Source organism: Protomyctophum parallelum, assembly GCF_964188405.1.
Source record: "Protomyctophum parallelum genome assembly, chromosome: 3".
NCBI lineage: Eukaryota > Metazoa > Chordata > Actinopteri > Myctophiformes > Myctophidae > Protomyctophum > Protomyctophum parallelum.
The window spans coordinates 3,811,136-3,883,224 of record NC_139698.1 but is presented as its reverse complement, the minus strand read 5'-3'; the positions used below and the strand labels follow the sequence as shown (position 1 = coordinate 3,883,224).

The following is a 72,089-nucleotide window of genomic DNA, read 5'->3' as shown; positions in this document are numbered from 1 at the left end:
AGAGTTATTATGTGTTTTGATTGATTGATTGATAGTATTTGTTAACAGTTAACTGTGAGTGGACGACACCATAAAGCACTAGACCTGTTTACAAGAGGGTCCACCTTGTTCAATTCATCATAACATTTAGAGACGTACAAATACACATGTCTATATAGCCAAAATAAACAGGAAATCATCATCATCATCATCATCAAGGAGGTGAAAAGGGAAAATAAACCATATACAGTGAGGTGGGGGGCGGGGGGATTCAGATTTTACCGGGAGACAGTTTGGAATTGTAGCCATCCGTATAGGTGCCCTTTGAGATATATATGCATTTTATGTGAATTAATTACTATCCAATGATGTTTTCATCGTTGTTCACTAATAATCATGAAAAAAAAATCTTTCTACTCAGTCTGTGTCTCATAGGAGGGCTGTGGGCAGTTCAGAAACTGTCTTCCAGTGACATCATCAATGGGGAATACAAGCTAATAAAAACTGCAGGCTTTCTAGTCCTGAAAAGTTGCAATGCGAAAATGGAAGTCATCGTTCTCACGATAATAAAAATCTAAACATTTTTGTAAAAGAAAATCTTGTTTAAAAAATAATCTGCCTAATGATGATGTCACTGGAAGACGGTTTCTAAACTGCCCACAGCCCTCCTATGAGACACAGACAGAGTAGAAAGAAATCGTGCCATTTTATCATGATTATTAGTGAGGACCTATTATATGAAGATAGGTTGAAAGGTGGTGAAGTGGCCCTTTAAATATAACAGACAATAAGTCTTTATCTCCGTGCTGTGGTATTCATGTCCATTGTATGTTAAATGTAACAGACATTGTATGTTAAATGTAACAGACAATAAGGTTGTCTTTATCTTCGTGCTGTGGTATTTCTACATGCCCATTGTATGTTAAATGTAACAGACATTGTATGTTAACAGACAATAAGGTTTTCTTTATCTCCGTGCATGCTGTGGTATTTCACATGTCCATTGTATGTTAAATGTAACAGACATAACAGACAATAAGGTTTTCTTTATCTCCGTGCATGTTGTGGTATTTCACATGTCCATTGTATGTTAAATGTAACAGACATAACAGACAATAAGGTTTTCTTTATCTCCGTGCATGCTGTGGTATTTCTAAAATGTCTTTCAACGCGACAACGACGAGGCTGCATTCCTCACATTATTATAACAAACAAACTGACACGGTGCAGCTGCGTGCGTCCATCTAACGATGCCCCCCCCCAGGGTACTTATGTATTAGTATTATTATTATTATTATTATGACGATTACACAAGACAATGAAGGTGCCCCATGTGCATTCCCTATGTGTTATGTAACTATGGTGTGTATACAACACAGACCTGACTGAACCTCTGACACACAGAGAGAGAGAGGAGAGGGGGGCAGGGAGAGGGGGGGAGAGAGGGAGAGAGAGAGGGGGGGTAGAGAGAGAGGAGAGGGAGAGAGAGAGAGAGAGAGAGAGGAGAAGGAGGGAGGGAGGGGGGAGAGAGGGAGAGAGAGAAGGGGGAGAGAGAGGGGGGAGAGAGAGGGAGAGAGAGAGGGGGGGAGAGAGAGGAGAAGGAGGGAGAGAGAGGGAGGGAGGGGGGAGAGAGGGAGAGAGAGAAGGGGGAGAGAGAGGAGGGAGAGAGCTAGATAGATACAGATAAGGAGAGAGAGAGAAGGGGGAGAAGGAGAGACAGAGAGAGATACCGAGAGAAAGCAGGGGGAGAAGGGGAGAGAGAGAGAGAGAGAGAGACAGAGACAGAGACAGAGAGAGATACCGAGAGAAAGCAGGGGGAGAAGGAGAGAGAGAGAGCGACAGAGAGAGAGAGAGAGAGAGAGAGAGAGGAGGGTCAGATTTCCTTCCCAGACACTGTTGGGCACAGAGAGGATAAAAACACGTCTCTCTCACTGAGGTCTAGCCTATAGAAACCTGTGGACTTCAGCTACAGTCAGTCTGTCTGTCTGTCTGTCTGTCTGTCAACTCAACTCTACAGCCCTCCATCCACTCCTCCACTGTCTTCTAATTGAACTTCATATCGAGCCCCTCTCTCTCATCTCTCCAGACTAGGAGACGGACTTCATCCAGACCATGGACTTCATCCTGCCCTCCAGCCTGCCGGCCTGTGGCATCCCCTGGGAGAAGGTCCTGCCGCCTCTCCTGCCGCGGCTCAACGCCGTGTACGGAGCTCAGTGTGGCTGGAACCAGCTGGTGACCCCGCAATCCGCCGAGCCTTGTTCCCTCAGCGCCACGCAGGTAGGCACCGGCTGCCTGGTTTACCTACTATAGCGTGTATATGTGTAACCTATATGTTCACTAAACTATAATTATGTAACCTATGTTCACTAAACTATAATTATGTAACCTATGTTCACTAAACTATAATTATGTAACCTATGTTCACTAAACTATATGTATGTAACCTATGTTCACTAAACTATATGTATGTAACCTATGTTATTGTTCACTAAACTATATGTAACCTATGTTATTGTTCACTAGACTATATGTAACCTATGTTCACTAAACTATATGTAACCTATGTTCACTAAACTATAATTATGTAACCTATGTTCACTAAACTATATTTATGTAACCTATGTTCACTAAACTATATTTATGTAACCTATGTTCACTAAACTATATTTATGTAACCTATGTTCACTAAACTATAATTATGTAACCTATGTTATTGTTCACTAAACTATATGTAACCTATGTTATTGTTCACTAGACTATATGTATGTAACCTATGTTATTGTTCACTAAACTATATGTAACCTATGTTCACTAAACTATAATTATGTAACCTATGTTCACTAAACTATAATTATGTTCACTAAACTATAATTATGTAACCTATGTTCACTAAACTATATGTAACCTATGTTATTGTTCACTAAACTATATGTAACCTATGTTATTGTTCACTAAACTATATGTAACCTATGTTATTGTTCACTAAACTATATGTAACCTATGTTATTGTTCACTAAACTATATGTAACCTATGTTATTGTTCACTAAACTATATGTAACCTATGTTATTGTTCACTAAACTATATGTAACCTATGTTATTGTTCACTAAACTATATGTAACCTATGTTATTGTTCACTAAACTATATGTAACCTATGTTATTGTTCACTAAACTATATGTAACCTATGTTATTGTTCACTAAACTATATGTAACCTATGTTATTGTTCACTAAACTATATGTAACCTATGTTATTGTTCACTAAACTATATGTAACCTATGTTATTGTTCACTAAACTATATGTAACCTATGTTATTGTTCACTAAACTATATGTAACCTATGTTATTGTTCACTAAACTATATGTAACCTATGTTATTGTTCACTAAACTATATGTAACCTATGTTATTGTTCACTAAACTATATGTAACCTATGTTATTGTTCACTAAACTATATGTAACCTATGTTATTGTTCACTAAACTATATGTAACCTATGTTATTGTTCACTAAACTATATGTAACCTATGTTATTGTTCACTAAACTATATGTAACCTATGTTATTGTTCACTAAACTATATGTAAGCTATAAGAATGGGTGAATGAATGAATTATTTTTATTCTTATAGCACCTTTCCAAACATATATAGTTACAAAGTGCTTTACAGACAGGTTATAAAACACTAATCATAAAAAACATAAAAACAACAAAGCATCAAAACATCAGAGACAATAAAACATGAAGAAAATAACAGGCCAATAAAACAATTAAAAACAATATTAGGAAAAACACTTTGCATACAGATGTGTTTTTAAAAGCGTTTTAAAAGAAGGCACTGATTCTGCTAACCTATAAGAGCCAAAGGCAGGGAGTTCCAGAGCCGCAAAGGCCCGGTCACCCCGAGTGACCAGACGCGTTGCAGGAGGAACTAGGAGGGCCCTATCCGCTGACAGCGCACAGGGTTAAAGATCGCCCCCCCGTCCCCTAGCAACATGCATGAAAAGGTGTAGTTCACAACCGCCAAGAATCGACTTATTTTCTATATCCTGGAATTCGTGGAATTTCTCATGTTTCCAGGTGGACTGAGACAGCAGAGGGTTAATAGTAGATCTATATATCATGTTTCCAGGTGGAATGTGACAGCAGAGGGTTAATAGTAGATCTATATATCATGTTTCCAGGTGGACTGAGACAGCAGAGGGTTAATAGTAGATCTATATATCATGTTTCCAGGTGGACTGTGACAGCAGGGAACCCCTTTTGGTGGTTACATACATTATGTTATAATTTAGCTATTGAAAAATAGCAGATCTACAAGTTTGTACAAGTCTTGTACAAGTTTGTACAAGACCTACAAGTTGAACTTGTAGGTCTGCTATTTTTGAAAAATCGTTAAAATGTGCCTAAAGTCTTTCAGAAAATTGTCATGATTAGGAAACTTTTTTTTTATTTCGACGTTCAGGCCTAAATGGGTTAATAGTAAATCTATATATCATGTTTCCAGGTGGACTGTGACAGTGGTTACATACATTATGTTATAATTTAGCTATTGAAAAATAGCAGATCTACAAGTTCATAGCGCGCCACTCGGTGGCGCGCTATGAACTTGTAGATCTGCTATTTTTGAAAAATCGTTAAAATGTGCCTAAAGTCTTTCAGAAAATTGTCATGATTAGGAAACTTTTTTTTTAATTTCGACGTCAGGCCTGAATGGGTTAACAGTAGATCTATATATCATGTTTCCAGGTGGAATGTGACAGCAGCGGGTTTACAGTTCAGGTGGACGTGAGGCTGTTCAGACCAGAGGAGCTGCTGGTCAAAGTGACCGGAGACTTTGTGGAGGTTCAAGGGAAACACCAAGAGACAAAGGTTTGTGTGTGTGTGTGTGTGTGTGTGTGTGTGTGTGTGTGTGTGTGTGTGTGTGTGTGTGTGTGTGTGTGTGTGTGTGTGTGTGTGTGTGTGTGTGTGTGTGTGTGTGTGTGTGTGTGTGTGTGTGTGTGTGTGTGTGTGTGTGTGTGTGTGTGTGCGTGTGTGCGTGCGCCTGCCTTAGAGTATATATGAATAGAGAAGGAACCCAGAGGAAACCCTGAGGCGAAATGGAGGCCGAATTTGGCATTGCAGCCTGGCCCCAAACACATGAACGTGCTGTCCGTTGACTATCATTGTACACGTTCACGACGGACGACGCTCGTGCGCGTTCAACGGCAGCGCGTTCATGTGTTTGGGGCCCAGACACTATTGCAGTATTGCAATCCATCCCAGAATGCACTCTGTTCCTACCCGGAAGGAGGAGTGAAATCGCCTCATGCGTTTTTTGAGCAACTTAATGCAAGTGGATGGGAGGAGAACTCGGGTGTCTTCTCTATTCATATATACTCTAAGGTGTGTGCGTGCACATGTGTGTGTGCCTGAGAATAGAATTATCAATGTCACTTCAGTTTAACCACTTAAAAAAACGTGTTAAATCGTATTATTCTCTCCATAATACTGTATGTTTGGGGTAAAGTAAAGATTTACATACTTTCGTACCGGCGTTGATTATGAATTATGACGTTCATATAAGATAACAATGTAATTCAGGTTACCATGACATAAATATAAGGATCTATAAAGTAGTAGTAATTCAGGAGGACGATAGTTATTGGGAGTGACCTGAGATGACAGTCCAGGCCCATTCTGGACGGGAACCCCTTTTGGTGTTTCAAGCCTATTACGTTATACTTTACGGGGCGGCAGTGGCTCAGGGGTAGAGTGCCTGGATGGTAACCGTAAGGTTGCCAGTTTGAACCCGGGCTCCCCCAGAGTTACTGTCGAAGTGTCCTTGAGCAAGACACTGAACCCCTAATTGCTCCTGATGTGCTAGTTGGTGCCTTGCATGGTTTCCGCTGCCATCGGTGTATGAATGTGTGTGTGAATGGGTGAATGTAGTGAATGGGTGAATGTAATGCACAATCTCTGTAAAGCGCCTTGGATAAAGGCGCTATATAAATGCACCATTTACCATTTACCATTTACTTTAGCTATTGAAAAATAGCAGATCTACGAGCTCTGCTATTTTTTTCGTGAAAATGCGGCACAAATCTTTGAATATATATTTCAACGTTTTTAACTCAAATGTTTTATTCTGGGGGGGGGGGGGGGGGGGGGGGGTCCTGGAACAACATATTTTCAGACGGAGGTCGGTGGCCAATTACATATATCTTTTGGGGCCTATGAAATGAAATATTGAGAACCTCTGATAAAGAAACATATAGTATTTCAGAAAACTGTCAGCATTTAGAAGACATTTCTGTAATTACGACGTCGGGCCTAAATGGGTTGTCTGTCTGTCTGTCTGTCTGTCTGTCTGTCTGTCTGTCTGTCTGTCTGTCTGTCTGTCTGTCTGTCTGTCTGTCTGTCTGTCCGTCCAGAGGGACGGTCCCGGGGTGATCACCAGGCAGTTCAACCGTCGCTATCGCATCCCAGAGGGAGTCGACGCGCTGGCCTTGGAGTCGGCCGTGTCTCCGGAAGGCATCCTGGTCATCTCCGCTCCGCTGCTGCAGCTGCAGGCCTGCAGGGATCCTGCAGCACCTTGTCCCTCCGCTCCTCCGCTGCTGCAGCCGGCCTGCAGCAAGGACCCTGCAGCACCTTGTCCCTCCGCTCCGCTGTTGCTGCAGCCGGCCTGCAGCAAGGACCCTGCAGCACCTTGTCCCTCCGCTCCGCTGCTGCTGCAGCCGGCCTGCAGCAAGGACCCTGCAGCACCTTGTCCCTCCGCTCCGCTGCAGCTGCAGGCCTGCAGCAAGGACCCTGCAGCACCTTGTCCCTCCGCTCCGCTGCAGCTGCAGGCCTGCAGCAAGGACCGCACTGCAGCACCTTGTCCCTCCGCTCCGCTGCAGCTGCAGGCCTGCAGCAAGGACCACACTGCAGCACCTTGTCCGACACCATCACACCCCGGTGCGTCCTCCAACACACCTCCTCCTCCACAGTAAACTAGAATGCTATCTGGCCCTAAACAGAGAATACACCGTGGCAGAATACCTGAGCACCGTGACCGACCCAAAACAAAGACAAATCTTAACCAGGTACAGACTCAGTGAGCACAGTCTCGCGATGGAGAAAGGCCGTCATAGGCAGACCTGTATCCCGAGAGAAGACAGAATACTATGCACCCACTGCACACAGAATGAAGTGGAAACCGAGCTTCACTTCCTAACCATCTGTCCACTGTACCAAGACATCAGAGACACATACTTCCCACAGATTACAACCACACACGGAGATTTTGAAAACATGACCAATGACAAAAAAACTCCCATATCTGCTGGGCGAAGTACAACAATGTGCAAATAACACATGCAGCAAGATTTGTGAGTTGCTGTGATAGGAGAAGGATATCAAATGGAACACAACCACCCTAAAGACTAATCATTGTGTATATTCCTGCTCTATACCTGCATCGAGTGATCTTGGTACATAGAATTTGATCTATTGAAGATTATTTTGTTTTGATTGTTTTGATTGTATTGCTGTATTGTCGTATTGTTCTTTCTGCTTTGGCAATGTAAAGGTATGTTTTCTCATGCCAATAAAGCCCTTTGAATTGAATTGAATTGCCTCGTCCTCCACACCTCCTCCAACGCCACACGCCGATCGTGCCGTCTCGATCCAGACATCTTGATTGTTCTTCTTGCCTTGTTCTGCAGACCAACTGTCCTCTGCAACACAGACAGAACACTAACTAACTAACACAGTGTATTGTGTCTTTGGCAGCGGTGGCCGAACGGTTTGCGGAGCGTGGTCTTGATATCGTGAAGGTCGCTATAGTTCGTATCCCCGGACCGGCACGTTCAAATTACCACCACTGAAGTGCCCTTTGAGCAAGGCATTGAACCTCTACCATGAAATGTTCTATGAGCAGGGCCTGGCTGTAAACAAGTTCTTGAGCTTTAGTCCAGTTACCCTGGGTAAACATGGTACCTTTCCTTTCCTTAGTCCAGTTACCCTGGGTAAACATAGTACCTTTCCGTTCCTTAGTCCAGTTACCCTGGGTAAACATAGTACCTTCCCTTTCCTTAGTCCAGTTACCCTGGGTAAACATAGTACCTTTCCTTTCCTTAGTCCAGTTACCCTGGGTAAACATAGTACCTTTCCTTTCCTTAGTCCAGTTACCCTGGGTAAACATAGTACCTTTCCTTTCCTTAGTCCAGTTACCCTGGGTAAACATAGTACCTTTCCTTTCCTTAGTCCAGTTACCCTGGGTAAACATAGTACCTTTCCTTTCCTTAGTCCAGTTACCCTGGGTAAACATGGTACCTTTCCTTTCCTTAGTCCAGTTACGCTGGGTAAACATAGTACCTTTCCTTTCCTTAGTCCAGTTACCCTGGGTAAACATAGTACCTTTCCTTTCCTTAGTCCAGTTACCCTGGGTAAACATAGTACCTTTCCTTTCCTTAGTCCAGTTACCCTGGGTAAACATAGTACCTTTCCTTTCCTTAGTCCAGTTACCCTGGGTAAACATGCTACCTTTCCTTTCCTTTGCCGGGCAGAAACCTTGTATTTACATATTTCATCTTTTTGTGTTCCTTTTTTTATTTATTTTATTTTGGGTATATGAGAGCATCGTAAAGTAGCGAAAATCTACAAAGCTCAGAGCACATTTTTGAGAAATGTTGAATATTTGAGCCCATGACGAACGGTGTGTGTGCGTGTGTGTGTGTGTGTGTGTGTCACTGTGTGTGTGTGTGTGCGTGTGCGTGTGTGTGTGTCACTGTGTGTGTGTGTGTGTGTGTTATACCTTTTAATCCTTTCAATTTCAAACCGCCGTGTCTCATTAGCCGCTGCTAGCGATATTAGTAGTTTGAATGTTTTCAGAAAGGTAGGTAGGTCATAGGTCATGCTTTTAGAATAGGCCAATGGAAATGAGCTGGTGACTACGGTAACAAGACTACTCGCCCCGTTTCTGTTTTCCTCCCAGAAGTTTCCCCAGTGAGGGGTTGGTGGGAGAGGCTGGACAGCAGACGGCTGGACTTTGAATTTCTCTAACTATAAACTTTCATGACAGCAGACAGACAGCCTAAGTACAAATATAATTTATGAAAAGCTACTACAGTGAAGTCTGTTCACAGAAGTTGTTGTATAGGCTATGTGGGGATTATCTGACGAGGTACCATTTGAGTGTGCAAAACCTTACATATACTAAATAATACTAAATTGTTTATAGGTTCAATATAAGTCAAATAATATAGCCTTTCCACAGGAGTATCTTTTTATATTTTTCCAAAAAGAATACAAACAGCCAATAACATATTACAAAGTTATCCCCCTCACTGGGGAAAATTCCGGGAGGAAAAACGGGCAAGCACCGGGGTGAGTAGTCCAGTATTCGTGACTACAGGGCCAGATTAACACCGCTGAGGGCCCCCCCCCCCTTCACATGTAAATCTGTGTGCACGCGTGTAACATCGAGTGTGCAACATCTTTGCTGTTTTGGGGGCGGTTTTTAAATGCCGTTCTATTGGCTTATTTCCGGTCGCCTATGCTGCTCTGAATCGAAAGAATGACCGGAATGGGAGATCTGAACGGAAGCGAAGACAACGTGACCTGACCGTGTGTTTGAGCCAGAACTCTCATTATAAATAAGCTGCCTGTGAATGTGGACTCGCTGCCAGAGATCACATTAGGAAGAGTTCCCTGGCAGCGTGCTCTAGGACTCCCTGACACGCGTAGACGCCGGCCTGCAGAATGTTCTTGTAAATAGCATGCTCTTGTAGGGACATGGAATCCTGTCGGGGGTCATCCACGTCTCCGTACACGGGCAAGCGTGTCTGTGCGGCAAAGACTTGGGTCTCGTCCTTGGCATTGTTGATTTTGACAGCACATTTTAGTTTTAGTCATATATTATAGGACTGTATTTTGCGTGTCTTAAGTACCAGGTCTTATTCCCTAACTTGAGTAAACCAAAGACCTGGAGGCGTGATCAATGCTCTTTGGCCACTCAGAATAGCCAAATGGCATTGACCACGCCTCCAGGTCTTTAGTTTACTCATGTTAGGGAATAAGACCTGGTACTTAAGACACGCAAAATACAGCCCATATATAGTGTCTTGAATAGTTTTCATTTCGTTTTAAGTCACATTTTAGTCGGCCTGGAATGTTTTAATGTAGACGAAATCTACAGTTGATTTATAGTCGACTGAAATGTATTTTGGCGGGCCTTGATGCTGTCGTAATGGCTGATTTTTTTACACAGCTCACAGGAGCTTTTGAGCTTGTAGATCTGCTGTTTTCATCATGCAACCAATTGTAAAATGACTTCTACTGGATCTCTCGTCCACTATAGAGCACCGAAGTCTGACGTCACTTTCAGTAGAGGGCGTCAGTCCCCAGGTTCATGTATTTTTTTTGTTGCATTGAAATCACCATAGGAGGATTTTTAGATTGCTTCATATAAGAACTGTGTTTGAAAAATGAACATGTCATCCCGGCCGCTTCACTCATATGGATATGAAGAATCAACTGACTGAGAGAAAACGCTAATGTTACTGCTGCTGAATTAGTTAGATTTTCGCTAGAAGCAGACTGTATCATATATGAGTGACTGACTGTTGCAAACGATACAGAGACACCTCCGTGACAATAACGCCGAGACAGCTTGTTTATTTTTGGACCACAACGCTTATAGTAGACGATATTAAGATCACCCCATGTTATTCTCCATAGAGAAATTACTTCCGTGAACCAGGGAAATCGAAGGGATGAGCGAGTTACGTCAGGACTTCGGTGCTCTATAGAACCCTTCCTAACATTTTAGTCTAGTTTATATTTGTTGACGAAAATGTCAGTATATTTAGTCTTAGTTTTAGTCATCGTAGCTTATTTTTTCATTCAGTTTCTATTTAGTTTTCCTCTGTGAAAGAATGCTCAGAGTTACAGACCTGTAAGGGTCCATTTGGTTCCATGTGTTACACTCTCAAAGCTACAGGTCTGTAGCTCTGAGAGTGTAACACATGGAACCAAATGGACCATAGCTGTTATGGTCATTCAGGGGTGGGCAACTGGCGGCCCGGGGGCCACATGCGGCCCCCACCTTCACTTAATGTGGCCCTCAGGTTAATGTCAGAATACTGATATAAATATTGGTCTCAGCTGTTTACAATTCCACAACATGCAAAACATGACCCGCTGTAATTACTTACAGTCTGAATTAGTAGCTCATTGCTTCAACACACGTATAATTAAAGGCATTTGAAATTACATAAAATGTACATTTTCAGCATTTCAATTCGAATATAGCAAAAATAGCCGATCTACAAGCTCAAAACGTGTCGCAGCGCGGCGCGTTTTGAGCTTGTAGATCGGCTATTTTTGCTACGACAGTAATATATGGCCCTAGGGAGTGAGTGTGGAAATACAGTGGCCCTCTCCATCGTCAAAGTTGCCCAGCCCTGGCCTCGCTCTCGTGGAAAAAATGGAATGTTGACAGAAATGGCCACAACAAGTCAGTGTGGAGATGACCCCTGATTCTTTCCCACATTTATGTAAAGATGTACTTTTTAATGTTCTTGTTTGACATGATTGACGACGATCACGCTGGATAGATGTTTGAAAACCTTTTTAATGTAGGAATATTTCTGCTGAATAAAAAAAATAAAAAAAAGTATATATTTCTGTATAAAATAAATTAAAAACAAACATAAAAACATGGCACTGCGTCAACGTGTCCTGGATTCATTCAGTCAGCTGTTGGAATTCCTCCAAAATGGAGTCCACTTCACTGAAAGACAGAGAAAAAAATATATTCTTTTTAGTACACGTGTTAGTACAGGATTCCTCAAAGTGGGTGCCTCAGAACTCTGATCATACTTGATCATATCGGGGATTGATCAATATGTCTTCGGTTTAATAATTTTTTATTATTATTTTGAAGTTGATTATCTTTGTCCATGAACCTTTCAGAAGGTTCCGTCACCGTTCCATCGTCTCAGACATGTTTGACATCTGAAACATTTTCTAAATATGAATTTAAGCTCATTTTACTTCAGTGTTAAAGGACAACTTTAGTTTTTTTCAACCAAGGTTCATGTTTTAGGTTGTTATTAGAGAAACTAAAAGATGAGTGTTAATTTTCTTTCATTTGTTGCTTTCTTTCGTTTTAGGGATTTTAGCTGTTTTTGACAGGGGGGTGGGGGCATTCGAGCATGGGCCTAAATATGTAGTTTTTTTACAACATTTTATGGTGATTTATTTTTGTATTATTTACTATAGTCCTAATAAACCCCAGGAAATTACATCTGGCCACAGAAGATCACAGGATCTACTGAATGTGAAGGTAGCCTACTGGGGGAAGGCTTATACTGTGTGTATAGGCTCAATATGTCAGTTTGACACATTCAGTAGATCCTGTGATCTGTTGTGGTCAGATGTAATTTCTTGGGGTTTATTAGGACTATAGTAAATAATAAAAAAATAAATCAGCACAATATTTTGTAAAGAAATACATACTTAGCCCCATGCTCGAATGCCCCCGCTCCCCAGTCAAAAACTGCTAAAATCCCTAAAACGAAAGAAAACAGCAAATGAAAGAAAATGAACACTCACCTTATAGTTTCTCTAATAACAACCTAAAACATGAACCTTGGTTGAAAAAAACTAAAGTTGTCCTTTAAGACCCCTCTATGCTTAGTAAAAACGGACCCGAGTCAAACTGTACTTGGTGTGTTCTTTTTCAGCCCACTGTACACCACAAGTGTCTTTCAGCAAAAAAAAAGCAGATCTGCAAGCTCACGTTGTGACGCGTTGTGAGCTTGTAGATCTGCTATTTTCTGGTGCATGTTTTCCCGACCAGAATAGGAATGCTGGGGCTTACATATTTACTACCGTTAATATGACAAAAGGGGCTATAACGTAACAATGAAAAGGTTATTTATTTACAGGAGTGACCCGAGACTAAAATGTTTAATGTTTAAGACTTCTACATGCTACAGTATATACTAGTACCAACTGAAGAACAAATAATGAATGAAAGCGGGAACCCATTTTGGTGTTAGCATCATGTTATGCTTTAGCTATTGAAAAATAGCAGACCTACAAGCTCATAGCGCGCCACCGAGTGGCGCGCTACGAGCTTGTAGGTCTGCTATTTTTTGAAAAATCGAAGAACGACTGACAGAAACATAGCTTTTTCAGAAAACTGTATTTTTTTATCCCACGATTTTGTAACCCAGTTTTCTTTTTCACCCAGTGCCAATTGTCTAATGTAATCCTGGGCGCTACACTTCCTCTGCCAACCTGGGGGGGGCAGCGGACTGACCTCATGCCTCCTTCTATGCATGAGGAGTCCAAGCTGCTTCTTTTCACCTGACAGAGGGGAATTTCCCCGGCCGGACGTAGCGCGTGGAAGGGACACGTTATTCCAACCAGTTCCTTTCCCCTCTATCAGGCGCCCCGGCTGGCCAGGGGGAGGCAGTTTTAGAGACCAGGATTACGGCATGTTTTTGTGAGGGTACCTACCCTAGGGGACACGGGGAGAACATGTGAGAGTACCTACCCTAGGGGACACGGGGAGAACATACAAACTCCACACAGAAAGGCCCTTTCGCCAACCCCACCTTCGGGTATGGGCACTGATGACGCGGAGGAGAGAACACGCCGCCAGCACCCACAGCGTCCCGAGCAGGAATCGAACCCAGGGCCTTAGCTGTGAGGCGACAGCACTACCAACTGTGCCACCGTGCCCCGTGCCCCCCAAAACTGTCATTTTCAAACAGACATTTAGAGAATCTGATCTCAGGTCAGAATGATATAATGGAACAGCTCGTACCTCATCTGGGCCTTCACCCGTGATCTGATCTCAGGTCAGAATGATATAATGGACCAGCTCGTACCTCATCTGGGCCTTCACCCGTGAATAGAATCTGATCTCAGGTCAGAATGATATAATGGAACAGCTCGTACCTCATCTGGGCCTTCACCCTGATCTGATCTCAGGTCAGAATGATATAATGGAACAGCTCGTACCTCATCTGGGCCTTCACCCTGATCTGATCTCAGGTCAGAATGATATAATGGAACAGCTCGTACCTCATCTGGGCCTTCACCCTGATCTGATCTCAGGTCAGAATGATATAATGGACCAGCTCGTACCTCATCTGGGCCTTCACCCGTGATCTGATCTCAGGTCAGAATGATATAATGGACCAGCTCGTACCTCATCTGCTCCTTCACCCGTGCCCTCTGTGTGCGCAGAACCTGCAGCAACGGGTCGTCCTCGAACTCCGTTTCATCTGAATCTGAACAAAGACAAACAGACTTTAGACCAGAGGGTCTCCTCCCTTTAGACAAACAACAGACTTTAGACCAGAGGTTCTCCTCCCTTTAGACAAACAACAGACTTTAGACCAGAGGTTTTCCTCCCTTTAGACAAACAACAGACTTTAGACCAGAGGTTCTCCACCCTTTAGACAAACAACAGACTTTAGCCCAGAGGTTTTCCACCCTTTAGACAAACAACAGACTTTAGCCCAGAGGTTTTCCACCCTTTAGACAAACAACAGACTTTAGACCAGAGGTTCTCCTCCCTTTAGACAAACAACAGACTTTAGACCAGAGGTTTTCCACCCTTTAGACAAACAACAGACTTTAGACCAGAGGTTCTCCTCCCTTTAGACAAACAACAGACTTTAGACCAGAGGTTTTCCACCCTTTAGACAAACAACAGACTTTAGACCAGAGGTTTCCACCCTTTAGACAAACAACAGACTTTAGCCCAGAGGTTCTCCTCCCTTTAGACAAACAACAGACTTTAGACCAGAGGTTCTCCTCCCTTTAGACAAACAACAGACTTTAGACCAGAGGTTCTCCACCCTTTAGACAAACAACAGACTTTAGCCCAGAGGTTTTCCACCCTTTAGACAAACAACAGACTTTAGCCCAGAGGTTTTCCACCCTTTAGACAAACAACAGACTTTAGACCAGAGGTTCTCCACCCTTTAGACAAACAACAGACTTTAGACCAGAGGTTTTCCACCCTTTAGACAAACAACAGACTTTAGCCCAGAGGTTCTCCTCCCTTTAGACAAACAACAGACTTTAGACCAGAGGTTTTCCACCCTTTAACAAAGACAAACAACAGACTTTAGCCCAGAGGTTTTCCACCCTTTAGACAAACAACAGACTTTAGACCAGAGGTTCTCCACCCTTTAGACAAACAACAGACTTTAGACCAGAGGTTTTCCACCCTTTAGACAAACAACAGACTTTAGACCAGAGGTTTTCCACCCTTTAGACAAACAACAGACTTTAGCCCAGAGGTTCTCCTCCCTTTAGACAAACAACAGACTTTAGACCAGAGGTTCTCCACCCTTTAGACAAACAACAGACTTTAGCCCAGAGGTTCTCCTCCCTTTAGACAAACAACAGACTTTAGACCAGAGGTTTTCCACCCTTTAACAAAGACAAACAACAGACTTTAGCCCAGAGGTTTTCCACCCTTTAGACAAACAACAGACTTTAGACCAGAGGTTCTCCACCCTTTAGACAAACAACAGACTTTAGACCAGAGGTTTTCCACCCTTTAGACAAACAACAGACTTTAGCCCAGAGGTTTTCCACCCTTTAGACAAACAACAGACTTTAGCCCAGAGGTTCTCCTCCCTTTAGACAAACAACAGACTTTAGACCAGAGGTTCTCCACCCTTTAGACAAACAACAGACTTTAGCCCAGAGGTTTTCCACCCTTTAGACAAACAACAGACTTTAGCCCAGAGGTTTTCCACCCTTTAGACAAACAACAGACTTTAGACCAGAGGTTTTCCACCCTTTAGACAAACAACAGACTTTAGACCAGAGGTTTTCCACCCTTTAGACAAACAACAGACTTTAGACCAGAGGTTCTCCACCCTTTAGACAAACAACAGACTTTAGACCAGAGGTTCTCCACCCTTTAGACAAACAACAGACTTTAGACCAGAGGTTTTCCACCCTTTAGACAAACAACAGACTTTAGACCAGAGGTTCTCCTCCCTTTAGACAAACAACAGACTTTAGACCAGAGGTTCTCCACCCTTTAGACAAACAACAGACTTTAGACCAGAGGTTCTCCTCCCTTTAGACAAACAACAGACTTTAGACCAGAGGTTCTCCACCCTTTAACAAAGACAAACAACAGACTTTAGACCAGAGGTTTTCCACCCTTTAACAAAGACAAACAACAGACTTTAGACCAGAGGTTTTCCACCCTTTAACAAAGACAAACAACAGACTTTAGACCAGAGGTTTTCCACCCTTTAACAAAGACAAACAACAGACTTTAGACCAGAGGTTTTCCACCCTTTAACAAAGACAAACAACAGACTTTAGACCAGAGGTTTTCCACCCTTTAACAAAGACAAACAACAGACTTTAGACCAGAGGGTTTCCACCCTTTAACAAAGACAAACAACAGACTTTAGACCAGAGGGTCTCCACCCTTTAACAAAGACAAACAACAGACTTTAGACCAGAGGGTTTCCACCCTTTTCACCTGAACCTGTCGCCTGGTTGGGCTCAAAGAGTTTAACCCATTTAAGGCCTGACGTCGAAATAAAATCACACCTGTGTGAACCGAGTGGTGCAACAACTCCCCTCTCTCTCCCTCTCCCCCCTCCTCCTCCCTCCCTCTCTCTCTCTCTCTCCCCCCCTCCTTCTCTCTCTCTCTCTCTACCTCCCCCCCCCCTCCTCCTCTCTCTCTCTCTCTCTCTCTCTCTCTCTCTCATTAGCAGGCAACAGTGCAGCACTAATACTATCTCTCTCTCTCTCTGTTTCTGGCAAACAGCGCCCCTACTGGTACTAATAGAGCGTCGCAGTCCCTCCCCCTTTCAGAACAACGAACGGCCCAGGTAATGATAACGCAATGCATTTCCCCATAGGCCGTTCTTATTTAATTCATTTAAAGACCTTTTAAGCGTCGTACGAAGCCAACTCTTGTCGTGACAAATCATGACAACACACAGAATTTCTCGGGCCAAACAATGGTCTGTCGCTCTACAGACCATGTCTCCACATCAGCCACTCCCACTCTCCATTCCCTCTCTCAGTCCTCTCAGTCACACACCTGTTCCCCCCCCCCCTCTTCAGCCCGACCGTGCCATGCCCATTCCACACCTGAGAACACTTCTGCAATCACCCTGCTCCCTATAAGACTGGACTCACTCCACTAACACACTGTCAGGACATACAATCACCCTGCTCCCTATAAGACTGGACTCATTCCACTAACACACCGTCAGGACATACATTCACCCTGCTCCCTATAAGACTGGACTCACTCCACTAACACACCATCAGAACATACAATCACCCTGCTCCCTATAAGACTGGACTCACTCCCCAAACACACTGTCAGAACATACAATCACCCTGCTCCCCATAAGACTGGACTCACTCCACAAACACACTGTCAGAACATACATTCACCCTGCTCCCTATAAGACTGGACTCACTCCACAAACACACTGTCAGAACATACATTCACCCTGCTCCCTATAAGACTGGACTCATTCCACTAAACACACTGTCAGAACATACAATCACCCTGCTCCCTATAAGACCGGACTCATTCCACTAACACACTGTCAGAACATACAGTCACCCTGCTCCCTATAAGACTGGACTCACTCCACTAACACACCGTCAGGACATACATTCACCCTGCTCCCTATAAGACTGGACTCACTCCACTAACACACCATCAGAACATACAATCACCCTGCTCCCTATAAGACTGGACTCACTCCACTAACACACTGTCAGGACATACATTCACCCTGCTCCCTATAAGACTGGACTCACTCCACTAACACACTGTCAGAACATACAATCACCCTGCTCCCTATAAGACTGGACTCATTCCACTAACACACTGTCAGAACATACAATCACCCTGCTCCCTATAAGACTGGACTCACTCCACTAACACGCTGTCAGAACATACAATCACCCTGCTCCCCATAAGACTGGACTCACTCCACTAACACACTGTCAGAACATACAATCACCCTGCTCCCTATAAGACTGGACTCATTCCACTAACACACTGTCAGAACATACAATCACCCTGCTCCCTATAAGACTGGACTCACTCCACTAACACACTGTCAGAACATACAATCACCCTGCTCCCTATAAGACTGGACTCATTCCACAAACACACCGTCAGAACATACAATCACCCTGCTCCCTATAAGACTGGACTCACTCCACAAACACACCGTCAGAACATACAATCACCCTGCTCCCTATAAGACTGGACTCATTCCACAAACACACCGTCAGGACATACAATCACCCTGCTCCCTATAAGACTGGACTCATTCCCCCAAACACACTGTCAGAACATACAATCACCCTGCTCCCTATAAGACTGGACTCATTCCACAAACACACCGTCAGAACATACATTCACCCTGCTCCCTATAAGACTGGACTCATTCCACGAACACACCGTCAGAACATACACTGGCTACGTTTACATGGACAGTTAAATCCCCTGTTCATCCAGAATAAAAGTTAAATCCTATTAAAAGTTGTCATGTAAACACCTACAAAAACTTAAATGGGAATGAAAATGGCCAATCTGATTTAAACTTAGATCTGATGTAACTGACCGGTTTATTCAATTTTTAAATCCTATTGAAACAATTGTGGACTCATGTAAACACTCATTCGGATTTTAGTTCATTCTGGTCTTTCTGTGCATGCTTGTTTCCATGTAATTGGTATATGGCTATATTATTAACTTTAGTTTTTTTCAACCAAGGTTCATGTTTTATGTTGTTATTAGAGAAACTAAAAGGTGAGTGTTCATTTTCTTTCATTTGCTGCTTTTTTTCGTTTTTGGGATTTTAGCAGTTTTTGACAGGGGGGCGGGGGCATTCGAGCATGGGGCTAAATATGTATTTAAAAAAATAATAATATGGCGATTTATTTTTTTATTATTTACTATAGTCCTAATAAACCCAAGAAATTACATCTGGCCACAAAAGATCACAGGATCTATTGAATGTGTCAAACTGACATATTGAGCCTATACACACAGTATAAGCCTTCCCCCAGTAGGCTATACCTTCACATTCAGTAGATCCTGTGATCTTCTGTGGCCAGATGTAATTTCCTGGGGTTTATTAGGACTATAGTAACTAATACAAAAATAAATCACCATAACATTTGGTAAAAAAATACATATTTAGCCCCATGCTCGAATGCCCCCGCCCCCCTGTCAAAAAGAGCTAAAATCCCTAAAATGAAAGAAAGCAGCAAATAAAATAAAAATAACACTCACCTTTTAGTTTCTCTAATAACAACCTAAAACATGAACCTTGGTTGAAAAAAACTAAAGTTGTCCTTTAAGAAACTAGACATGTTTAATTTCACATCTCTGAGAGAAACCTCTCATAGGCTACAGGATACATCAAATATAAAGTAATACTGCATAAAAGTGTTTTTTTATTATTATTATTTTGTTTTACTGAAATGTAGTGTAGTAAAAGTAAACAAAAATTGTACTTTAGTACTTTAGTAAATGTGAAATGTGGAATGAAATAATGGGATTTAAAAGTATTGTCCATGTAAACACTCATTAAAGTATTGACCATGTAAACACTCATTCGGAATGACCTTTCCCATGTAAACACGCAGCAAAAAACATTACTTCTGAATTAATTCATTCTGAAGTTTTCATTCTGAATGAAAAAGCCCTCCGTAGCCACTGTTGTTCCAGTGATCTGCCTTAATGGACTCCTGGTTTTCTTATTTTGGTCTCCTAGAGAAGGTATTTTGGATTTCATGAGCTTTGTGTAACTTTTGGACTTCTGGCTTATATGCAGTTTGAATGCTTTGAATGTTTTGCATTGTTGGACTTCCTGTGATTTTTGCCATTTCGCTCCTGAAGTTTTGCCTTTTTATGGATTTACATTTTACATTGACTTTACTTTGGCTGTATGCTTCTCTGTATTAATAAATACGTTCATTTAAGACTATTCTGCGTTTGGCTCTGCACCTACAAGCTACACGCTCGTACCTACAAGCTCGTAGCGCGCCACTCGGTGGCGCGCTATGAGCTTGTAGTACGAGCTTGTAGATCTGCTATTTTTCAATCGCTAAAGTCTAACATGATGCTAAGTTAAAACACCAAAAGGGGTTCCCTCCCAAAATGGGTTTTAAAACGAGCACAGGAGCAACACTTACATCTACAACGTGACCGCGGTGCACAAGAGAAAAATACTTGTGTAAAAGAAGAACACAAAATTACTCACACACACCCACCGTCTCCAATTGCAATCAGATGATGTCATTAGCAGCTACTACTAGTCAGTAAAATGATTATGTGAATAATAATACAGTAAAGAGTAATAAAACAGCCGTGCAACTCTGGAAGAATTCAAAGTATGAACGAAACGTCCTGCTGTGATACTTTGGAATGGACCGACGTCCCGTTGGCCAGCGTGGGGTTAACATTTAGAACCTGTGAACGTGTGCGAGACGCACAGGAAGGTCACGAAGGTCACGACCTCTGTGACCTCTCAAGTTGGACCCTGTGACCTTAAAGGAGGTGGTATTTCCTGAGGCCTCGACGCACCTGACCTGACCACACTGTGGCTCTGTGCTGTCCGTATGCGCTGGTTGAGATCGTGAATTGATTTATTGATTGATTGATATTTCCTTTTGGCTTGTTTTATGCTTTTTATTAAAAATAAAACTCATTTATTATCAACGTGATTTACACTAAATAATGGCTGTACATTCATTTAGGGCATTTATCATTCCAGCGTGACTGAAGCCATTCTGGACGGGAACCCCTTTTGGTGTTTACAGGATATTTTGTTATACTTTAGCTATTGACAAAATATATAGAAATAGCCAATAATGCACTTATTTGTTAAATATATTTTATATCCCACGATTTTGTAACCCATTTCTCACCCCTGTGTCAATCATCTAATGTGATCCTGGGCTCTACACACCCTCTGCCAACCTAGTCCCCATATATGGGGGACAAGGAGAGAGCAACCTAGTCCCCATATATGGGGGACAAGGAGAGAGCAACCTAGTCCCCATATATGGGGGACAAGGGGAGACCAACCTAGTCCCCATATATGGGGGACAAGGGGAGACCAACCTAGTCCCCATATATGGGGGACAAGGGGAGACCAACCTAGTCCCCATATATGGGGGACAAGGGGAGAGCAACCTAGTCCCCATATATGGGGGACAAGGGGAGAGCAACCTAGTCCCCATATATGGGGGACAAGGGGAGAGCAACCTAGTCCCCATATATGGGGGACAAGGGGAGAGCAACGGACTTGAACTCATGCTTCCTTCATGCCTGAGTGTCCAAGTCGCTCCTTTACACCTGACAGGGGGGAGTTTCCCTGGTTGGACGTAGCGCGTGGAAGGAACTTATTTGCACAAAATATCACCTGGACCTCTTTGGTGGGGACATAACAACTACAAATAAAGGTAAAGAAAGCCTTCTAGCATGGAATTCTCCTTTAAGGATAAACCCGACGCTCGAATGCCAACTGTGCCGAGTTGTGGAGGAGGGACTACATGGGGATATGGGTGATAGTAGATAGGTAACCCAACCAGCCCTCCATTAGTCATAAACGTGGTGTCATGGACCACAGTGAGAGGCCAGGAGGACATGCAGCAGAAAACAAAACGGCAGCGTGTGTGGCATTTCACAAGGCATTTGTAGAATCCTCCTCAGGTCTAATAAATGCAGGTTAAGGCGCAACCGAAGGAAACCTCGTTAAAAGACATGAATAATTTGAAAGATGCACCTCTGCGTGACGCAGGGCGGTGCAGTGGACAACCTGTGTGGTCCCGTCTGTAAAACATTCCCCCCACATTAACCCCAACGGTCAAAGGTTCCTCCTCTCTCCTCTCCTCTCCTCTCCTCTCCTCTCCTCTCCTCTCCTCTCCTCTCCTCTCCTCTCCTCTCCTCTCCTCTCCTCTCCTCTCCTCTCCTCTCCTCTCCTCTCCTCTCCTCTCCTCTCCTCTCCTCTCCTCTCCTCTCCTCTACCCTCCCCTCCCCTCCCCTCCCCTCCCCTCCCCTCCTCTCCTCTCCTCTCCTCTCCTCTCCTCTCCCCTCTTACCTTGGGCCTCCTGCAGCAGCTGTGTGATGACCTCCAGAGGTCGCTGGAGGTCATCGAGGAGGGGGGGCGGCGGGGGAGAAGGGGGCGGGGCCGGGGACTGGGGGGGAGGGGCCGGGGGAGGAGACACGGGACTCCTCCTCCTCCTTCTCATCCTTCTCCGTGTGGGGAACAGGACCTCTGACACCACCTGGTGGAAGAGGAGAGAAACGGCATGCTTTACTACTGAACCTCCCTGCCTGAAAAACGCTAGCTTAACCCATTTATGTAGCTTAAACATTATGTTATAATTTAGCTATTGGAAAAATAGCAGATCTACAAGCTCATAGCGCGCCACCGAGTGGCGCGCTACGAGCTTGTAGGTCTGCTATTTTTGAAAAGAATCGTGAAAATGTGGCGCAAATCTTTGAATATATATATTCTTTCAGAGCCAACGTTTTTAACTCAAATCTTTGCTTCTCTGGGGGACTACATATTTTCAGATGGGGGGGGGGTCCCTGGAACTACATATTTTCAGATGGGGGGGGGGGGGGTAGCCTGGTTAATAAACCAGACTAATATCGCACGGATCCGCGGGATATTAGTCTGGGGAGGCTCAGCTTGGATTTCATTTCCAGGGAAACATTTTCTCTTTGACGCAATTGGTCAGAGCTACTGTCAGTCAAAGGTCTCAAGCATTGAACGTCACTGTACCAAAGCCCGCCCATATTGCATACCGTGTCCCTATTGGGCGCACACGTTCTCGTGTGTAGAAAATGGGCGTACAATTGAGCCTCTCCAGACCGAAATCCGCCGGTAGGCAATTTTTTTTTGCCAACGGCTGATTCGGTCTGGTTTATTAACCAGGCTAGGGGGGGGGGGGGGTCCCTGGAACTACATATTTTCAGATGGGGGTCGGCGACCAATTACATATAATTTCTGAAATATTGAGCACCAATGATGTTTTAAAAAATTGTCGACGTTTCAGCGATAAATGGGTTAAACACATGCAGAAAGAAAATAAATCCCCGTTCATTTTCCTCATAGACTTTTCAAAAAGTATTTATTTAAAGACGTTTACGCCGCGGACAAAGACAACTCTTGTCGTGACAAATCATGACAATAAACACTTTTGTTGTTGTTTTTCTTCTTTGTAATTATTTGTTTGGTCCAACATATTGTGTGTGTTGTCATGATTTGTCACGACTCGAGTTGGCTTCGTACGGCACTTAAAAGGTCTTTAAATAAATACGTTTTGAAATCTCTATGAGGGGAAAAATGCATTGGGATTCATTTCCTGGGCCCTGGCGTCGTCATGAAAGGGGGCTGTGACGCTCTATATCGTACCTGCCCTAGTGCACAGTGGATTGGAGAAGATGGAGGGGCCCGGTCCCCAGTGCGCTCCTCTACGGATGTCCCCTGGTACGTGTCCTCTTGGCCCCTGGATGTCCCCTGGTACGTGTCCTCTTGGCCCCTGGATGTCCCCTGGTACGTGTCCTCTTGGCCCCTGGACGTCCCCTGGTATGTCCCCTGTTGGCCCCCGTCTCCTCTAGAGCGTTGGGGTCTCGCTGGAGTCTTTCTGGAGCCAGTGTCGGCATGTCTGCATGGAGATGGAACATGTTAATGGCATGTCTGCGTGGAGATGGAACATGTTAATGTCATGTCTGCATGGAGATGGAACATGTTAATGTCATGTCTGCATGGAGATGGAACATGTTAATGTCATGTCTGTATGGAGATGGAACATGTTAATGTCATGTCTGTATGGAGATGGAACATGTTAATGTCATGTCTGCATGGAGATGGAACATGTTAATGTCATGTCTGCATGGAGATGGAACATGTTAATGTCATGTCTGTATGGAGATGGAACATGTTAATGTCATGTCTGCATGGAGATGGAACATGTTAATGTCATGTCTACATGGAGATGGAACATGTTAATGTCATGTCTGTATGGAGATGGAACATGTTAATGTCATGTCTGCATGGAGATGGAACATGTTAATGTCATGTCTGTATGGAGATGGAACATGTTAATGTCATGTCTGTATGGAGATGGAACATGTTAATGTCATGTCTGTATGGAGATGGAACATGTTAATGTCATGTCTGCATGGAGATGGAACATGTTAATGGCATGTCTGTATGGAGATGGAACATGTTAATGTCATGTCTGCATGGAGATGGAACATGTTAATGTCATGTCTGCATGGAGATGGAACATGTTAATGTCATGTCTGTATGGAGATGGAACATGTTAATGTCATGTCTGCATGGAGATGGAACATGTTAATGTCATGTCTGTATGGAGATGGAACATGTTAATGTCATGTCTGCGTGGAGATGGAACATGTTAATGTCATGTCTGTATGGAGATGGAACATGTTAATGTCATGTCTGTATGGAGATGGAACATGTTAATGTCATGTCTGCATGGAGATGGAACATGTTAATGTCATGTCTGCGTGGAGATGGAACATGTTAATGTCATGTCTGCATGGAGATGGAACATGTTAATGTCATGTCTGTATGGAGATGGAACATGTTAATGTCATGTCTGCATGGAGATGGAACATGTTAATGTCATGTCTACATGGAGATGGAACATGTTAATGTCATGTCTGCATGGAGATGGAACATGTTAATGTCATGTCTGCATGGAGATGGAACATGTTAATGTCATGTCTGCATGGAGATGGAACATGTTAATGTCATGTCTGCATGGAGATGGAACATGTTAAAGCACCAGAAAGCAAATCATACTGTAATTTGGTCCATAGCGTTAGAAGGACTTCTCCTTAGCGCTATGGTACTTTTAGCTCTGGTCCATAGCGTTAGGAGTTATGGTACTTTTAGCTCTGGTCCATAGCGTTAGGAGTTAGTTATGGTACTTTTAGCTCTGGTCCATAGCGTTAGGAGTTAGTTATGGTACTTTTAGCTCTGGTCCATAGCGTTAGAAGGACATTTATTTATTTATCCATATTTTGATAATTCCTCTAATCTGGTGTACAGGTGATGACATGCACATTACATGCATAATATAATTACATGTTCTTTCTTTTTTTTAAATAATGGGCAAATTGGCAACCAAAGCCTAAACTGGTGACCACTAGGTGGCGCTGAAAGAGTTAAATCTATTGATTTATATTTTTTATAGAACACCTATGCCATATCACAACACGTACGGATGTGTGAATGTTTGATCAGATAGAATCTATCGTACCGTGTACCATAGGCGGAGCTTGAACTTGACGCCTGGGGGTGCGACTGCTTGGCCAACGACACCCGCGTGCACGCAATTTTTTTGACCTTTATTTTATTATTTTAGCGTTTTTACAATGCCCTAACCCCTAAAAATGAGTTATTTAGGTATAGTACAGCAGCTCACACACATACACACATGCACTACAGCCATACAGCGAGTCATCATATCATGATAAGAGAGATGATTACAAACTACAGTCAGAAGCCAGAAGTTAAGTTTAAAAAAAAAAAAAAAAAAAAAAAACTGCACTGCACCCCCTGAACCACCTCAAGCTCCGCCCATGCCGTGTAGCTGTCCCAGCAATGGGTATTTTGTAATAATCTATTTTATTGCTTACCTTTCTGTTTATGTATAATATGTGAACATTATATGTATGTTTATTTGGGTACATATTGTATTTGCATGCTGTGTGTGGTGCCTACAGGTCCTTTATTGCTGTTCATTATGACCTAGAAGGGCATGTAGGAGCAGAGCCCTGTGGTTAGAGTGAGGCAGCATTGATTGCACCTGTGTGAGCTGAACTCAGTCAGAACAAGCTGAGTTTCAGTCAGTGGTGCAAGGAACTCTTCCCACGTCTAAAAAGAGTGTCCTTAAATAAAGAATATAAGAGAAGATAACGTAGCTCTCCTAAAATAATCTGCAGAAGGTGCACACGGTACGTTATGTTGTTTTCTTTGTCTGTAAACATGGTATGTTACATGTTGTTGTTTTCTTTGTCTGTAAACACGGTATGTTACATGTTGTTGTTTTCTTTGTCTGTAAACACGGTATGTTACATGTTGTTGTTTTCTTTGTCTGTAAACACGGTATGTTACATGTTGTTGTTTTCTTTGTCTGTAAACACGGTATGTTACATGTTGTTGTTTTCTTTGTCTGTAAACACGGTATGTTACATGTTGTTGTTTTCTTTGTCTGTAAACAGTGTTGTAATTCTGTCGATCGTTTAATTGTTTGTGTACGTCTCATTGTGTTTGTTTACATATAATACGGACGTCATGATTGACTGACTGACAACAAGGACATTCATATTTCATGTTTCATTGTGTTTAAAAGGATGTTGTTATGTTTTGTGTTGCCGTTTTTCACGTTGTCAATGGGATAAATAAAAATTAAAAAGCCCTCTCGATATCAGTTGGGACGTTGTCTTATTTCTGCACCAGATGAAGATGGTTTAGGAGCAGTTACACAGTGGCGTGCACAGATAGACACTAGGGGGTGCTAGAGCACCCCCTGCCCTTTGGCAATGTGCTCTTAAAAAAAAAACGTTTTATTTTTTTTCTTAAATTTGTAGTGTGTGGACCATGCGGTGACATTGATCAAATATTGATAAAAAAACGCTTCTACTATATTATTTAGGCCCCCCACAATCTAAAGCTATGTGTTTCTATGTCAGTGGTTCTTCGATAAAAAATAGCAGACCTACAAGCTCGTAGCGTGAGCTTGTAGATCTGCTATTTTTCAATAGCTAAAGCACCAAAATGGTTTCCCGCCCGAAAATGCGCTGCACAAGGTGCCCTTTTTTTCACTTGAGCACCTGCCCCTCTAAATGTCTGTGCACGCCACTGCAGTTACATACCGTGTTGAGTAGGTTCTGTTCAGATAGAATCTATCATACCGTGTTGAGGAGGTTCTGTTCAGATAGAATCTATCGTATCGTGTTGAGTAGGAGGTTCTGGGCGTATTCCTGCCGTGCACTTTCTCCTGGCTCCGCCTCCTCTCGGCTCTCCTGCGCTCCCCCCCCTCCTCTTCTTCTTCTTCTGTGCTCACAGGAGGCGTAGCGCACCGCAGCGGCCATGACGACGGCCGCCGCGCCGACCCGCGTTTACCGAGCCCCCCCTCCTCCTCCTCCTCTTCCTCAGAGGAAGAGGAGTTTTTGGGAGGCACACCCTCGGCCCTCCGCCGGGACTGCTGTTGTTGTCGTGGCGGTGTGGAGGAAGGGGGAGGGGCGTGGCGGCCGGGCGAGGGCAGCGCGTCACAGAGGAGGTGTGTGGGGGGGGCGGGGGGGACCTGGACCTAGGGGGGGGGGGGGGGGGAGGGGGAGGGGGCGATATGTGGTGATGAATATCCTCGACATGTGCGACGATACCTTTCAGAGATATATCGCGCATATCGTGATACAGTGAATGCTAGGCATGTAACGATATATCGTATATCGCGATATATCGCGATATATATATATTTTAGGGGGGGCTAGTGTGTGATAAATGTCAGCTGTAATCATATTCCATCATATTCACATGACTTTGGAGAGGAATGAGACAGTAGAGGCCTGGAGAGGGCAGCTGTATATGTGTCTGTGACTGTGCCCAGGTGATGGTCGTTATTGATGCTCGTTAATACATCAAGGAAGGCAATTATCTTTGCAATGTAGTTAAATAAAAATTGTGAAAAAAAGCTTTGGGGGGGAAGATAAATCATTTTTTTTTTTTTGTCTAATTTGTCTGGAAAGTCATTGTGTTGAAAATATCGTGAAAAATCGTATTGTGAACCTCATATCGTGATACGTATCGTGAGTTGAGTGTATCGTTACATGCCTAGTGAATGCACAGTCTGTGATTAGCAGTTCTGTACTTCTGTCGAACGACGGATTCGTTCGCCAAAAACAATACGTATTTTTCGTCTAAATGGTGGGTTTGCTCGTTTTTCTTTTTAGTATGTTGTTACCTTGTAGTTTTTGTTAACTTGTAGGTGGTTGGTCAGTTAAAACCCCTTTTGGTGTTAGCATCATGTTATGCTTTAGCTATTGAAAAATAGCAGATCTACAAGCTCATAGCGCGCCACCGAGTGGCGCGCTACGAGCTTGTAGGTCTGCTATTTTTTGAAAAATCGAAGAACGACTGACATAGAAACATAGCTTTTTCAGAAAACTGTCAGGATGTAGAAGACATTTTTTAGAATCTGATCTCGGGTCAAAATGGGTTAAGTAACTTGAAAATTAAACATAAAAAACGCATGAAAAAAAAAAACATATCTGTGATATTATATTTCTCCATATCGACCACGCCTACCTGGACCTGGGCGTCGCTCTGGAGGACTCCACTCGGGGGGAGGGGCGTGGCAGCGGGGCGGGGCCAGTGACACGTCACCGCGGTTTCCTGGGTTTGTGACGGAAGGTTGGATGAAGGACGGACCGTTTCGGTGGAGCTGTACCGAGGGCGCTGCTGACCTGGGTTCTGAAACTGCTGTTGACCTGGGTTCTGAGACTGCTGCTCACCTGGGTTCTGAGACTGCTGCTGACCTGGGTTCTGAGACTGCTGCTCACCTGGGTTCTGAAACTGCTGTTGACCTGGGTTCTGAGACTGCTGTTGACCTGGGTTCTGAAACGGCTGTTGACCTGGGTTCTGAGACTGCTGTTGACCTGGGTTCTGAGAGCTCTGTTGACCTGGGTTCTGAGACTGCTGTTGACCTGGGTTCTGAAACTGCTGCTGCCCTGGGTTCTGAGACTGCTGCTGACCTGGGTTCTGAGACTGCTGTTGACCTGGGTTCTGAGACTGCTGTTGACCTGGGTTCTGAGACTGCTGTTGACCTGGGTTCTGAGACTGCTGTTGACCTGGGTTCTGAGACTGCTGTTGACATGGGTTCTGAGACTGCTGCTGACCTGGTTTCTGAGAGCTTTGTTGACCTGGGTACTGAGGGGACTGAGACTGCTGCTGCCCTGGGTTCTGAAACTGCTGCTGCCCTGGGTTCTGAAACTGCTGTTGACCCGGGTTCTGAGGGGACTGGGACGGCGCTGGGAGCCAATGGCGGGCCAGCTCCATCTTCCTCCTCAAACGCCATTGGAAGAGGATGTCGTCTGCCAGGCGTGGTGCAGAGGAGGCGTGGCCAACACGGAAGACTGAGGCTGAGCGCGGCGCTCCTGTAAAATCCATAAACACATTGATCGCAGCGGTTATTACGGATCTAATATCCACGCACTGACATTAGCATGGCTACGCGAGGCTCTCTCTTACCAGCAGTGACTGGTTGTTCCTCTGCTGTGGGAGCGAAGGTTCTTCTCACTGGTTCCTCTGCTGTGGGAGCGAAGGTTCTTCTCACTGGTTCCTCCACGCTGCCCGGAGAGGAGAACTCTGAGCATCCCAGACCCTCGGAGCTGACGATGGGGACGGACTCACTGCTGACCGAGCCCTCACTGCACATGAGGAAGTGCATGACAACACGTTAGCAACGTGCTAACAACAGAGCCCTCACTGCATGAGAAAAAATGACACGACAAGATGCTAACAACAGAGCCCTCACTGAGAAATGACATGACATGATAGCAACATGCTAACAAGATGCTAACAACAGTCTCTGATCTGGCCATGCTGGAGTGACCGAGTGTGAGTGAGTGAGTGAGTGGCCGAGATTTGTGGTATTGGAATTCAGCTCTAGGGTACGGCTCCATGTTTGTAGTTCTCTAGGGTATGGGCACTGGTATGATGCGGAGGAGAAAACACGGCTCCATGGTTGTAGTTCTCTAGGGTATGGGTCGTATAGCCTACCTCCTCAGCAGCAGCCTGCCGGCTCGTTCCTGGAGTTGCAGGATGTCGGTGTCAACGAGGTCACCGTGGGAGGTGTCAGACAGACCCTGGTGACCGGTAACACAAATATATACGGTCACATTACTGGGTGAAACACCCCAGACAGTCCACCCGGTAACACAAATATATACGGTCACATTACTGGGTGAAACACCCCAGACAGTCCACCCGGTAACACAAATATATACAGTCACATTACTGGGTGAAACACCCCAGACAGTCCACCCGGTAACACAAATATATATACGGTCACATTACTGGGTGAAACACCCCAGACAGTCCACCCGGTAACACAAATATATACGGTCACATTACTGGGTGAAACACCCCAGGCAGTCCACCCGGTAACACAAATATATACGGTCACATTACTGGGTGAAACACCCCAGGCAGTCCACCCGGTAACACAAATATATACGGTCACATTACTGGGTGAAACACCCCAGGCAGTCCACCCGGTAACACAAATATATACGGTCACATTACTGGGTGAAACACCCCAGACAGTCCACCCGGTAACACAAATATATACGGTCACATTACTGGGTGAAACACCCCAGACAGTCCACCCGGTAACACAAATATATATACGGTCACATTACTGGGTGAAACACCCCAGGCAGTCCACCCGGTAACACAAATATATACGGTCACATTACTGGGTGAAACACCCCAGGCAGTCCACCCGGTAACACAAATATATACGGTCACATTACTGGGTGAAACACAGAAAATAATAGAATGCAAGTTCAGCCTATGATTAACTATTAACACCCCCAGTGGCATAAACGGAGTTCTCCATCCTATCAATTAGTAACGCCCAGCGCTCAGGATGGAGATTAATAAAAGGACGGAGATTTATTGATATCAAAACCGCTCACATCGCTCCACAGGCTGGGAGCATCTGTTGCGCCCCGGTTGGGACGTCATCGAAAATGAGATTTAAGATGAGACCGAAAATCTTAAAACGTGAATAACTCTAATCTAAATCTAAATCATTCCGTCCAGTTCTAATCAAAGATGATGTTTTGGACGGGCCATCGCGGTCCTGTCACTAGCCGCGTTAGAACGTATCATACCTCCCGTTGCTGTCGATCGCCTGGGGAGTGTTTTGGCTACATCTAGCTACTTTCAGCTACATCTAGCTACATTCAGCTACATCTAGCTACATTTAGCTACATCTAGCTACATTCAGCTACATCCGCGATAGCGCCTGGTGCGTCGCTAAATGTGCTCCGCTGCTATGAATCGCTGGGCGTTCGTGGTGTTAACTATTCACATCCCAAGTAGGTACAGAGCATATGTTTCCACCTGAAAGGGGACTCACCAGAGCAGAGAAGTCCATGATGTCTCTACGTCTGACTGGACTGCAGGTCTCCGTGTGCTGCTGCTCTGGTACCGCTGCTGGGGACAACAGAACCACAGGCTGCTTTTGATCCAATACCATAAACCAGTACCAGTTCAGTACTCAAAGTGCTTTACAGAGCAATGGAGAAAGAAAGAAAAGAAAAGCAAGGCATAAAAGATTAAAAATAATAGCAGTAATGCAGTACAGTACAGTACAGTACAGTACAGTACAGTACAGTACAGTACAGTACAGTACAGTACAGTACAGTACAGTACAGTACAGTACAGTACAGCAGTAATACAATACAGTGAGTGTAGTCATAACAGTGTTATGTAGTCATAGCACTTTATAGTACACATGTATATTGTATAATATATAATATAGTATAGTATGTATAGTTGACATAGATACTCCACTGTTACGTTCTTAGTTTATACATGATTCATGATAACTACTTTTTATATGTGTGATGTATGACATGCTTTTTGTTTTTGCTTAATGTAAGTCGCTCTGGATCAAGAGCGTCTGCTAAATGCCTAAATTGTAAATCGAGTACAATAAATTTAAAAGATCAATTAAAAGCAATGTTGTAGAAGTGGGTCTTGAGCTGTGCTTTAAAAAATGTCTACAGAGGCTGCCTGTGGAAGGTACAGTTAAAGGCATTTTTTTAGGCAAAGCGAGCAGGCCAGCAGTGTAAGACCTTAGGGGGCGGTTTGGGACATATTTAGGCAGGCAGTCATGTAGGTAGGAAGGTACGAGACCATTGAGAGCTTTATAGACAAGTCAAGTAATTTTAAAAACAATCCTAAAAACAACCAGAAGCAAATGCAGTGAAGCCAAAACTGGAGTAATATGTTCTCTCATCTTAGTTTTAGTTCCAGACTAGGTCTACAGACCTGGTTTGGGGCTCTGGGTGCGTCTACAGACCTGGTCTTGGTCTCTGGGTGGGTGTATAGACCTGGTCTTGGGGTCTCAGTGGGTCTACAGACCTGGTTTGGGGCTCTGGGTGGGTCTACAGACCTGGTCTTGGTCTCTGGGTGGGTCTACAGACCTGGTCTTGGTCTCTGGGTGGGTCTACAGACCTGGTCTTGGTCTCTGGGTGGGTGTACAGACCTGGTCTTGGTCTCTGGGTGCGTCTACAGACCTGGTTTGGGGCTCTGGGTGCGTCTACAGACCTGGTTTGGGGCTCTGGGTGGGTCTACAGACCTGGTTTGGGGCTCTGGGTGGGTCTACAGACCTGGTTTTGGGGCTCTGGGTGGGTCTACAGACCTGGTTTGGGGCTCTGGGTGGGTCTACAGACCTGGTTTTGGGGTCTCGGTGGGTGAGGGTCTGCAGGGTAGAGGTGAAGGGTCTCTCATCCACCAGAAGGACTGTCCTTCTTCTTCTTCTCTGCTCTGCTGGCGCTCTGCTCGGCTCCGCGGACGGCCGTGGCGGAAACGATCGACATACCTGTGATACACATGATACTGTATCTACTGTACATACCTGTGATACACATGATACTGTATCTACTGTACATACCTCTGATACACATATCTACTAGGGCATTAACGACTTGAGATTTTTCCCAGTCGACTTGTCGGACAGTAAAGTTGAAGTCGTATCGATTTATCGTTTCTGGCGGCGGGGGGGGGGGGGGGGGGGGGGGGGGATGCGGACGCGCGGGGATTTAACAGGGGCGGGTGCCGCGCGCTCAAATACGGAGCATGTCAAACAAAGCACTGCGCATTCAGTGGCCTCTCCAATATGACACAGTCACAGTGCATGTATCATCTATATCAGAGGTTCCCAAACACCGGTGCCGTCCGCGGGACACGTGGCACTGGTACACAAAAGGGGAATTCAAAGTTTTGCGTCGTTTAAATGTCCAATCTTTGTATCTTTAGCAGCAGCAGCTGTAGGCTATTTTGTGGCGATCGCGTTAATGAAACCAAACGCTACACGCGGTTCCGGTACAGGATTATTATTTCATGTGAATCATGTCAAAATGAAAAGATGATGTTATCCAGGTAAAGTAGTGGTATTGGCACACAGCGCAGCAGCAGCACCGAGAACACAATAAGAGATATAACATTATTATTCTCCTCCTCCTCCTCCACAACTCGATAACGTTCTCATTTTCTGAGCCATGCAAATAAACAACAACCCGCACTGACCGGAGACGGAGAGGTTCATGTGCCCTGCGCGTAAAGCTTAGCCAGAAACAGACAGTCATTGCGTCAGCATGAATGTAGCCTCGGGAACCCAGACGTTATATTTCCAGCACGGAGGTGAGGGGGATATCGTTTGGGGGTAACGTTTGCGTGCTTCTATCTGTTACTTCTCTGACACAGCGCAGTTCAAACAGACTTCAGCCAGTCTCAATAGTGGGACACCGCGCGCTGAGAGCCACATAGCCTACACAGCTGCATTTGGTTTTTAATTAAGGGCGCGTTCTGAATGCAATGAAAAAAGGGGAGAAAAAAAAAAAAAAAAAGCTCAACTTTCGACTCACGCTGCTGCGAGTCGACTCGTGACTCGTTTATCGATAAATCGATAAATCGATTTTTTGATTAATGCCCTAATATCTACTGTACATACCTTTGATACACATGATACTGTATCTACTGTACATACCTCTGATACACATCATATCTACTGTACATACCTTTGATACACATGATATCTACTGTACATACCTGTGATACACATGACATCTACTGTACATACCTTTGATACACAGGTACACACAAGGTATACACAAGTGGACTCGGTCCCAGACTTTATTTTCTCTCCCTGGGAAAAAAAAACGTCTGTGTTTCCGAGGCTATACTAAACGAGAAAAGTGCATAATAGCGTACTTTGCCAGCACAGAATCCTGTTGATCTCCAGAGCCTGGCGGTCGATCTCCAGAGCCTGGGGGTCGATCTCCAGAGCCTGGGGGTCGATCTCCAGAGCCTGGGGGTCGATCCGGTTTCCCTGTGGACGGTGTGAACCTGGTCTCCATGAGAGCAGCAGTGTCATCTGGAGAGGAACTCTGCTCCGTCGACGGCCACGACTCACAGAAGAACCACGGCTGCCTCTCCTGCTCCGAGGCGGCGACGGTGGAGGAGGAGGGGGCACATGTTGGTCGGTCCGCTCCCCCAGCAGGGAGCCTCGCCTCTGGCCTCACAGGCTGCCGTTTCTGGGGCGCGTTTCTGGGGACTCGCACGGGACTCAAACTCTACGGAGCGCGGACATGACAGATGAAGCAGAGGGGGTTATTGTTCAGTGGGGAAAAAAACAAACAAAAGGAGAAGTCTTAAGTTCTTAAAGTTAAAACGTTGCTCTTGATTTCATGTTATTTGTGGAACACAGATGCAGCTAGAGGTAACAGCTCTTTATGCTTTTGCATAAAGACTGTTCTGTTAATAAAGTGTTCAGAATTAATCAATCCCTAATCAGGAACAAACCGTGTGTCTCTTGTTCTTGGACAGGCTGTCGGTGCGTGACGGGTGGTAGTGGGACTTTCCCACGGGCCGGGGGGGTGGGTCGGTGCGTGACGGGTGGTAGTGGGACTTTCCCACGGGCCGGGGGGGTGGGAAGGGGTTCTGCCTGCTAAACACCGCGGCACCACTGTAACATGCACACGCACGCACGCACACACACACACACACACACACACACACACACACACACACACACACACACACACACACACACACACACACACACACACACACACACACACACACACACACACACACGTCTGTGACTCTGAGAGTGTAACAAATGGAACCAAATGGACCCTTACAGATGATATGTATAGTATTATAACTAATTTGGACCTGGGGTAGCTCTGGTCCATAGCTCTAATGCCTGAGCTATGGACCTGGAGTATAGCTCTGGTCCATAGCTCTAATGCCTGAGCTATGGACCTGGAGTATAGCTCTGGTCCATAGCTCTAATGCCTGAGCTATGGACCTGGAGTATAGCTCTGGTCCATAGCTCTAATGCCTGAGCTATGGACCTGGAGTATAGCTCTGATTCCATAGCTCTAATGCCTGAGCTATGGACCTGGAGTATAGCTCTGTTCCATAGCTCTAATGCCTGAGCTATGGACCTGGGCTAGTTCTGGTCCATAGCTCTAATGCCTGAGCTATGGACCAGAGCTAGACCTGGGGTACATTTGGTTCCTTTCAGAGTTAACTTAAATCAACAATGCTACAAAAAAAAACAACATATTGTTAATTAATACCTAATTAACATACCGGTAGTCGTAATAACACAGTAGTAATTAACGGTAACATATTATTGATATTATATATAATAGTACTCAAAGTGTGTCTGTAAAGCTTACCTGGATTTCATATCAAAAGCAGAGAGTATCCAGAATCATGTCACACAGTGACTCAAAAATGAGCTGCTCTCTCTGGTCTGCTGCTTTCAATTAAGATCAATGACAATTCATTACATTAATTGTCAATTATTCATAAGTATGTCCACGCACGTGCCTTTAAGGGTGTGATCAGAGAACGTTATTGATTATTACCATGAAGCAAACATCAACAACTTGACGAACTCCCACAGTTGAGTCTCTCTAGACTCAAATAAACACAACCGCTCACAAACGGTGGCAACAGTGTTGCCAGATTCTGCGACAGAAACAAGCATTTAATTAACATCGGTATAATGGCCCTAAATACTTTCAGATGTTTATTATTATTATTATTATTATTATTATTATTATTATTATTAGTAGTAGTAGTAGTAGTAGTAGTAGTAGTAGTAGTATTAGTATTAGTATTAGTATTATTAGTAGTAGTAGTACTGTTGTTCTTTGACTATAATAGAAGTGTATTTGTACAGTCATGTTTTGATGAATTGAACATGGTGGACCCTGTTGTAAACAAGTGTATAATGCTTAATTGGGTCGTCCACTCACAGTTAACAGTCTTTGTATTGAGTTTGTGCTTGAAATGTACGGTAATTATGCAAACTGTTAATACATAAATACTTCAATCAATCAAAACAAAAGTAGTCGTATTTTATTTTTCAACATTGTGGTACATTGTGGTGCGATTGTACAGTGAGACAAAAGGAAAACACAATGTTTCCGATCTGTGTATTCAATTCATAGGCTCTGAATTTAATATGAAGGACTGGTTTAAATCCTCGTGCATTGTTGAATTGAACTGTACACTGTCATGTCTTTTGCAAACTGCTACAGTATTTATTTAGTCAATCAATCAATCAATCAATCAATCAATCAATCAATCAATCAAAAGGTCCGCAGACAAATACAAAAAATATTTGAAAATGTTTTTAAACAACATCAGACTGAAAGCCCCAAATAAGCAAAGTTAAACTTAATACTCTTTAGAAACAGGGGAAGAAAAACAAGCCATGGTGGCTTATAATAATCAGCTTCAAATGAGCAGACTTGGCAACACTGACGTCGAACGTCGTTTGATTTGATCAGCCAATAGGACGAGGAGCTGCGAATGATGGACACCAGGTTCAGCCAATGGCGCGCGTATAACAAGCCCGCCCCGGTTCCGGTTGGTTCCGCCCCCCCTCCCTCCCTCCAGACAAGGCTGTCTGGTTTCCTATTGGTTGTCAGCTGCGCGTGAACTGACACGAGCCTCGGCTGGGTGCTATTGGCTCCGTTTCCACCAATGGGGTTGCGCGGAGTCGCCGGCGCGCGGAAGTAGGAAAAGTCGACGAAAAAAGCCCAAGGAAGGAAAAACAACAAACAGAAGTAGCTAACTGTTAGCTTAGTCGCTAGCTTCACGTAAACACTGTGATAATTTATCATTTGTAATACAATAAACAAACGGAGCTGTAGTTTAATAATAAACTACCCCGTGTTCACTTAATTATATTATCCGTAACTTATAGGCCTATTAACGTGACGTGACGTCGCATAGTGCTAACTAATTGAACCTGGTCTAAGCTTTAGCTTTAGCCGCGTTAGCTGCTATATAGCTAGCTTGCTAGCCTGCTAGCTTCAGGTCAGGTTGTATGGTGTTGTTTTGGTCCTATATGTATTGTTTGTACATGTTCTAGTATCTGGTTGGTTGGTTCAGTACAAACAGTCACTATGCACCATGTTAAGATCAAGACCGAGAAGCCAGGTGGGTGACGCACGTACACACACACACACACACACACACACACACACACACTCTAATGTTTGTATGTCTCTAAATGTTTTGATGAATTGAACAATGTGGACCCTGTTGTAAACAAGTGTAATGCTTAATTGGGTCGTCCACTCACAGTTAACAGTCTTTGTATTGAGTTTGGGCTTAAAATGTACTGTCAATTCTACAAACTGTTAATAAATATTTCAATCAATCAATCAAAAACACACACACACTGTGACACACACCAGTGTTGTTTTCGTCGACTAAAACTAAGACGAAAAATGTTCGTCGTCTACCTTTTTCCACTGAAGGAAACTAAATTAAAACTATGCTATGGTGACTAAAACTAAGACGAAAAATACTGACAATTTCGTCAACAAATAAAAACTAGACTAAAATGTTAGGAAGGGACTAGTGGACAACATATCCAGTATAAGTAATTTTACACTTGGTTGCATGCTGATCGGCTATTTTCAGCAAGTGTAAAACAAGTCATTATGACGGCAACAAGGCCCGCAAAAATACATTTTAGTCGACTAAATCACCTGTAGATGTAGTCGACTAAAATCTTATGACATTTAGTCGACTAAAACTAGACTAACACTAATACATTCCAGGTGACTAAAATGTGACTAAAACTAAGTGAAAACTATTCAGGAGACTATGACTAAAACTAAAATAGAAATTTGCTGCCAAAAACAACACTGGCACACACACACACACACACACACACACACAGTATTTACCTCTGTGTGGGGGAGTCTGGGAGTGTAAAAAGGTAGGTGGCTAGCAAAATCTCTAATATATAAAAATATTTAAAAAAATGTATTTATAAAATACTAAAACAGTCTGTAACAAGCAAAAATACCAGCAAGTTTGATTGAAATTGTCCTTTTGAAACTGTGTTGCTTTATTGTAAACTTGCTTGCTGTGGTGGTTACTCATGTTCATATTTATGGTTATATTTATTGTAATTATATTTATTGTCATGTCACTTATTGGTGTTAGTGAATCACCTGCCCATACAGTCGTCATCAGTCACGTGATGTGACGACAGGGTTTAAAAGGGAGTTGTCACACATACTGCCGATTGTCACCTGATGAAGGCCGTTCACGGCCGAAACGTTGTGCCTTATTTATGGTGTATTGAATAAAAAGCAAACACCTTGGAGCAAACCTGTGTGCGGACTCTCCTCTCTTCACTGGAGTCTGGGAGTGCCCATATTGCAATTTAGAAATACAAGTAAATGTCCTAAGTATTGGTATACAAATGTATTTAATTAAAAGTAGTGGAAAGTACTATTAATTTATGCAGAATGTCCCATTTTTCAAATGTCTACATATTATTGACTACTTTTTAATGACCTTGTTTTTGTTACATAATATAAAATCTTTGATACATTAATGTTGTAATTGTACAGGCAGCTGTGTGCAGTGGAAAAACTCACACTTTGAACAGCCTTTTGTATTAATAATATATGAATAGTACCGTAAATATTATTTGATTAACTTCATAGAGTACTCCATATCATCGTAAAGTTGTCATTGTACATTGATTGAATATAAACGGACATTTATTGTTTGAGAGAGAGAGAGAGAGTATGGATAGACAGACAGACATCTGTTGTTCGTAATGACTAAAAACAGACTTTTCATAGTGTTTGTGTGCTGATTCTGAATAGCTGAATATGATGAATTATTCTAAATGGGTCTATTTATGTACAAAACACACACGTCATCACGTGCACAGAGATTAAAATAACGTGCATTTTGCATCCCAAAATGCAGTTTATAGTTAAGTTAATTCATTAACTATTAAGTTTAATTTAATTTAATTTCTTAACAATCGATTCATGATGAACTGTTAACATCCCTATTATTATTAGCATTATTATGATTGTTTTTTTGTGCAGGCTCAGAGGTGGCTGTAAAATGTATTATTATTAATTGAATGATTGTTATGGTTATTATGATTGACAGACTCAGTGGTCTAATGTATTATTATTAACCCATTCTGAGCGGGAACCCATTTTGGTGTTAGCATTATGTTATGCTTTAGCTATTGGAAAAATAGCAGATCTACAAGCTCGTAGCGCGCCACCGAGTGGCGCGCTACGAGCTTGTAGATCTGCTATTTTTGAAAAATCGAAGAGCGACTGACATAGAAAGACATTTTTAGAATCTGTTCTCGGGTCAGAATGGAAGACTGTCAGGATGTAGAAGACATTTTTAGAATCTGATCTCGGGTCAGAATGGGTTAATTGAATGATTGTGATGGTTATTGTGATTGACAGACTCGGAGGTGGCTGGGGCGCGGAGTCGACTGGACGCGGTTCTGCAGGGTCTGGTTGAGAAGAGTGAGACTGAGAGGTTAGTGGACTCGGCTCGGTTTCCATTTGTACACTCGGAGTTACACACCTTTAACCCATTCTGACCTGAGATCAGATTCATACGAGGTTTCCGCCGGACACACACTGGTCTGATGAACCCATTCTGACCTGAGATCAGATTCTAAAAATGTCAGTCAAAATGGGTGCCCGGTCAGAATGGGTTAAGGGTCCATTTTAGGGATGCCGCCGATTTAATCAATTTTTCCGATTAATCGCCGGAGTCTCTGAAATCGATTGTAATATTTCATAATCGAAAAGAATTGCCAAAATATAGGCTAATAAGTAAGGCTGCATGATATATCGAACAGGTACCTTCATCAGAGTGGAGAATATAAGTATAAATCAAGTTGAGTAAAGCCACTCTTCTGGGGGGCACAGTTGGTAGTGCTGTCGCCTCACAGCTAGAAGGTCCTGGGTTCGATTCCCGCTCGGGACGCTGTGGGTGCTGGCGGCGTGTTTTCCTCCCCTGCGTCATCAGTGCCCATACCCGAAGGTGGGGTTTGGTGAAAGGGCCTTTCTGTGTGGAGTTTGCATGTTCTCCCCATGTCCCCTAGGGTAGGTACCCTCACATGTTCTCCCCGTGTCCCCTAGGGTAGGTACCCTCACAAAAACATGCAGTAATCCTGGTCTCTAAACTGCCTCCCCCTGGCCAGCCGGGGCGCCTGATGGAGGGGAAAGGAACTGGTTGGAATAACGTGTTCCTTCCACGCGCTACGTCCAACCAGGGAAACTCCCCACTGTCAGGTGTAAAGGAGCAACTTGGACACTCAGGCATGAAGGAAGCATGAGTTCAAGTCCGTTGCTCTCCCCTTGTCCCCCATATATGGGGACTAGGTTGGTCTCCCCTTGTCCCCCATATATGGGGACTAGGTTGGTCTCCCCTTGTCCCCCATATATGGGGACTAGGTTGCTCTCCCCTTGTCCCCCATATATGGGGACTAGGTTGGTCTCCCCTTGTCCCCCATATATGGGGACTAGGTTGGTCTCCCCTTGTCCCCCATATATGGGGACTAGTTTGGTCTCCCCTTGTCCCCCATATATGGGGACTAGGTTGGTCTCCCCTTGTCCCCCATATATGGGGACTAGGTTGCTCCCCCCTTGTCCCCCATATATGGGGACTAGGTTGGTCTCCCCTTGTCCCCCATATATGGGGACTAGGTTGGTCTCCCCTTGTCCCCCATATATGGGGACTAGGTTGGTGGAGGGTGTGTAGAGCCCAGGATCACATTAGATGATTGACACAGGGGTGAAAAATGGGTTACAAAATCGTGGGATAAAAAATAACACACAGTTAACGATGGCTTGTTAAGTGCCTGCCAGACAGACAATCAGATGAAATGAAGGCAGTTGTAGAGTAGAGTGTAGACTAGTGAACTGAACGTTTTCTCTTTATATCAAGGTATGCGCTCATGCAAAACGCTTAAGCATGACTTGCAACATTGTTTTTAGTATGTGTTTACCTTGATTACTGCCTCCTGGATGAAGAGATAATTATTAATTGATTACTGCCTCCTGGATAAAGAGATAGTTATTAATTGATTACTGCCTCCTGGATAAAGAGAGTTTATGTATCTGTCCCTTGTGATGTTTTGTAGTTTATGTATCTGTCCCTTGTGATGGTTTTGTAGTTTATATATCTGTCCCTTGTGATGTTTTGTAGTTTATATATCTGTCCCTTGTGATGTTTTGTAGTTTATGTATCTGTCCCTTGTGATGTTTTGTAGTTTATGTATCTGTCCCTTGTGATGTTTTGTAGTTTATATATCTGTCCCTTGTGATGTTTTGTAGTTTATATATCTGTCCCTTGTGATATTTTGTAGTTTATATATCTGTCCCTTGTGATGTTTTGTAGTTTATGTATCTGTCCCTTGTGATGTTTTGTAGTTTATGTATCTGTCCCTTGTGATGGTTTTGTGCAGAGAGCCCAGTGAGGAGGACTCTGGGAAGACGGCCGCAGACGCCTCAAACAAGTACGGATATTGATTGATTGATTGATTGAAGTATTTATTAACAGTTTGCAGAATTTACAGTACATTTTAAGCACAAACTCAATACAAAGACTGTTAACTGTGAGTGGACGACCCAATTAAGCATTACACTTGTTTACAACAGGGTCCACATTGTTCAATTCATCAAAACATTTAGAGACGTACAAATAGACACTTCTATATAGTTAAAGAACAGAACAGGAATTCATCATAAAGGAAGCAAAAAGGGAAAAGAAACGCATACAGTGAGGGGGGGAAAGGGGGGGGTGGTAAGGCTAAGGGCTAGTATGAATAATGCTTATGTGAAGAAAATGAACGAGGCTTTGTCTCATATTTTTGTTTGTTTTTTCTTCAGGGATTTGTCTCCATCGTCTGCAGGCAAACGGTGAGTCCTCGTTACTTCTTAACCCATTCTGACCTGAGATCAGATTCATACGAGGTTTCCACTGGACACACACTGGTCTGATTAATCAGACCAGTGTGTGTCCAGTGGAAACCTCGTATGAATCTGATCTCAGGTCAGAATGGGTTAACCCATTTTAGACGCGAGGACGATTCTACAAATGCCTTCTTCTAAATACTGACAGTTATCTAAAAAACCTCGTGTTTCAATGTCAGTGGTTCTCAAACTGTGTCAGGTCAAGGTCAACCCCCAAAGATATATGTAATTGGCCGCCGACCCCCCCCCCCCCCCCCATCTGAAAACATGTTGTTCCAGAGACCCCCCCCAGAAGCAAAAGATTTGAGTTAAAAACGTTCGCTCTGAAAGAGTATATATTCAAACATTTGGGCCGCATTTTCACGATTTTTGGAGCTATTTTTGGAGCTTGTAGATCTGCTATTTTTCAATAGATAAAGCATAACATAATGCTTAAAACACCAACAGGGGTTCCCGCCCCAAAATGGGTACTGAATGGTTCTGTAAATGAAAAAGCATTTTAGAGCAAAGCAATTACATTTTGTCCTGTCGCGCCCCCTCAAAATACATGGACGAAATGTGTGCAAATGTCTCTTTTTGGAGGTAGTATGTAGTAGGTTACAGTATGGGCCAGTATGAGGCAGCGGTGGCCGAACGGTTTGCGGAGCAGTCTTGATATTGGAAGGTCGCTATAGTTCGTATCCCCGGACCGGCACGTTAAAAATGACCACCGCTGAAGTGCCCTTGGACAAGGCATTGAACCGGTCCCCTACCATGAAATGTTCTATGAGCAGGGCCTGGCTGTAAACAAGTTCTTGAGCTTATAGTCCAGTTACCCTGGGTAAACATAGTACCTTTCCTTTCCTTTATTTGGTTCAGTCCCACTGCTTTGACACCTTTCCTGTGAGGCTCGCCCAGAAATGTTCTTTCCTTTTGAAAGACAAAACAGCTGCGGTTTCGCGCGCGCGTGTGTGTGTACCAGATATTGTTGTTGTTGTTGATGAGGACAGTAGAGAAGTGACCATTTTAGAAGTGGCATCATGTACATTTGACCACAGTCTGGAAGAGGCATTCCTTACCAAGGTGCTTAATAATACTAATAAAACTTTATTTGTATTATTTGCACCTCTCATGACATGAAATGCAGCTCAAAGTGCTTTACAGAGCAATGGAGAAAAAAAAGAAAAGCAAGGCAACGACATTAAAAAACAAGCAGTAATGCAATACAGTGAGGACATGAATAACAAAAAAAATAAAAGATCAATTAAAAGCAATGTTGTAGAAGTGGGTCTTGAGCTGTGCTTTAAAAATGTCTACAGAGGCTGCCTGACGAAGGTACAGTGGGAGCTTGTTCCACGCCTTAAGTACCAGCTTAAGTACCAGCGTCTTAAGGATGCTATTATACAGCTTGGCTACAGATGTAAACTGCTTGTGTTCATATTTGGAAGCCTCGGTAATGTCCATAAATCAGTGGTGAGGGGCCTGCAGATTGCAGACATGCCCAATAAGCCCAGAGCTGATCAGGCATGGTCAAAATTCTGTTCAGTGTCTGCAATAATTGGCAGTCGCCGCCATATATGGAGAAGGCGATGCTTTCTGTACCCGTGATCTGTATCCTGAAGCACTTGTTGTAGAGTTTTCTTTTTCAAGTTTTGCGCATCCACTATTGTTTGTGTTCAAGACATTTCTTGTAAAATGTGAATACAAATAACCCATTTTGGGGCAGGAACCCCTTTTGGTGTTAGCATTATGCTATGCTTTAGCTATTGAAAAATAGCAGATCTACAAGCTCATAGCGCGCCACCGAGTGGCGCGCTACGAGTGTGTAGGTCTGCTATTTTTGAAAATTCGAAGAACGACTGACATAGAAACATAGTTTTTATGTGTGTTTTTGTGTGTGTGTGTGTGTGTGTGTGTACGCCTGCGTGCGTGTGTGTGTATGTGTGTGTGTGTGCGCCTGCGTGCATGTGTGTGTGTGTGTGTGTGTGTGTAGGCCTTCGTCACGCTTCCCACAGCACCGGAGGAAGAAGAGGAAGGAGATGGACGACGGGTTGCCAGACGCCAACCAACATAAACAAAGTAAGTAAGCGATGCAGAGAGATGGACCCTTTGAGACAGTTCTGCTTAACCACTTTCAGCCTGATATATATATGATATTTGATATATATATATATATTTATGTAAACCTTAGTGGGTTAGTCAACCTTAACCCATTTTGACCTGACACTAGAAAAACCTTATGTTTCTATATATCAGTTGATGCTCAACCTTTTTTCATATCAAGGACCCCCAGAATTATCTGTATTTGGCTGCCGACCCCCCATCTGAAAAGAATGTAGTTCCAGGCACCCCCCGGAAGCAGATATTTGAGTTAAAAACGTTCGCTCTGAGAGATTATAATATTCAAAGATTTGCGCCACATTTTCACCATTTTCCCCCCCCAAAAAATAGCAGATCTACAAGCTCGTAGCGTGGCACCGAGTGCCGCGCTACGAGCTTGTATTTTTCAATAGCTAAAGCGTAACACAAAGCTTAAAACACCCATTTTGGTGTCAGCATCATGTTATGCTTTAGCTATTGAAAAATAGCAGATCTACAAGCTCATAGCGCGCCACCGAGTGGCGCGATACGAGCTTGTAGGTCTGCTATTTTTGAAAAATCGAAGAGCGACTGACATTTTTAGAATCTGATCTCAGGTCAGAATGGGTTAATCAGACCAGTGTGTGTCCGGCGGAAACCTCGTATGAATCTGATCTCAGGTCAGAATGGGTTAATCAGACCAGTGTGTGTCCGGCGGAAACCTCGTATGAATCTGATCTCAGGTCAGAGTGGGTTTAAAGTAAACGTGACCTTTCCTCTCGTCTGGTGTCAGACGCGTACATCATCAAGCTGTTTGACCGCAGCGTGGACCTGGCCCAGTTCAACACCAGCACGCCCCTGTACCCCATCTGTCGCTCCTGGATGAAGAACAACCCCTCGCTGAGAGAGAGGGGCGCCGCGTCCCCCAGCCCCCCCCACAGCATGGGGGAGGAGGAGGTAATTGACACTAATTAGTGACACTAAGTCGGCTTGGGCAATATATATCGATATTACCGCAATATTTGAAATCGATATCGGTAATATGGCGGAGTATATAAATAATACAGAATACCGTCATAATACTAATATCGTAAGTTTTACCGTCATGTAAATATGGACGTTTTAATAAACGTCTACATTACTGTATGTGTGTGTCTGTGTGATGAATTTACGAGTATTTCATTTTAAACACCTATAATTGGCCTAATTACTTAGTGTCCATGCATTGACTGGCACTGACGCTGAATTACGGCCACGAGGCGACAGCAGCGTTGTCGGACCGCCTCCGCCCAGGAAAGCAAACAAAACATGGCGCCGGTGAGAGTAACCAGTCCTAGCAAGTTGGTTCGTAAAAATACACATCAGGAAATACTGCTGTTTGGCAGCATTTCGGGTTCCAGCCAAATGAAAAAGGCAGATAATCGATAATACCGATATTATTCACGGCATCAATACAGATATAAAAAAAATCAATATCGCCCAAGCCTACCCCGCGGACCCCCATTTGAAAAGATATGCCCCGGGGATCCCAATAAAATAAGATTTGTATGTCTCTAGCAGTGATCTTTAACCCGTTTTATTTTCAAGGACCCCCAGTTTGACATGCATTAGTCTACGGACCCCCCATTTAATTGCATTTCTATCTCTGGGACCCCCGATTTTATATTGTAAAATAAATGCTAATTGAACTCTGAGAGCGTACAAATGCGGGTCCATTTGGTTCCATGTGTTACACTCTCAGAGTTACAGACCCATAAGGGTCCATTTGGTTCCATGTGTTACACTCTCAGAGTTACAGACCCATAAGGGTCCATTTGGTTCCATTTGTACTCGCTCAGAGTTACAGACCCATAAGGGTCCATTTGGTTCCATTTGTACACTCTCAGAGTTACAGACCCATAAGGGTCCATTTGGTTCCATGTGTTACACTCTCAGAGTTACAGACCCATAAGGGTCCATTTGGTTCCATGTGTTACACTCTCAGAGTTCCAGACCCATAAGGGTCCATTTGGTTCCATTTGTACACTCTCAGAGTTACAGACCCATAAGGGTCCATTTGGTTCCAAACTATAATTTAGCTGGGGACCCCCTGGAACTCCCTCAAGGACCCCTGGGGGTCCCCGGACCCAGCTTTGGGAACCACTGCCCTAGGCCAAATTCCAACACCCAAAGTCGTGGCCACCTCACACTCACTCACTCCAGCATGAAAAAAGAAATATTGAGCTTGTAGATCTGCTATTTTTCAATAGCTAAAGCATAACATGATGCTTTAAAACACCAAAAAGGGAGATCCCGCCCAGAATGGGTTAACCCGTTTTGAGCGGGAACCCATTTTGGTGTTAGCATTATGTTATGCTTTTAGCTATTGAAAAATAGCAGATCTACAAGCTCATAGCGCGCCACCGAGTGGCGCGCTATGAGCTTGTAGGTCTGCTATTTTAGAAAAATCGAAGAACCACTGACATAGAAACATAGCTTTATCAGAAAACTGTCAGGATGTAGAAGACATTTTTAGAATCTGATCTCAGGTCAGAATGAAATCTGTCAGGATGTAGAAGACATTTTTTAGAATCTGATCTCAGGTCAGAATGAAATCTGTCAGGATGTAGAAGACATCTTTAGAATCTGATCTCAGGTCAGAATGAAAAACTGTCAGGATGTAGAAGACATCTTTAGAATCTGATCTCAGGTCAGAATGGAAACTGTCAGGATGTAGAAGACATCTTTAGAATCTGATCTCAGGTCAGAATGAAAAACTGTCAGGATGTAGAAGACATTTTTAGAATCTGATCTCAGGTCAGAACGGGTTAAGCATGCAGTATCAGTAAGACGTGTATTGAATATGGGCGTGCGTTCTCTCTTTGATGTTATCTCTATGTAAATGTCCTACGGGCGTGACTTACAGTTTACAATTTAGAACATTTAGCAGACACTCTTAATCCAGAGCGATTTACATTAATAAAGCAAGAACAAAAAGCATGGGAATGCTTGCGGACCCCCGTCTGAAAATATGTACTTCCAGGGACCCCCCCCCCCCCCCAGAAGCAAAGATTTGAGTCAAAAGCGTTCGCTCTGAAAGAATATATTCAAAGATTTTTCACGATTCTTCAAAAAATAGCAGACCTGCAAGTTCATAGCGCGGCACTGATCGTTGCCGCGCTATGAACTTGTAGATCTGCTATTTTTCAATAGCTAAAGTATAACAATTCATAATGCTTTAAAACACCAAAAGGGGTTCCCGCGCATCCAGTTCCTGGCTGGTGCTGGACTAAAGGTGTAAGGTGTAATGACCATCACCTGGGCACATATGTCATATCTGCCCTGTGCAATTTGTGATTACGAAGTGTGCGTGTGCGTGTGCGTGTGCGTGTGCGTGTGCGTGTGTGTGTGTGTGTGTGTGTGCGTGTGCGTGCGTGCGCCCCCCTCCCTCCCCCCTCCAGGCTACAGACATGTTGAACGGGAAGGCTCAGAGTGTGTTCCGTCTTCCTCCTCCCTCCTCCTCTCCTCTCAGTCCCTCTGGAGAGCCTGTCAATCTGAGGATCCCTAACCACACCCACAAGCCTGTCCTTACCAAGGTAACCACACCCACAAGCCTGTCCTTACCAAGGTAACCACACCCACAAGCCTGTCCTTACCAAGGTAACCACACCCACAAGCCTGTCCTTACCAAGGTAACCACACCCACAAGCCTGTCCTTACCAAGGTAACCACACCCACAAGCCTGTCCTTACCAAGGTAACCACACCCACAAGCCTGTCCTTACCAAGGTAACCACACCCACAAGCCTGTCCTTACCAAGGTAACCACACCCACAAGCCTGTCCTTACCAAGGTAACCACACCCACAAGCCTGTCCTTACCAAGGTAACCACACCCACAAGCCTGTCCTTACCAAGATAACCACACCCACAAGCCTGTCCTTACCAAGGTAACCACACCCACAAGCCTGTCCTTACCAAGGTAACCACACCCACAAGCCTGTCCTTACCAAGGTAACCACACCCACAAGCCTGTCCTCACCAAGGTAACCACACCCACAAGCCTGTCCTTACCAAGGTAACCACACCCACAAGCCTGTGCGTAATCTGTGGTCAGTATGTGTCTCTGATGTCTTGGTACAGTGGACAGACAGTATGTGTCTCTGATGTCTTGGTACAGTGGACAGACAGTATGTGTCTGATGTCTTGGTACAGTGGACAGACAGTATGTGTCTCTGATGTCTTGGTACAGTGGACAGACAGTATGTGTCTCTGATGTCTTGGTACAGTGGACAGACAGTATGTGTCTCTGATGTCTTGGTACAGTGGACAGACAGTATGTGTCTGATGTCTTGGTACAGTGGACAGACAGTATGTGTCTCTGATGTCTTGGTACAGTGGACAGACAGTATGTGTCTCTGATGTCTTGGTACAGTGGACAGACAGTATGTGTCTCTGATGTCTTGGTACAGTGGACAGACAGTATGTGTCTCTGATGTCTTGGTACAGTGGACAGACAGTATGTGTCTCTGATGTCTTGGTACAGTGGACAGACAGTATGTGTCTGATGTCTTGGTACAGTGGACAGACAGTATGTGTCTCTGATGTCTTGGTACAGTGGACAGACAGTATGTGTCTCTGATGTCTTGGTACAGTGGACAGACAGTATGTGTCTCTGATGTCTTGGTACAGTGGACAGACAGTATGTGTCTCTGATGTCTTGGTACAGTGGACAGACAGTATGTGTCTCTGATGTCTTGGTACAGTGGACAGACAGTATGTGTCTGATGTCTTGGTACAGTGGACAGACAGTATGTGTCTCTGATGTCTTGGTACAGTGGACAGACAGTATGTGTCTCTGATGTCTTGGTACAGTGGACAGACAGTATGTGTCTCTGGTGTCTTGGTACAGTGGACAGACAGTATGTGTCTCTGATGTCTTGGTACAGTGGACAGACAGTATGTGTCTCTGATGTCTTGGTACAGTGGACAGACAGTATGTGTCTCTGATGTCTTGGTACAGTGGACAGACAGTATGTGTCTCTGATGTCTTGGTACAGTGGACAGACAGTATGTGTCTCTGATGTCTTGGTACAGTGGACAGACAGTATGTGTCTCTGATGTCTTGGTACAGTGGACAGACAGTATGTGTCTCTGATGTCTTGGTACAGTGGACAGACAGTATGTGTCTCTGATGTCTTGGTACAGTGGACAGACAGTATGTGTCTCTGATGTCTTGGTACAGTGGACAGACAGTATGTGTCTCTGATGTCTTGGTACAGTGGACAGACAGTATGTGTCTCTGATGTCTTGGTACAGTGGACAGGCAGTATGTGTCTCTGATGTCTTGGTACAGTGGACAGACAGTATGTGTCTCTGATGTCTTGGTACAGTGGACAGACAGTATGTGTCTCTGATGTCTTGGCACAGTGGACAGACAGTATGTGTCTCTGATGTCTTGGTACAGTGGACAGACAGTATGTGTCTCTGATGTCTTGGTACAGTGGACAGACAGTATGTGTCTCTGATGTCTTGGTACAGTGGACAGACAGTATGTGTCTCTGATGTCTTGGTACAGTGGACAGACAGTATGTGTCTCTGATGTCTTGGTACAGTGGACAGACAGTATGTGTCTCTGATGTCTTGGTACAGTGGACAGACAGTATGTGTCTCTGATGTCTTGGTACAGTGGACAGACAGTATGTGTCTCTGATGTCTTGGTACAGTGGACAGACAGTATGTGTCTCTGATGTCTTGGTACAGTGGACAGACAGTATGTGTCTCTGATGTCTTGGTACAGTGGACAGACAGTATGTGTCTCTGATGTCTTGGTACAGTGGACAGACAGTATGTGTCTCTGATGTCTTGGTACAGTGGACAGACAGTATGTGTCTCTGATGTCTTGGTACAGTGGACAGACAGTATGTGTCTCTGATGTCTTGGTACAGTGGACAGACAGTATGTGTCTCTGATGTCTTGGTACAGTGGACAGACAGTATGTGTCTCTGATGTCTTGGTACAGTGGACAGACAGTATGTGTCTCTGATGTCTTGGTACAGTGGACAGACAGTATGTGTCTCTGATGTCTTGGTACAGTGGACAGACAGTATGTGTCTCTGATGTCTTGGTACAGTGGACAGACAGTATGTGTCTGATGTCTTGGTACAGTGGACAGACAGTATGTGTCTCTGATTTCTCGGTACACTAAAGATCACCTTGTCGTCTTGTCAGGTGGAGCCCGGCACCATCCCGGGGTCTCTCATCGCTGAACACATGGAACGCTGGAAGAAGATACGACAGAAGTATGTATATTTAACCCATTCTGACCTGGGATCAGATTCATACGAGGTTTCCACTGGACACACACTGGTCTGATTAACGCATTCTGACCTGAGATCAGATTTTAAAAATGTCAGTCGTTCTTCGATTTTTCAAAAATAGCAGACCTACAAGCTCGTATCGCGCCACTCGGTGGCGCGATATGAGCTTGTAGGTCTGCTATTTTTCAATAGCTAAAGCATAACATGATGCCAACACCAAAATGGGTGCCCGTTCAGAATGGGTTAAAATGTACTCATGACTTACTTATGAACATACGACAGAAGTATGTATATTTAAAATGTACTCATGACTTACTTATGAACATACGACAGAAGTATGTATATTTAAAATGTACTCATGACTTGCTTATGAACATACGACAGAAGTATGTATATTTAAAATGTACTCATGACTTACTTATGAACATACGACAGAAGTATGTATATTTAAAATGTACTCATGACTTACTTATGAACATACGACAGAAGTATGTATATTTAAAATGTACTCATGACTTACTTATGAACATACGACAGAAGTATGTATATTTAAAATGTACTCATGACTTACTTATGAACATACGACAGAAGTATGTATATTTAAAATGTACTCATGACTTACTTATGAACATACGACAGAAGTATGTATATTTAAAATGTACTCATGACTTACTTATGAACATACGACAGAAGTATGTATATTTAAAATGTACTCATGACTTACTTATGAACATACGACAGAAGTATGTATATTTAAAATGTACTCATGACTTACTTATGAACATACGACAGAAGTATGTATATTTAAAATGTACTCATGACTTACTTATGAACATACGACAGAAGTATGTATATTTAAAATGTACTCATGACTTACTTATGAACATACGACAGAAGTATATGAACCTCATAGAATCCAAGATGTTGCCGTACACGTGTAAATGACACCTTAATATGTAATTTAAGGTGTAAATGACACCTTAATATGTGTGCAAACAAACAGCAAAGTGCAAGAACTGACCCCAAGCGTCCTTAACCCATTCTGACCTGAGATCAGATTCTATAAATGTTCTTCTACATCCTGACAGTTTTCTGAAAAAGCTATGTTTCTATGTCAGTGGTTCTTCGATTTTTCCAAAAATAGCAGACCTACAAGCTCGTAGCTATGAGCTTGTAGATCTGCTATTTTTCAATAGCTAAAGCATAACATAATGTTAACACCTCAGTAACAGTAAATGACACCTCAGTAACTGAAAATTAAATAATAAAGACAATTCAGAGTGCTGACCTCAACCAAAACCCTGCCGTTGTATTTCATCATTTGTTAATATTGACATCTTATGTCATTAATATATATATATATATATATATATATATATTGTATGCTGGTACGGAAGTCGTTAATTTTAAAGAAAGCTGCTTAATGTTTCTAAGAGTTTGATGGGGAGGAGCTGCCCTGATTGTTCATTGCTGTTCTGTATTTGGCCCAATTAATCGGGATTAATCAAATCGCCACGTCAGGTGGTACCTAGCGATTTTCGCCCCCACGCCCCGGGGGAGCTTTGTAGTAACGATGTGCAAATAAAACATTTCATTGTCATTTCCTGTTGTTTCAGATGGAAGGAGTCGTCCAACAAGAATCAGCTGCGCTACAGCGAGAGCATCCGCATCCTCAAAGAGATGAAGGAAATGTACGACCGCTAGTATGGCCTGCTAGCTAGCTGCCGTACGACCGCCAGTATGGCCTGCTAGCTAGCTGCCGTACGACCGCCAGTATGGCCTGCTAGCTAGCTGCCGTACGACCGCCAGTATGGCCTGCTAGCTAGCTGCCGTACGACCGCCAGTATGGCCTGCTAGCTAGCTACATACGACCGCGAGCTTGACCTGCTAGCTAGCTAGCTACGTACGACCACTAGTATGGCCTGCTAGCTTGCTACCGTACGACCGCTAGTATGGCCTGCTAGCTAGCTACGTACGACAACTAGTGTGGCTTGCTAGCTAGCTACCGTACGGCCGCCAGCTTGATCATCAACGTTCTAAAGTACGACCGCAATTAAGCTTAATCACAGTTTTACAGTATGACGCTTGGCTTCATCAGCTTCGAAAAGCAGACCTGTAAGGGTCCTTTTGGTTCCATTTGTACACCAGAGTTACAGACCTGTAAGGGTCCTTTTGGTTCCATTTGTACACTCACAATTACAGACCTGTAAGGGTCCATTTAGAAATCCCTCACGTAAGTTTCCATTCTAGTTTTATTCAATTATTGTCTCATACTTGCAAAATAATTGGCAAAATTTTAAATTATAATCTACTAGCGCACAACCCACCGCGTTAGGGCAGATTATGATCTTGAACATTGTTGTTTTTAAGTTTTGGTAAAATGTAAAATAAAAGCTATATGATATTGTCACAAAATGTGTGGTCTATTTAGGGTTCCCACGGTCAAATTCATGGAAAAGGTTTTGAATTCATCAAAGGGTCCTGGAAAGATAGTTGGCTATGCATTGTTTTTGAGTCGACCCATTAGAAATTTGAAAATATGTTGTTCCAGAGACTCCCCCAGAAGCAAAGATTTGAGTTAAAAAACATTCGCTCTGAAAGAATATATATTCAATGATTTGCGCCACAGATTTTTCAAAAATAGCAGATGTACAAGCTCGTAGCTTGAGCTTGTAGATCTGCTAGTTTTCAATAGCTAAAGTATAACATAATGCCATGAACACCAAAAGTGGTTCCCGCCCCAAAATGGGTTAATAAAAAACTTTACCCAAATATATAACGTTAAACATAATATTATGAAACAAAAGTCAGTATTCGCCAAACGGGCAGCGTGATCAAAGCCTAAAGTGTACCAGTATCAGTATGTGACAAAAATAACAGATCTACAAGCTCACAACATGCTGCAGTGTGATCCTAATATGCTCTTGGTGTGACAAAAACATTTGGCACATCATTTGGAGTTGAATTATAGCATTCTATATATAAGTAAGTAGCCTTGCCAAGCCATGAGGCCCATGAAGAAAAATCCATACTTGGTCATTTTATCGTCTACTCAGTCTCATGTGAACACCCCAGACAGTTTGCTAGATTCAGCATTTAGATATTTGACATTCATATTAGCTTCCCTTTCCTATACCAACACATTATCCCATTCTGACCTGAGATCAGATTCATACGATTTTTCCACTGGACACACACTGGTCTGATTAACCCATTCTGACCTGAGATCAGATTCTAAAAATGTCAGTCGTTCTTCGATTAAAAAAAATAATAGCAGACCTATACAAGCTCGTAGCGCACCACTCGGTGGCGCGCTATGAGCTTGTAGATCTGCTATTTTTCAATAGCTAAAGCATAACATGATGCTAACACCAAAATGGGTTCCCGTTCAGAATGGGTTAATAGCATAAGTCCATAGACTTGCCTGCATGGCAAACCTCTTCGAGGGGCCCCAGCCCCTCTTTATGTCCAGCTTGCGTGAACACTAAACATTAAATGCCATTGACAAATGAATGGACAATTTCCAGAGTTTGTGTAAACACAACCATCGTGTAACATTGAAGACGAAGGTTGATGGAGAGTTAGTGTAAACACAACCATCGTGTAACATTGAAGACGAAGGTTGATGGATAGAGTTTGTGTAAACACAACCATCGTGTAACATTGAAGACGACGGTTGATGGCCGCAAATTCTTGCTTGGCCGAAACGAGATGATGTATGACGATAAGAGCGCCTCTCAACTTCACACGGGTGTGATTTATTTTTAATTTTTTTGTTAAAAGGACTCTCAACAAACATTAAAAGTTCATGGACTTAATTGGCCTGGGCAGGATTCATACTCCTATTTTATAGCCGAATAAAAGTCGGTTCGGCTCTGTAGAGCCTACAATGTGACGTCATTTGGCTCTGTAGAGCCTACAATGTGACGTCATTTGGCTCTGTAGAGCCTACAATGTGACGTCATTTGGCTCTGTAGAGCCTACAATGTGACGTCATTTGGCTCTGTAGAGCCTACAATGTGACGTCATTTGGCTCTGTAGAGCCTACAATGTGACGTCATTTGCCTCTGTAGAGCCTACAATGTGACGTCATTTGGCTCTGTAGAGCCTACAATGTGACGTCATTTGAGGTTCGGGGCGGGTAGGCCTACCGTCCTAAAGTCGGCTCTTCGGTGCTACTGAAAATTTCTGACGAGCCTAAATCATTTCGGCACAACAGCGCCGAAACACCGGCAAAATAGGAGTATGAATCGGCCCTTAGCGGTCCAGGCCAATTAAGACTGGCCTTCCACATGATGTAATTTCGGCAAAGCCATGCATTGGAGGGGCTGGCACTCCTCAAAATAAATAAAATAAAATAACTACGTCATTTTTTTATTGCATTTCCTCATAAGGATACTTTCAGGTCTGTGTTGGTTTCTGTTTTTTATTAATATATTTTTTATCCCACGATTTTGTAACCCATTTTTCACCCCTGTGTCAATCATCTAATGTGATCCTGGGCTCTACACACCCTCCGCCAACCTGGGGAGAGCAACGGACTTGAACTCGTTTTGACAACATTTTATTAATACAATTTGGGGAGATTGGATGCGTTTGCTCAAGGCACACGTTGCTGACTTGTAACAATTCAAATTAAACTGTTTCTTCCAATTTAACAATTGTTCCGCTATACTTTCAACAATGCTGATACATTTTAATATTTCAGATCCGTAATTCTCAAGATTCTTTGTAGTTACTGACAATTACATCGTGTGTGTGTCTGTCTGTCTGTCAGGGTGACTAGATCCAAAGTGTTCATTCGAGGGACAGAAGTATCACGTGTGTGTGTGTGTGTGGGGGGGGGGGGGGGGGGGGGGGGGAAGAGACATGTAAACTACGTTAAATAAGAAGGTTGCCTCGTGGCTAACATCACATTTAGATTTTTGATTCTGGTTAGTTATGCAATTTAAGAGCGTCCCTATGTTCCCCAGGTTCTATGTTCCCCACCATGCAAAAAAGGTTCTTTGTTCCCCAATCCCCACTTAGAATAAACCAGAAACCTAACCTAGTGATTTTACATACTAGTGAAACATTCTTTGTTCTGTACACAATTGTATAGTACAAAACACTGAAGTCCTTAAAACAGAAACCTATAACGCTAACCCTAAACCCTATAAGGTAATTAAGTGGGGAACATAGGGATGGCCCCTGCAAATCTGCCATATTGTCCTATACAATGCCTAATTAATGCCTAACTAATAATTTGCACAATTTCCGGAAACTGGGGAAGTTTCATGCGGATAATAAAACTATTTCTTAAAATGTGTCACCTAGGTGAAAATAATGAAACAGTGTAATATAGGTGTGGCTTTTCCTACCCATTGGGTGATCATTGTGGTCAATGTGGAGCTCTGGCTCATGGACTTTATGTTAGATTAGGTCAATGTGGAGCTCTGGCTCATGGACTTTATGTTAGATTAGGTCAATGTGGAGCTCTGGCTCATGGACTTTATGTTAGATTAGGTCAATGTGGAGCTCTGGCTCATGGACTTTGTTGGTATTCCCATTGTTTGTTTATTGTTTATTCAACTTTCAGCATGATCACAGGTTTTAAAAGACAGAGGTGCCATTAAAAGCACTGCATTGTTTTGCCGATCACAAATATCAAACTAAAATGCAATAGGGCCAGTGCATTATAGTAAGGGCATTTTATCAGGTATTTGAGGGAACTAAATCGTTACCAAGAATTGTCTTCACCAATGTGTTTCTAAAGGTGTCTAATACTGTACTGTATTGTTCACCAATGTGTTTCTAAAGGTGTCTAATACTGTACTGTATTGTACTAAATGATTGAAATTCAACTCCCGGGGGAAATTGAGTTAAGTAGCATAATAGGCTATGTGACCATGCCCTTAACCTATTATAAGTCCAAATGTCATCATTCTTTAAGTAGCATGTGACATATGAAACTAGGGGGTTTTCATGATTCTGAATCCATTCCAAGCCTTAGTTTTGCACAAAAAACACCCCTTGGGCTAAATTAGGCCATATCCACTTGACCAAATGAGCTGACCTCATCACGGCGATGGCCGTTTTCCTCCCAACGAGTGTTTTTAGTTTTTTTAGTTCCCAGATTTTCACAGATTTATCTTCCTAATAGGGAGGAGTTTCACTCAGAGCGGGTTGTTCTGGTTGCCATTGTTCTGCCTACCAGTAGGCTAGTAGGCTATATTTTCCAGCCTCACTGGAGACATAGACCATTGTAGATATAAAATTAAATATTAATATAAATTGTGGAAGGGTCATCATATATGGCAGGGGTGTGCAACTGGCAAAATGTAAATTTTCAGGATTCCAATTCAAAAATTCAAGATTTAAATTCGAACATGAGCTTGTAGATCGGCTATTTTTGCTACGACAGCAATATATGGCCCTAGGCAGTTGGTGTGGATATATAGTGGCCCTCTCCATGGTCAAAGTTGCCCACCCCTGATATACGGTATGCAGCTTTAGTTGAAACATAGGTGTGTCTTTTCCTACTCATTTGGTGAAAACATCAGGTAACTCAGATGAGGTCAATGTCCATGAGCCAGAGTTATTCCCTTTTGTTTGTTTATTGTTTATTCAACTTTCAGCATGATCACAGGTTTTAATAAAACACAGAGGTGCCATTAAAAACACTGCATCATTTCGCCCATCACAAATATAAAAACTGAAATGCAATAGCCTATCTAAAAATCCAAATGGTGTAAAACTCAAATCTAAAATCCACTATCATTTAAAAGTCTGCATAATATATATATGGGATTGGTGATTTTTTCTCTCAGTTCTGCACGATGGGGTCAGTTTGATCTGAACAGCTTCCTGGCGAAGTCAAGGCATAGGTGGGCGCGCCTCTCTGCTAGGGGGCACAATTAGGCTACCCCAAATGTAATATGCATGTATATTTTATAGGCTACATAATTAAAGTTTGTAGACGAATGGTAGGCTATACATTTATTTATGCTCCTTTTTAAAAGACAAACAAAAAAGCAACATTTAACAATATAAATAAATTGTTGTAGGCTTAATCATCAATAAACAACGCATCGCATGTGCATACATGCATCGCAAGACAAATTTCAGTGTGAACTGACAAAGTACTATATCATATCATATCTGCGCGTCTACAGTACAGATGTCCGCCGGTTCTATTCCAAAACATAAATAAATCCAGTCCAGATCTGAGCAGCCTATACCTATAAAGCCACTGGACGCATCATGGGCTAAGCCTTTTTTATTATTATTAAGGCAGATCAGCATGCATGTCACCGTGTTCCGTTTGTTGACTTTTAGCTGACGAGAAAACCCTCAAACCAGTGTTGTTTTCCTCGACTAAAACTAAGACGAAAAATGTTAGTCGACTACCTATTTCCACTGACGAAAACTAAATTGAAACTAAATGAAAACTATCTATGATGACTAAAACTTAAATATACTGACAATCAACAGTCAACAAATAAAAACTAGACTAAAATGTTAGGAAGGATAGTGGAAGATATCCAGTATAAGTCATTTTACACTTGGTTTCATGCTGAAAATAGCAGATCTACAAGCTCACAACGCGTCGCAGCGCGACGCGTTGTGAGCTTGTAGATCGGCTATTTTCAGCAAGTGTAAAAACAGTCATTACGACGGCATCAAGGCCAGCCAAATTACATTTTAGTCGACTAAATCACCTGTAGATTGGCCAAATGGCCAATAATGGATTGAATAATGCCAAGTAGGTCTCTGCATTGATACGGTCGACATGTGTTAATCTCGTCTCGCTGTCACTCACTTAAGTTTTGACTACCGCAAAGCTACAGTTGTAACTTGTAGCCATCTAGCCATTGAAGTACAACAGAGAACTTTGGGACATTGAGGGGGCAGAAAACGGCTCCGTCTTATGAGCACATTTAAGACTTCCGCTCTGAGAGCTAGCAGATTTAAGACATCCGGTTGCCTTCAGAATAAAATAATATTTTAATTCGTTAATTAAATAACTATTACGTTACATTATTAGTGTAAAAGTGTGTTCTTTTCGTTAAGAATCACCCAACAAGGATTGTAGTTTAGCCCAGCCGGGCAATAGTTTATTATAAAGTCCCGTGCTAAGAGTAGTAATAAACAACCTGTCAGCTCAGTCTAGTGCAACCAACAACAGGTACCGTGCGAGAGGTGCAACCAACAACAGGCACCGTGCGTCACGCACTTGTATAAGCAAGGTTCCTATCCAAACAATAAAGGTTCCTATTTCATCAAGCAATAATACACCTATTATAACAATTAGTATTATTATTACATTACAGTTATTGTAAAGACACACATTATGTTTCTGTGTAAAAATAAGTAATTAAATTACTAATAAGTAATTAAATAATAATAAAAGTTATCTAAATGGATAAATGCTATTCACTGGAGTGCATGGACTTTATAAAGTGGACACTGGACAAAAGAGGCCTCCGCGAGGCAACTATCTGGACATACCCACGCGTTCGGGGAGATGTCCTCTACCACACTCCACTCTCCGCTAAGCGGGAGAGGTGTAAAATTCACAGCAGCAGACCGTCTACTGTGGTCAATGCTGAAAAAAGTACCGTTTCCGGACCCAGAATGGACACTGGACAAAGAGGCCTCCGCGAGGCAACTATCTGGACATACCCACGCGTTCGGGGAGATGTCCTCTACCACACTCCACTCTCCGCTAAGCGGGAGAGGTGTAGAATTCACAGCAGCAGACCGTCTACTGTGGTCAATGCTGAAAAAAGTACCGTTTCCGGACCCAGAATGGACACTGGACAAAGAGGCCTCCGCGAGGCAACTATCTGGACATACCCACGCGTTCGGGGAGATGTCCTCTACCACACTCCACTCTCCGCTAAGCGGGAGAGGTGTAAAATTCACAGCAGCAGACCGTCTACTGTGGTCAATGCTGAAAAAAGTACCGTTTCCGGACCCAGAATGGACACTGGACAAAGAGGCCTCCGCGAGGCAACTATCTGGACATACCCACGCGTTCGGGGAGATGTCCTCTACCACACTCCACTCTCCGCTAAGCGGGAGAGGTGTAAAATTCACAGCAGCAGACCGTCTACTGTGGTCAATGCTGAAAAAAGTACCGTTTCCGGACCCAGAATGGACACTGGACAAAGAGGCCTCCGCGAGGCAACTATCTGGACATACCCACACGTTCGGGGAGATGTCCTCTACCACACTCCACTCTCCGCTAAGCGGGAGAGGTGTAAAATTCACAGCAGCAGACCGTCTACTGTGGTCAATGCTGAAAAAAGTACCGTTTCCGGACCCAGAATGGACACTGGACAAAGAGGCCTCCGCGAGGCAACTATCTGGACATACCCACACGTTCGGGGAGATGTCCTCTACCACACTCCACTCTCCGCTAAGCGGGAGAGGTGTAAAATTCACAGCAGCAGACCGTCTACTGTGGTCAATGCTGAAAAAAGTACCGTTTCCGGACCCAGAATGGACACTGGACAAAGAGGCCTCCGCGAGGCAACTATCTGGACATACCCACACGTTCGGGGAGATGTCCTCTACCACACTCCACTCTCCGCTAAGCGGGAGAGGTGTAAAATTCACAGCAGCAGACCGTCTACTGTGGTCAATGCTGAAAAAAGTACCGTTTCCGGACCCAGAATGGACACTGGACAAAGAGGCCTCCGCGAGGCAACTATCTGGACATACCCACACGTTCGGGGAGATGTCCTCTACCACACTCCACTCTCCGCTAAGCGGGAGAGGTGTAAAATTCACAGCAGCAGACCGTCTACTGTGGTCAATGCTGAAAGAAGTACCGTTTCCGGACCCAGAATGGACACTGGACAAAGAGGCCTCCGCGAGGCAACTATCTGGACATACCCACACGTTCGGGGAGATGTCCTCTACCACACTCCACTCTCCGCTAAGCGGGAGAGGTGTAAAATTCACAGCAGCAGACCGTCTACTGTGGTCAATGCTGAAAAAAGTACCGTTTCCGGACCCAGAATGGACACTGGACAAAGAGGCCTCCGCGAGGCAACTATCTGGACATACCCACACGTTCGGGGAGATGTCCTCTACCACACTCCACTCTCCGCTAAGCGGGAGAGGTGTAAAATTCACAGCAGCAGACCGTCTACTGTGGTCAATGCTGAAAAAAGTACCGTTTCCGGACCCAGAATGGACACTGGACAAAGAGGCCTCCGCGAGGCAACTATCTGGACATACCCACACGTTCGGGGAGATGTCCTCTACCACACTCCACTCTCCGCTAAGCGGGAGAGGTGTAAAATTCACAGCAGCAGACCGTCTACTGTACAGCACATGCGCTTATTTTACAACCAGTCAGCCATAGATTTCTGTGACAAAGCAGCATACAGAACAACACAGGTAGAGTGCGTAAACCCAGCACCTGTAGAAAATTGGAACAAAAAACGAAAATTGCCAAAACATCTTAGGGGCTCTTATCAACACCGGCCATCCCCACATTCAAAGATGTTCTTACAAAATCAAAGCTCAGCAAGTGTGCCAGACAAAACAAAGCCACAAATCAGATGCACAGAGACAGGATTTTGCAATAGCATATGCAGGTTTGCGAATAATGAAAATAATTGTTGGCTAAATGCAACTCTACAATCTATACTGCATCTACAAGTAGTACAAGATAAATTGAAACCATTGACACCTACTTTGATGGTTCAGTATATGCCGGGGAATTTAGCAGCTCTCATTCAAGCGTTTTTTCAAAATCCAGGTCACACATTTGATTGCAAAACAATCCGTGGTGTCACTCAAGAACTAGTGAATAGCATCCCAGACTTGGCCTTAGGAATGCACAATGACCCATTAGATTTTATACACAAACTAGTAGTTTGGTTGAGTATGTGTGGTGTCCACACAGTTGTTCAAGCAAAACATACAGACATCTGTACATTCTGTGCCTGGACAGTTGAAAGCAATTCTTCTATTACTAATATTTTTGCATTACCGCTGCCACAGAAAAGAAAGTCCCTCAATTCTCTTTTCGAACACTCAATCATGGAAGGTGTAAGTCCAGACAAGTGTACAGCATGTGGTTGTGATATGAAGCGACAAATATGTTGGAATGACTCTCCTGATTTCATTACTCTTTCTCTGTCGCGTGTTACTGATTGTGGGTCGGTGAGCCGCAGGCATGTAGAACCATCTGGTGTAATCGAAATTCCTATTTGTGACGGCGGTAAAATTAAGTATAAGTTGGCCTCAATCATTTGTCATATAGGCTCTATGGCCAAAACTGGACACTTTTGGGCAGACTTGCTTTATGACAATGTTGTAATTAAAGCAAATGACACAATGATAGAAATATTACCAGCAGCAAATGCTGTGCGAGAGTCAAAAGTAAATGGGTGCTTATATTTCTATGTGAAATGTGGTGATGCTGGCATCACAATAGACAAGGATAATAATAGAACAATAACGGAGGACAATTTGGAAAAAGATGATGATGATGTGGTTTTATGCAATGAAAGTCTAAATGACAATATGTGTGAAGCCATACCATTACCAATTCTAACATTTCTACAACAGACATCTGCTTTCAAAAAATGTCACACACGGCTTGAAGAAGCAGCAGCGCAGGACTCAACATTTAGACGGAAACTTGAGAAATTCAATCTAGCCAACACATCAGTGTCATTAGTGTCTCAGAAATTTTCTAGGACAGACGTATACACCATATTAAACAGCTTTGTAGAATACACACTTCGGTCTCCTTTCCTTGGAGATGACCTGCTTTGCCTGAAAAGTCTTAGTCTGTATAGTTGTACTCAATGTGGTGACAAGGCCTTACCATCTACAAAGAACATGTCACAATTTATAGTGCAGCCACTGGACGTGTCACAAAAAGGCATCTTAGACACAATTGCACAAATATTACCTGCTCAATCTGAACAATGTGAAACATGTCAGCAGGAAAAGAGCTTATCAACATATGAAGTAATTAACAGCCCACAGACCTTACTTCTCCTGTTAAGAGCTGGCACAAAAATTCAAAACACGTTAAATTTATCCTGTCTGTACAACCAAAATGAGTATGCTTTGACCAGTATGTGTGTATTTTACGACAGGCCACCGTATGTGTCATTGTACATCCGTAAAGATCATAAATGGCATATCTGGACAAATGAATCGAATGACACAGCAGGCTATACCTTTGAGCTGATGCAAAGAGAATCCGCTCAACAGCACAAAAAGACATTAGGCACAAGTAGTTTCTATGTCGTGTCATACGAGAAAAGAAACAGTCAAGAAATAATCAAGTTTCGTCAGGACAAACAAATGCATAAATGCACAGACAGATGCAATCACCGCACACAAGTGACACCCATTCCAAAACTAGAGGTAACTCCTTCACCTGACTTAGCTTGCGTAGAGAAAGCTAACGGGTGGCTGTGTGATAAGACAATCGATCAGTACCATCAGCTCTTGCTATCTGTTGTTGTTGACAAAAGGGCATATATTTGTCCCAGCATTTTTGTAAGCCAACAGTTAATGAGTCTTTATTGTGGTGACATCAGCATACTACCAGATGTACCAAGAACATCACAGAATTGGTGGAGCTATGAGTTGGTAATATTGCCAGTCAACCTCCAAAAGACTCATTGGGGAGCAATTGTCGTAGATTTCTCTAAAAAGACAGTGGAGGGTGATAGCATAATCTTAGATGTTGTTCTAATGGATTCAGTCCATAGCTATGAACAAGACCTGGTTAATGTATTTGGTCCACTGCAAAAATACTTAGCCTTACAGTACTTTGCAATTCATGGTAGAGGTATGGCTATCACATTTAGATATGAGTGTTATGACAGTTGCCCTCATTTCATAACACAAACTGATACCAGTAGCTGTGGTCTCTACACTTGTTTGTTTTCCAAAGCTGTTCTGTTTGACGTGAGTCTCAACACTTACCAAACAGAGACTGAAAAGCGAGATTGTGTATTGTATGAGCTGACAGGAAAAAAATGTATTGCTCTGAGTACATAGTTTAAGTACTGCACTGCACTAAAAGGCTCTGTTTTATCTGTCTTATATGTTGTAGGAGAACTTCGCCGCCAATGGAGGATGCGAGGGACGCCAAATGACACGTCCCCACGTGATTTAATCCAATAGTGCTTACTGTGATCATCTAAAAACAAACGTTTGAAATGTTTGGACTGAGCTGGTTTTGCTTTAAAAGTACATCTAACTTCTGATCAATTTATGTGTGTGTGTGTGTGTGTGTGTGTGTGTGTGTGTGTGTGTGTGTGTGTGTGTACAATGTTTGCACTTTATGTTTGCAGTGATGCTTTGCACTATAGGCTACCTTTTTATACATTTGAGTGATGTGTGCACTTAGGTACATTGCATGTTGTACCATATATACATTTGAGTGATGTTTGCATTGAGGTACATTGCATGTTGTACCTAAGCTTTTGAGTAACGTTTGCACTTAATTGGTACATTGCACGTCTTACCTTTTTATACATTTGAGTAATGTATGCACTTATAGGTACGTTGCACTTATAGTACCATTTTGTACTTTTGAGTGATGTTTGCACTGATTTACTTTGTAGTTTTTGCATGTTTTGCATGTGTTTGAATAATGTTTGCTGTATTAACACAGATGCGCACACACATGCAGTAAATTGATCAAATCTGTAACTACTAACTATTAAAGTAGCTTCTCAGTCCACATTAAGACAAATTGTGATGTTTAAAAACAAATATTGTAGGGATTTGGAAACTTTTAAATGAGCATTTTATTTCTGATTGTGATGATCATTATTGATATGATTTCTTCTTCTTCTGTGTAACAGTGAATGAGAAATGATTAATGATTAATTAAAAGGTATTTTTTTTCTAACTTTCAAAGCCTTGTCTGTATTCTTTTATTCTTTCATAAATGTAATGCTATGGAGAGGGCCACTATATATATATAACGATCGTTGTCACCTCATCTATACCTGGGCACCGCCCAGCCAGAAAGAGGGTTTGGAGGAATGTATAAACACAGCACTGTAAAAATAAACTATTACTGTTAATGGCCCATCTACATAGTGAATGACATTACCATTGTCATTGATGCAGACATTAGTGTTCAAACACCAGTAATTACCAAAATAATTAGTATTACTTTGCAATGCATGTTATAGGCCAGTGATTTCATGTCAATGCCAATTTTGAGCATTGACCTCAGTAGAAGGGCTGCTGCTGTGAATTTTACACCTCTCCCGCTTAGCGGAGAGTGGAGTGTGGTAGAGGACATCTCCCCGAACGTGCGGGTATGTCCAGATAGTTGCCTCGCGGAGCCGTCTTTTGTCCAGTGTCCATTCTGGGTCCGGAAACGGTACTTTTTGTCAGCCTTGACCACAGTAAAAGGTCTGCTGCTGTGAATTTTACACCTCTCCCGCTTAGCGGAGAGTGTGGTGTGGTAGAGGACATCTCCCCGAACGTGTGGGTATGTCCAGATAGTTGCCTCGCGGAGGCCTCTTTGTCCAGTGTCCATTCTGGGTCCGGAAACGGTACTTTTTTCAGCATTGACCACAGTAGACGGTCTGCTGCTGTGAATTTTACACCTCTCCCGCTTAGCGGAGAGTGTGGTGTGGTAGAGGACATCTCCCCGAACGTGTGGGTATGTCCAGATAGTTGCCTCGCGGAGGCCTCTTTGTCCAGTGTCCATTCTGGGTCCGGAAACGGTACTTTTTGTCAGCCTTGACCACAGTAGAAGGGCTGCTGCTGTGAATTTTACACCTCTCCCGCTTAGCGGAGAGTGTGGTGTGGTAGAGGACATCTCCCCGAACGCGTGGGTATGTCCAGATAGTTGCCTCGCGGAGCCGTCTTTTGTCCAGTGTCCATTCTGGGTCCGGAAACGGTACTTTTTGTCAGCCTTGACCACAGTAAAAGGTCTGCTGCTGTGAATTTTACACCTCTCCCGCTTAGCGGAGAGTGGAGTGTGGTAGAGAACATCTCCCCGAACGTGCGGGTATGTCCAGATAGTTGCCTCGCGGAGCCGTCTTTTGTCCAGTGTCCATTCTGGGTCCGGAAACGGTACTTTTTGTCAGCCTTGACCACAGTAAAAGGTCTGCTGCTGTGAATTTTACACCTCTCCCGCTTAGCGGAGAGTGTGGTGTGGTAGAGGACATCTCCCCGAACGTGTGGGTATGTCCAGATAGTTGCCTCGCGGAGGCCTCTTTGTCCAGTGTCCATTCTGGGTCCGGAAACGGTACTTTTTGTCAGCCTTGACCACAGTAGAAGGGCTGCTGCTGTGAATTTTACACCTCTCCCGCTTAGCGGAGAGTGGGGTGTGGTAGAGGACATCTCCCCGAACGTGTGGGTATGTCCAGATAGTTGCCTCGCGGAGGCCTCTTTGTCCAGTGTCCATTCTGGGTCCGGAAACGGTACTTTTTGTCAGCATTGACCACAGTAGAAGGGCTGCTGCTGTGAATTTTACACCTCTCCCGCTTAGCGGAGAGTGGGGTGTGGTAGAGGACATCTCCCCGAACGCGTGGGTATGTCCAGATAGTTGCCTCGCGGAGCCGTCTTTTGTCCAGTGTCCACTTTATAAAGTCCATGCACTCCAGTGAATAGCATTTATCCATTTAGATAACTTTATTATTATTATTATAATGATTTAATTACTTATTTTTACACAGAAACATAATGTGTGTCTTATAGCATCATATAGCATCATTTAAATGCTTAATTTGTAGTTTTAATGTGCAAATTAAACTTTTTTTCAATACTCTAGAGGGTACTCTTATTTTGAAGAGATCGTCCACCGGAAGCCTTAAATCTGTTCATTAGATCTGTTCACTAGACGCTGCCGCAGAAAACCGAGCCCCAGCGGCGCTGTTCATGCAGCCTGGAGTGTACCAAGCTGGGCGGCGCAAATAGCAATTTTAGGCATGTGTGCAACATGACAACTGTTTTAAAGTATTGTACAGTGACAACTACAGTCTCTGTAATGTTTATGTTGTACTATTACTAAAAACGATCTAAAATGAAAGGGATTTAAGATCAGAACACGCATTTATTATTATGCAAAATAACCGTAAAGCTGATAAGCATACTCGGATGTTTCTTAACGGTCGGCTAACCAGTTTAATAGCCGGTTTACCCCCGACATCCCTAGTATCTATGTTGGAGAGCTCCCCAGTATCTCCGGTCATTAACACCTGAATGCATAGCCAAACCAACCAGAATCTCAACTGAAAATACAGTTTCTGTTTCAACCTCCGTGTATAAAAGAGACACAACTTGACCTCACAGGCACTCACTCCAAACCTGTCACCGTGCACTGAGCCACTGCAGACCTCACAGACCTCACAGGAACTCCAAACCTGTCACCGTGCACTGAGCCACTGCAGACCTCACAGACCTCACAGGAACTCCAAACCTGTCACCGTGCACTGAGCCACTGCAGACCTCACAGACCTCACAGGAACTCCAAACCTGTCACCGTGCACTGAGCCACTGCAGACCTCACAGGCACTCCAAACCTGTCACCATGCACTGAGCCACTGCAGACCTCACAGATCTCACAGACAGAACAACAGCAGGTAAGCCCCTTGATGCCCTTTTAGCAGTGGTGGAAAGTACTTTTACTTAAGTACTGTATTTGGGTACAATTTTGAGGTATTTCCAATTTCCAATACTTTTACTTCTACTGTACCTTTATTCCAATACAATTATTTGAAAACTTGAGTTACTAGTTACTTTGGAGAATTTGATTAGAATACAAAAAGCCTACATTAACCACTTCAACCATAATACATTTCGGACATTTGAAAATAGATTGTGTACACATATTGAACATTCTGCACAATGAGTAGCCTACTTTTACTTTTAGTATAAGTACATTTTGATGCCGATACTTTTGTAGGCTACTCAAGTACATTTTCAATTCCGTACTTTTACTTGTAACAGAGTAGTTCTAAATTGCAGTATTGGTAGTTTTACTTGAGTAAAAACAATTGAGTACTTGTTCCACCACTTCCTTTTAGTGACCGTTGTTTAATGCAATCATATTGGACTTTTCTGTTAGGATGCATATGGGCTGTCGATGCCAGAAAGTAGTTTTTATTTTCTGTTAGGATGCATATTGGGCTGTCGATGCCAGAAAGTAGTTTTTATTTTCTGTTAGGATGCATATTGGGCTGTCGATGCCAGAAAGTAGTTTTTATTTTCTGTTAGGATGCATATTGGGCTGTCGATGCCAGAAAGTAGTTTTTCTTTTCTGTTAGGATGCATATTAGTCTAGTAGCCAGCCCATAGAGCCCCATTGTGAACCCAGACATGTTGAGTACACCAACGTTTTATGTTATAAATGTTTAGTATGGGTCCCCAGCATGTAGAAACTGATGTTATAAATGTTTAGTATGGGTCCCCAGCATGTAGAAACTGATGTTATAAATGTTTAGTATGGGTCCCCAGCATGTAGAAACTGATGATATAAATGTTTAGTATGGGTCCCCAGCATGTAGAAACTGATGATATAAATGTTTAGTATGGGTCCCCAGCATGTAGAAACTGCCGGATGCTAACTTGCATATGTTGAGCAATTTTCATTTAAAAGCAGCTTGAGATTCGTAAGAATGTAAAGCGCTTTATAAATGAAATGCATTATTATTATTATTACTTGCGCAAGCAGAGTGCGCAAGTAATGTTTTCGCCCGGTCTCTTCCGCCGTGACAGCTGTCCCGCCATTCGATGTTTATGCAGAAAAACATCAAATCTGTGCCTGGTTTGCTGGGACCAAATGACCACAAATGACCATATTTCTTACGTCATCATTTAGAGCTAGTCATACGTATACTATATATACATAATCAGTCAAAATAAAATAGCAAATTGTGCCTGATCTGCTGGGACCAGAGTACGTGGTGTGTGTATATGTATGACTAGCTCTTAATGATGACGTAAGAAATATGGTCATTTGTGGTCATTTGGTCCCAGCAAACCAGGCACAGATTTGCTGTTTTCTTGCATAAACATCAAATGGCGGGACAGCTGTCACGGTTTTTGGCGCAAAGTAACCACAGTATACCGCTAATCAACTTACAACTACACACTTTATACAGTATAGAGTATATATGTATACGTATATAGTATATGCCTATATACTATATACCACAAATGACCATATCTCTTACGTCATCATTTAGAGCTAGTCATACGTATACTATATACATAATCAGTCAAAATAAAATAGCAAGTTGTGCCTGATCTGCTGGGACCAGAGTACGTGGTGTGTATATGTATGACTAGCTCTTCACCCAAACTTATATAGATAGAAACTTGAATCATACTTAATAATACTAGGTGTTTATATGCATAAAGTAGGTAGGTAGCAAATAGTTACATCTAAAAATTATACATTTCAAACGTTCCTTCCTTCCATTTGACAGTTTACAGCGGTCGAAAGGACTTGCGCGCTCTGCTTGCGCACTAGTTGGCCATTTATGGCCTACTAGTGTGCAACAAGCAAGTACAGTATGCACTCGACAGAGTGCAGTTCTAGTTGTGGGCTCGCCACAGCGAGCACACACTAGATATTGCCAGTTTATATTTATTCCGCTTCTTCTTTATTCCGCCGTTTTTTTGGCACCTAACTACTTCCGCATACTTTATACTAGAAATTTAGTTCAAACTTCAAACTGTTCAGCTCTTTGCAGTTATTTATGCTCCAATTAGAATTTTTACAAAGTTTTATACTTTTTATACTTTTTAACTTTTTAACTTTTTTTTACATTCTTTATAGTGAGAGTCGATGGAAGAAAGGTCCCATTTTTCACAGTTAACTTTTTTGAGCTCTTATTACTCCGTCATACTTTCACTTTGAAACTTCATTCAAACTTTATAATGTTCATCTATCTTTGAACTTTAATTGGTGAAAAAGTTGTTTTGAAAAAGTTTATACTTTTTAAAATATTTAACTTTATTTATAGTTTTTTCCTCCCATTGACAATGTATGGGATTTATCTCTAAATCAACCTCACTTTTGCAGCCTCATTACTCTGGCATACTTTGTCGTAGAAACGTGATTTAAACTTTAGAAAGCTCACACGACTCTGGACTTTTTCGTGGTTCAAACCGTATTCGAATACGTTAAACGTTTTTTCCGAAATCGCAGTTCAATCGCAGGCCGTTTCGCCTAATTAGTGCCAACTTAGAGTGCGGGCTTTTTTCACTAGAGTGCGTAGAACAGAAAATCTTTCCTTGAAAATTTACCAAACAAATTGCCGTCCCGGCCAAGATATTCACTTTACACGCATGTCCTTTGGTCATTTTGTAGCCACACATGTCCTCTTTCACACAATGTGACCACCAAAACACAGAGACATACAGAATGTGAACTACGGCCTTTTAAGTGACACAAATACAGTCAATCTGCTCATTGACCTCCATAGTAAAATCCTTACGAGGAAATTATCGCGATGACAATTCTTAACTCGCTCTTATAACCACATTTTCGATCGTACCAACACCACAATCGCACATGGTGTACCTCAATATCTCAGGCCACTCACAGCGAAAAAATTATTTGCATTCGACTTTTACTTTTTGCGATAGAGCAATTTGTTCGGGCATAGTTTCCCCCCATTCAGAACCATTGTAAAATAAGAGATCAAGTTGCGCGCCACTTGTTTGTCTTTTACACTTCCACAGCTGAGACATATAAGAGCTTAATTACAGGGCTGAAATTAAAGTTACAAGATCTCAATGAGTTGCTCTGCGATACCTTGTGGGCTTGTAGGTCTGCTATTTGTGCAATTGGATGGCCTTTACACAGCTCTCGCAAGAGCACGCACGCACGCATGCACGCACGCACACACACACCCTGTCTTCCTATTGGCTGGCCTTTACACAGCTCTCGCAAGTGCACGCACGCACGCACGCACGCACACACACACACACACGTTTATAAAAAAATATTTTCAAAAAAATTAAAATAAAATAAAAAAATTAAAAAAAATAAAAAAAATTAAAAAAAATTAAAAAAATTAAAAAAATTAAAAAAACTGAAAAAAAATTTAAAAAAATTAAAAAAAATTAAAAAAAATGAAAAAAATTAAAAAAAATGAAAAAAATTGAAAAAAATGAAAAAAATGGAAAAAAATGAAAAAAAATGAAAAAAATTAGATTTTTTTTTTTTTTTTTACATTTAAAGAAAAACTTTAAAAACACTTCTACAACTTCCACATACTTTATTCTGCTTAAACTATAGTTTTTACACATTTTCATACTTTTTTTAACTTTTACCTCAGCTTTAATGCATTTTCTACTTTTCTTTACAATATGCTACAGTCCCGAAATTTTGATTATAGATTTAGAACACCAATGGTAACACCATTACTCCGGTCCCCGAGTTTCAAACTTGACACGGCAATAACTTTATACAAAGCATTTTACGCGAGCCCACGCAGTTTCTACAGGAACTGCTTTCTAGTTATTATTATTATTATTATTATTATTAGTAGTAGTAGTAGTAGTAGTAGTAGTAGTAGTAGTAGTAGTAGTAGTAGTAGTAGTAGTAGGCTGCGAGGCTACACTTCCCAGCCTCACTGTGGAGACATATATACCATTATAGATATACAATAATTAAATAAACACTGTATAGTTTTATTATATTAAGGAATATAATATGCCTTTTGTTTTCTTTCTGTATATCAGCAAATTGTAGATTTTTGTGTTAGACATTATTGAGGGAAATTAAGATTCTCAGATAAAAAAGAAATAAAAAATCCATCTCCAACCGCTTATCTGTAGTCGGGTGGCGGGGGCAGATAAGGTTATCAATTATCAATGAATCGATAATTTGCATCCCTAAATAACAGTGATAATTGTACCCTACAGGTTAATCTATAGTTACAGTAACAGTGATGACTGTACCCTACAGGGTAATCTATAGTTACAGTAACAGTGATAATTGTATCTTGCAGGTTCTTCTGTTCTGGTTCCACTCTGTGGCGTCAATCAAAGCCACAATGGACCCATCAGCATCAGCACCAGCACCAGGTCCACAGACCACGGTACTGTTGTTTACTAATGCAATCACAGCTTTAACGTGTCTACAGTCACACTGAATGTTTCCACATTGACCCATGTTATAGATATGTATTTATGGGTCACTCTGTAGCCAGTATCATGTTATAGTATCATGTTACAGTATCATGTTACAGTATCATGTTATAGTATCATGTTATAGATATGTATTTATGGGTCACTCTGTGGCCAGTATCATGTTATAGTATCATGTTACAGTATCATGTTATAGATATGTATTTATGGGTCACTCTGTAGCCAGTATCATGTTACAGTATCATGTTATAGTATCATGTTACAGTATCATGTTACAGTATCATGTTATAGTATCATGTTACAGTATCATGTTATAGTATCATGTTATAGTATCATGTTATAGTATCATGTTATAGTATCATGTTACAGTATCATGTTATAGTATCATGTTATAGTATCATGTTACAGTATCATGTTATAGTATCATGTTATAGTATCATGTTACAGTATCATGTTATAGTATCATGTTATAGTATCATGTTACAGTATCATGTTACAGTATCATG

At 42.9% G+C, this 72,089-nt stretch overlaps 3 protein-coding genes across 4 annotated transcripts; 2 read left to right on the top strand and 1 right to left on the bottom strand.

Annotated features, from left to right (window-relative positions):
- Nucleotides 1–1,864: 1,864 nt before the first annotated feature.
- hspb6 (heat shock protein, alpha-crystallin-related, b6) lies at nucleotides 1,865–6,949 on the top strand (the record flags this gene model as incomplete). Its single annotated transcript, XM_083761300.1, has 3 exons — nucleotides 1,865–2,256; nucleotides 4,728–4,850; nucleotides 6,392–6,949. Exons 1-3 carry the CDS (start codon nucleotides 2,092–2,094, stop codon nucleotides 6,947–6,949), a joined length of 846 nt encoding a protein of 281 aa, XP_083617426.1. The 5' UTR covers nucleotides 1,865–2,091.
- Nucleotides 6,950–11,646: 4,697 nt separating this feature from the next.
- On the bottom strand, nucleotides 11,647–35,531 carry proser3 (proline and serine rich 3; the record flags this gene model as incomplete). Its single annotated transcript, XM_083761299.1, has 14 exons — nucleotides 11,647–11,733; nucleotides 14,167–14,248; nucleotides 22,091–22,277; nucleotides 23,414–23,491; nucleotides 23,591–23,666; nucleotides 26,950–27,347; nucleotides 28,343–29,190; nucleotides 29,285–29,463; nucleotides 29,816–29,901; nucleotides 31,182–31,258; nucleotides 32,503–32,651; nucleotides 34,043–34,404; nucleotides 34,634–34,775; nucleotides 35,521–35,531. 14 exons carry the CDS (start codon nucleotides 35,529–35,531, stop codon nucleotides 11,688–11,690), a joined length of 2,721 nt encoding a protein of 906 aa, XP_083617425.1. The 3' UTR covers nucleotides 11,647–11,687.
- A 1,329-nt stretch (nucleotides 35,532–36,860) lies between these two features.
- lin37 (lin-37 DREAM MuvB core complex component) lies at nucleotides 36,861–52,896 on the top strand. 2 transcript variants are annotated; one of them, XM_083760826.1, is made up of 10 exons: nucleotides 36,861–36,921; nucleotides 37,230–37,297; nucleotides 39,604–39,679; nucleotides 41,619–41,669; nucleotides 42,043–42,072; nucleotides 44,099–44,184; nucleotides 44,978–45,141; nucleotides 47,625–47,759; nucleotides 50,393–50,463; nucleotides 52,098–52,896. In XM_083760826.1, exons 2-10 carry the CDS (start codon nucleotides 37,264–37,266, stop codon nucleotides 52,183–52,185), a joined length of 735 nt encoding a protein of 244 aa, XP_083616952.1. In that variant the 5' UTR covers nucleotides 36,861–36,921; nucleotides 37,230–37,263; the 3' UTR covers nucleotides 52,186–52,896. The 2 variants fall into 2 exon arrangements, with proteins under 2 accessions (XP_083616952.1, XP_083616951.1); XM_083760825.1 differs by having other exon boundaries at nucleotides 36,871–37,297.
- The last annotated feature ends 19,193 nt before the right edge of the window (nucleotides 52,897–72,089 follow it).

Excerpts from the sequence above, each read along its gene's own strand:
- lin37 (XM_083760826.1), top strand. The coding sequence starts at position 37,264 with ATGCACCATGTTAAGATCAAGACCGAGAAGCCAG. Across the intron at positions 42,073-44,098 it reads CCATCGTCTGCAGGCAAACG|GCCTTCGTCACGCTTCCCAC; the intron begins GTGAGTCCTCGT and ends GTGTGTGTGTAG. Across the intron at positions 44,185-44,977 it reads CGCCAACCAACATAAACAAA|ACGCGTACATCATCAAGCTG; the intron begins GTAAGTAAGCGA and ends GTCTGGTGTCAG.